The sequence below is a fragment of the Piliocolobus tephrosceles genome, chromosome 13 (assembly GCF_002776525.5).
Source record: "Piliocolobus tephrosceles isolate RC106 chromosome 13, ASM277652v3, whole genome shotgun sequence".
In the NCBI taxonomy this organism is placed as follows: Eukaryota; Metazoa; Chordata; class Mammalia; order Primates; family Cercopithecidae; genus Piliocolobus; species Piliocolobus tephrosceles.
This window is the reverse complement of record NC_045446.1, coordinates 106422290-106492413: the sequence shown is the minus strand read 5'-3', so window position 1 is coordinate 106492413 and position 70124 is coordinate 106422290. Positions and strand designations below refer to the sequence as shown.

Here is a 70124-nt window from a genome sequence, read left to right as displayed (position 1 = left end):
AGGATCGCGTGGGCCCGGGAGGTGCTCCTGAATCACCACTGCTGATTCAAAATTCTTCTCAGGTGTGCCCGTCACCACTGTTTGACCATCTGGAAGCTTTCCAGCTTCCAAAATGTTGTTATTTTTGTCTCCTTTTCTATTTTCCCTGTGGCTTTATGCATTTTGTAAAAAGTGCACTTCAATGCCATGTTATTGAGATTTCAGAGAACAGCAGAGGTTAATGCATGCAATCAATCCACTGTCCTTTACTAGAAGTCCATCGGATGCTCTTTAGTGTCTTTTCCCCATCTACTAGTTTAAAAGTTATCCATTCCTTCTATTCGTTTTATGGGTTATCCTTAAAATTTTAATATTCTTGTCTGATCTAACAAAGTCTAAAGATAATCAATATCCCTATCCTTCTCCTGAATAATGCAAAGGGTGCTGAATGCTTTACCTTTGATCTCTCCTTTCCCATTTCCAGGTTGCTTCCGTCTGATATTTTAGTTCCTCATTACTTTTAATACCTCCTCCAAAGTAGTCCCTTCATCAATAGATGTTTTTGAGCCCTCCCTACCAGGTGATAAGCACTGGTCGAGGCGCTGGGAATACAGTAGGAAATGAGATAAACTTGGCCAGGTGTGGGGTGGCTCACGCCTGTAATCCCAGCACTTTGGAGGCCAAGGTGGGCAGATCGCTTGAGCCCAGGAGTTCAAGACCAGCCTGGAAAACATAGTGAGATCCCGTCTCTACAAAAAAATACAAAAATTAGCTGGGCATTGTGGTGTATGCCTGTGGTCCTAGCTACTCGGGAGGCTGAGGTGGGAGGATCACCTGAGCCCAGGGTGGTCGAGGCTGCGGTGATTGTACCACTCCACTCCATCCTGGGCAACAGTGAGACCCTGTCTTGAAACAAAAAAAAAAAAAAAAAAAAAAACAAAAAACAAAAACCCCACAAACTAAACTATGTATAAATACATTTTTGTTAGGTAGAACTATATGAAATTGCCACTATTTGACAAACTTTTAGTGAAAACTAATCTCATAAGTGTGTGTGTGTATTTTCACTAATGTTTTCTGGATTTACCTAAACATTTGCTAATTTCATTGCTCCCCATGTCTCCTTCTATCCCATTCCTTTTTTCTGGGCTCTGTTTCCTTTTCAAAATTTTAGTAGTTCTTTTCAGTGAGGATCTGTGAGTGGTAAACTCTCTTTCTCTGAAATTAACGTCTTCCCCTCAAATAATAGTTCACCTGAGTGTAAATCTTGATTGGCCATTAATTTCCATTCAGTCTTTGGAAGGTACATTGATGATAAATCAGTTGCCAGTTTAATCATGATTCGTGTGTAGATTATTAGTCTTTCTCTTTGGTTGATTTTAAGATATCCATTGCCTTCAGTGTTCTGCAGATTCACTGTGATGTGTCCTCATTTGGCTGTGTGTTAATTTTTCCTACCAAGACTCAGGATGCTTCCTGCACCTGAGGATTCAGGCCACTCTTTCTTCAATTTTTGGAATTTCTCAGCCATCATCTTTTGAATATTGTCTCTTCCACAGTCCCTGTGTTCCCTTCGTGGAAATCCTACAGGCATATATTGGACCTCCCATTCTGTCCTCCACGTCTCTTACCATCTATTCATACCCTCCTTTTTATATTCAATTTTTTTGAGACAGAGTTTTGCTCTGTGGCCCAGGCTGGAGTGCAATTTGCATGATCTTGGCTCACTGCAACCTCCACCTCCCAGGTTCAAGTGATTCTCCTGCCTCAGTCTCCCAAGTAGCTGGGATGACAGGCATGCACCACGACGCCCTGCTAATTTTTGTATTTTTAGTAGAGATGGGGTTTCACCATGTTGGCCAGGCTGGTCTGAAATTCCTGACTTCAGGTGATCCACCCGCCTAGGCCTCTCAAAGTGCTGGGATTACAGGCATGAGCCACCGTGCATGGCCAATATCCTCCTTTTTATTTCTCTGATTCTTTCTGTGTGATTTTCTCAGATCTACCTTCTAGTTTACTAATTCTCTCTCCAACTGTAGCTAAATGTGTTTTATATTATAATGACTATACTTTTTTTACTTCTAGATGTTCTATTTAATTCTTTTTCTTTTTGACAAATAGAACTTCTTTCAAAACAAACAAAAGGCCAGGCATGGTGGTTCATGCCTGTAATCCCAGTGCTTTGGGAGGCTGAGGCAGGAGGATTGCTTGAGCTCAGGAGTTCAAGACCAGGCTGGGCAACATAGAGATCCTTTCTCTACCAAAAAAAAAAAAAAAAAAATCAGCTGGGTGTTGTGGGGCCACTCCTATAGTCCCAGAAACTGCAGATTCTTGGGAGGTAGGGGCTGGAGGATTACTTGAGCCTGGGAGGTTGAGGCTGCAGTGAACTGTGACCATGCCACTGCACTCCAGCCTAGGTGACAAAGCCAGACCCTGTCTCAAAAGCAAATAAACAAACAAACAAAGAAACAAACAAAAAAAATGCTTACACAGGTGACTACTTTCTTGCTGGGATAGTTTTAACACTGCGTTAAACATAAACACCTTTCTTTCTGAAATGTATTTGAGATGTATATTGATTTTAAAAAAACCCACACCTCCATTAAGGCCTAGTGATAGCAGTAGAAACATTGTAAGTGGGTCTACAATCATATAGATGTCTTTGGTGTGTTCTGAGATGGAGCTCAGGAACACCAAGTAAAGACTGCTACCTCACAGTTTGCATCTGAGTTCTTAGAAGACAAGACTGAAGGAGAACAATTTGTAACAAGATTTACTTGGCCTGGGTGTGGTGGCTCACGCAGATAATCCCAGTACTTTGGGAGACTGAAGTGGGTGGATCACCTCAGGTCAGGAGTTTGAGACCAGCCTGGCCAACATGGAAAAAACCCCATCTCTACTAAAAATACAAAAATTAGCCAGGCATGGCGGCATACGCCTGTAATCCCAGCTACTCAGGAGGCTGAGGCAGGAGAATCACTTGAACCCAGTGGGTGGAGGTTGCAGTGAGCTGAGATCTTGCCACTGCACTCCAGCCTAGGTGACAAAGTGAGACTCTGCCTTAAAAAAAAAAAAAAAAAAAAGACTTACTGTTCAGAAGGAGAAATCACTAATGTTGTTTTAAAGAACATGTCACAAGAGAAAGACTCTAGAAGATCTCACTTGGTGCATATCAAGTGTCTGTTTGAGACTCATATACTTGCTTAATCCAGGTGTTTAAGGCAAAGCTGCCGCTGCTGAGCAGGAAGGAGTAAGGTACTCGCTAACCTTTACCAGTCTACATTTTAAAATCCTCCTTACTCCACACCTAGATTGAGTCAGCAATTCTTGGACAGTAAAAAACAAAAACACAAAACAAAGTAGAGGGGCAACTCTCTTGAAAATGCAGCTGTCCGCAAACACTGTGATACAAAACGACAGTTAAGGAAAGAGCAGCACAAACAAGTTCACATGGAAGGAATCTGTTCAAAGTCTTTGGATTTAAGAACAAGTTCCCTAAAAGCTCTTACTCACAGAAGAAATTAGATAATAAATAGGATGGAATTCTTTAAGCTTTTATTTTGTTTTGGGTAACTCTGTTGCCCAGGCTGGAGTGCAGTGGCGTGATCACGGCTCACTGCAGCCTCAACCTCCCAGGTTCAGGTGGTCCTTCCACCTCAGCCTCCTGAGTGGCTGGGACTACAAGCATGTGCCACCATGCTAGGCTAATTTTTGTAATTTATTTTAGTTTTGTCTTTTTTTGTTTTTGTTTTTGTTTGTTTGTTTGTAGAGACAGGGTTTTGCCATGTTGCCCAGGCTGGTCTCAAATTCCTGGGCTCAAGTGATCCTCCCACCTCAGCCTTCCAAAGAGCTGGGATTACAGGCATGAGCTACTGCACCTGGCCAAGAATTTTTAAAAAATCACTATCTGGCAACTCTCAGGATAATATTTGACTCAGGCAAAGATCATCAATGTATGCTAAAACCATTGGGTGAAAAATTGTTGCAGAATGGGATGTCACACGGCTTCAAAGTACTGCTCCACAAATTACTTATCAATAACTTGAAAAACCAAGCAGGGCGCAGTGGCTCACACCTGTAATCCCAGCACTTTGGGAAGCTGAGGTGGGCGGATCACGAGGTCAGGAGATCAAGACCATCCTGGCTAACACAGTGAAACCCCGTCTCTACTAAAAATACAAAAAAATTAGCCAGGCAAGGTGGCGGGTGCCTGTAGTCCCAGCTACTCAGGAGGCTGAGGCAGGAGAATGGCGTGAACCCAGGAGGCGGAGCTTGCAGTGAGTGGACATCATGTCACTGCACTCCAGCCTGGGCGACAGAGCAAGACTCTGTCTCAATTAAAAAAAACTTAAAAAACCAAACTGTACTAACCATGGAGAAATCTGGTTGTTATCACTTTAACTGAGTGACCAAACTTAGCATCACCAAATAGAGTGCAGCCTAACAGTTCGTGACTCCAGCTAGGATGCAGTAATAAGGGCCAGATATCACCGAGTAAGTATTTTTGCCAAAAATGTGTAACCTTAATCTAATCATGAGAAAATAATCACTCAAATCCAGAATGTGGGACATTTTACAAGATATCCTCCTTGCACTCTTCCAAAAAAAAAAAAATCAATGTCATGAAAACAAATGGTAGGGTTGGGAAAACTGTTCTAAATTTAAAAACTAAAGAGAGATAACAACCAGATGAGATGTGTTAGAGCTTGAATTTAAAGAGACAGAAAAACAACTATAAAAGCATTTTGGGGAAAATTGGAATATGTAGCATATGTTAAATGACATTAAGGAATTATGTTAATTTTCAAAGGTATGATAATTTTTTTCTTTTGTAAAAGAGTCCTTATTTTTCACAAGGTATGTCGAAGTATTTAGGTTGAAGTGTCATGTTGGTTATAACTATTTCAAATGGTTTCATACACAAAGCACATACCACATACACATATACATATACCTCCGACTAATCCAAACCATGTTCAACACTGAAACTATAAGATGCCACCAAACAGGGAAGCATGAATGTGTCTTGTGTCTACCCATTGTATCAATCTAGGTTCAGCAGAAAAACAAAAGCCACTCCATGTATTTCAAGTACGAAAGGCTTTAAAGCAAAAAATTAAAGGTTTATCCAACTCTTGGAAGGGCTGGAGGAGTGACCATCTTGGTTTGCAGTTCAGAAGGAGTGACTCTCAAATGCTCATTGGTAAGTGGCTACAAATGGGAAGCTCACCTTATTATGCCTGCAATATCAATGCAAGTGATTCCTAGGAAGGTCATCCAGAAGCGCTTTAAACTCCAAGCCTGTCCATGCTCCTGTCTGCAACTGGCATTGAAACATAATGGCCTCTCCTCTTCCGTCTCACACTGGCTGACTCTAACCTAGGCTCATAGAGAGAAGGGATTCTAGAAAATGTATTCATAGTTCCAAGTGTCTCCTCTGCATCTCATAAAAGACCTTAGAAAGGGCAGTGATAATGCTGATTTGCAAGAAGACAATCCAACGCAGTTGTATTTTACAGCACAGGCTCTTTAAGTTTGGGTTATCACAAAAAACCATTAGAGTATGAGAAATTTCTTTTTAAATTGTGGCAAAATATATGTAATATAAAAATTACCATTGTAGCTATTGTACATTGTGGCTAAGTATACAGTCCAGTAGCATTGAGTACATTTACACTGTTGTGTACCACTATCTAGCTCCAGAAATCTTTAATCTTCCCAAACAGAAACTTGTACCCATTAACCAATACCTTCTCCTTCCTCATTTCTCCTAGAAACCAGAATTACACTTTGTGTCTCTATAAATTTGACTACTCTGGGTACTTCATATAAGTGGAATCACAGTATGTGTCCTTCTGTGACTGGCTTCTTTCAGTTAGAATCATGTCTTCAGGCCGGGCGCGGTGGCTCACATCTGTAAACCCAGCACTTTGGGACGCCGAGGTGGGTGGATCACAAGGTCAGGAGATCGAGACCACCCTGGCTAACACGATGAAACCCCGTCTCTACAAAACATACAAAAAATTAGCCAGGCGTGGTGGCGGGCTCCTGTGGTCCCAGCTGCTCAGGAGGCTGAGGCAGGAGAATGGTGTGAACCCAAGAGGCAGAGCTTGCAGTGAGCCAAGATCGCGCCACTGCACTCCAGCCTGGGCAACAGAGCAAGACTCTGTTTCAAAAAAAAAAAAAAGAATCATGTCTTCAAGGTTCATCCATGTTATAGCACGTGTCAAATTTCCTTTTCTTTTTCTTTTTTTTCTTTTTAAGATAGTCTCTCTCTGTCGCCCAGGCTGGAGGGCAGTAGCACAATCTCAGCTGCAGTGTCTGCCTTCTGGGTTCAAGCAATTCTTGTGCCTCAGCCTCCCGAGTAGCTGGAATTACAGGCATGCACCACCACACCTGGCTAATTTTTGTATTTTTAGTAGAGACGGGGTTTTACCATGTTGACCAGGCTGGTCTTGAACTTCTGGCCTCAAGCGATCTGCCTGTCTCGGCCTCCCAAAGTGCTGGGATTTCAGGCATGAGCCACTACGCCTGGCCCCTGATTGTCATTATTTAACGCTAAGTGATATTCTGCTGTCAGTATACACCACATTTTGTTTATTCATTCATCTGTCAATGGACATTTGGGTTGTTTCCACACCTTGGTTATTGTGGATAATACCACTGTGAACACGAGCATACAAATATCTGCTCCAGTCCCTGCTTTTAACTCTTTTGGGTATATGCCCAGAGGTGGAATTGCTGGGTCACAAGGTAATTCTAGGTTTAATTTATTGAGGGACTGTTGTACTGTTCTCCACCGTATTACCTTCCCAGCAGCAGCGTCTAGTGGACAAGCGGTCCAGTTTCTCCACATCTTCACCCACACTTGTTACTTTTGGCTTTTATATTATTTTTTTAAAAATAACATTCTAATGGGTGGTAAGTGGTCAGAACTGGTTCTTTTAGGAGAAGAGATAGAGGCCAGGGGGATGGCTCACACCTGTAATCCCAGCACTTCAGGAGGCCTAGGTGGACAGATCACTTGAGGTCAGGAGTTTGAGATCAGCCTGGCCAACATGGTTAAACTCCATCTCTATTAAAAATACAAAAATTAGCTGGGTGTGGTGGTGTTCACCTGTAATCCCAGCTACTTGGGAGGCTGAGGGCTGAGAATCGCTTGAACCCTGGTGGTAGAGGTTGCAGTGAGCTGAGATTGCACCACTGCATGGCCTGGTGACAGAGCAAGACTCTATCTCAAAAAAAAAAAAAAAAAAAAAAGAGTAGAGATAGAAAAGCATTGAGAACACAGCCTCAGCTCAGCTCAGTCTGCCATGGTGGGAAGCCATTAATCCTTCACTCTTGAAACCTTTTCTTCCTTGGTGTAGCAGAGGCTGCAAGTCACCTCTGCAACTTTATTCTTCCCTTCTTTCTCAGTTATAAAATCTCTGATTTTAGAAACATCTTTATTGCGATGTAATTCACATCCCGTAACATTCACTACGATTGAATGGTTTTTAGTATGTTACAGATTTGTGCAACTATCACCACAATCTAAGTTTAGAACTGTTTTCATCATCCCACAAAGAAACCCCACACCCATTAGCAGTTATTCACTATTTCTTCCCAACCAACCTCCCCTCCTCCCAATAGCCCTAGGCAACCACTAGTCTACTTTCTGTCTCTAATGATTTGTCTTTTCTGGACATTTCATACAAATGAGATTTTACAACATGTGGTCTTTTGTGACTGGCTTTTTTCCCCTAGCATAATGTTTTGCAGGTTCGTCTGTGTTGTAGCAGGTATCAGTACTTCAACCCCTTTTATTGCCAAATAATATTCCATTATATGGATAGCTCGTATTTTGTTTATCCATTCATCAGTTGATGGACATTTGGGTTGTTTCCATTTTCTTGACTATTATGAACAATGTTGCCATGAACATTAATGCACAAGTTTTTGTGCAGATGTGTATTTTCATGTGTCTTGGTTTTATACCTAGGAGTAGAATTGCTGAGTCATAGGAGAGCTCCTCCATGTTTAACCATTAATTAACTGCCAGACTGTTTTCCAAAGAAACGGCACCATTGTACAATCCCACCAGCAAGGTATGAGGGTAGAATCCCTGATTTTTAACTGATCATTGAGCTCAGGTCCATTCAAAACAAAGATGACATTTCCTAACCTTCCTTACAAGTAGTTCTGACCAGTGGGATGGGAGAAGAGGTTAGGTTTTGTCTTTAAAAGAAAGAGTGGCCGGGCACCGTGGCTCACGCCTGCAATCCCAGCACTTTGGGAGGCTGAGGTGGGCGGATCACCTGAGGCCGGGAGTTCAGGACCAGCTTGACCGACATGGAGAAACCCTGCTCTACTAAAAATACAAAATTAGCTGGGCGTGGTGGTACGTGCCTGTAATCCCAGCTGCTCGGGAGGCTGAGGCGGGAGAATCGCTTGAACTCGGGAGGCGGAGGTTTCAATGGGCCAAGATTGTGTCATTGCACTGCAGCCTGGGCAACAAGAGTGAAACTCCGTCTCAAAAAAAAAAAAAAAGAAAGAAAGGAGGGTACACTCTGCACTCTCCTCTCCTCCACCCTGCCCCCTTTCCAGTGGCTGGATGTGGACATGGTGGTAAGCTATCTTAGATCATGTGGACAAGGGAAACACATACGGATATTAGAGTCTCCAGACACAAGGAACTTAGGACCCTGGACAGCTTTGTGGAGCAGTGCTTCCATACCAGCGTGAAGTTTTGTATGGGAGAAAATATACATTTTTAACTTCTGTAAGCCACTGTTATTTTGGGTCTTTCAGAGCAGCCATATATAATTTAATATATTTTCTTTCTATGATTCTTCTTTATTTTGATTATACTTCTACTTCTTTGCCCCTCTTTTAGGTGGGAGGTGCTGCTCCAAGCACTAACTCAGAATATAGACCCTCTCCCTCTTGCAATGGTGCCAGCTTGGAGTTCTTTGCTTCCACTGTAGGTGAAGGAAGGAAAAAGTATGGAGAACTCACATCCACTCTTCATTATCCTCAAACAGAAGTAACCCATTTTCTTCTGCTCACAGCCCATTGGCCAGAACTAACTATACGACCCCAATCTAATTGCAAAGGAGTCTGGGAAGTACAGCACAGTACATGGATCTTTGGAGAGCATTAATTTTCTCTGCCAAAGGTTTCTTTTTTTGTTTTGTTTTGTTTTTTTTTGAAACAGAGTCTTGCTCTGTCACCCAGGGTGGAGTCCAGTGGCCCAATCTTAGCTCACTGCGTTCTCTCCCTCCCAGGTTCAAGCACTCCTCCAGCCTCGGCCTCCCGAGTAGCTAGGATTACAGGCATGTGCCATCACACCTGGCTTTTTTTTTTTGTATTTTTAGTAGAGACAGGGTTTTACCATGTTGGCCAGGCTGGTCTCAAACTCCTGGCTTCAAGTGATCCACCTGCCTGGGTGTCCCAAAGTGTTGGGATTACAGCAGTGAGCCACTGCATCTGGCCAATACTGATGTTTTCTGACCTCAGTGTTTTTCTTTTCTCCTGGCACGCACTTTCCCTAGAGATTTCATCTACTCCCAAGTCTTCCACTGCCCCTATCTGCCAATGACTCCCAAAACTCTGTCTCCGGCCGATACTTCTCTCCTGGGCTTGAGATATCTGTATCCAACTGCCAGAACATCTCCGGTGGACAGCCTTTGGGCACAAGGTAACACCAGCCTGTGGGTATAAGTGATCACCCTAAGTCACTTTCAGTGGCTCTCCACTCCCATATTTTTTCATCCCCTGGAAATGTACCCTTCCCAAATACTCTGAGTCTCTCTTCTCCTCTGATGACTGTAGTTTTGTGATTGGATGGTAGTTCCTGTTGCTTTTTTCCTTTCAAATGAATTTTCTCTTAGGAGGCTTCTTAGCCATTATGCAAACAGACCTCAACTGGGCTTGCCCTATGCCTGTCTGAAACCCAGCTTAGGTTCAAGTTAGGACTCCTGTTAATCTAAGCTCTCACTTCCTGTCCCAACCTGCTTTTCCTTAGGAGGCTCCTGCTGTTGGTGAAAGAAAAAATCATCCCCCTAGTTGCCCAGGAAACCTGGGAATCATTGGGATTTTTTCCTCTCTTTCACCTTCCTCATCCAATCAGTCACCAAGTGCTATCAACTCTGCTGCCTTAGTAGCCCTTAGTACGTACTTACCTATCAACCGTCACTGCCATGCCATACTTCAGGTCTTCATTTCTCACTCGAATTACCAAAATATCCCTAAATAGTTCCTCTGCCTTCTGTCTGGCCACCCTCCTGAGTGATCTCTCCACCATGTACCTTACAGTGACTGCTTGCACAAGGCCCTTCATGACTTGGTCATAGTCTGCTCTCTCGAACCACCAGAGCCAAGCACCAGCTCTTACTGTGTGATGATGGACAGGCCACTTGATCTCTTCAAACCTCAGTTCCTAAATTAAATGAATGACTGAATTCACTCAACTTTGTATATATTAGGCACTGTGCAAAACATACTAGTGGATATAGAGATGAATTAGAAAAGCCCCTCCACTCAAAGAGCTCTCAGATTCATCAACAAATTATTGTGCGGTGAGACAGTAAGTGCTATAATTCAGGAATATACAATGTTGTGTGAATGATGTGGAATCAGTTTATCTCCAGAGCAGAAAAACGTGAAGGTAGAAGAGGGCGTTCAGAGTGACACTGGAGCTGTGCAGCAGGGGTTACTACTGTCCCCTCACATCCTTTCTTCTCTTCTTCCTAATAGAGTCCTTTTTCAGCTGGGCATACAGCCATCCAAAATAAAAACTGTATTTCCCAGCCTCCCTTTCAGCTAAGTGTAGCCATGTGACTAAGTTGTGGCCAATAGGATGTCAGTACGAGGGGTAATAGCAGCATCTGGGATGTGTGTTTAAAAGGAGGGAGTGTGTCCTTCTCCTTTTCCTCCTTCCTGTTCCCTGGGAGGTGAACTTGGTGGCTGGAGGTGAAGCAGCTGGAACTTGGACATGAGCGTCTTGTTGACGATAATAGTGCAACAAGATAGAAGCAGCCCTGGCTGGCCTACATTCACATGAGAAAGAAATAAGACTCCATTTTGTTTAAGCTATTCTCTTGCATATATATATACACACACACACACATCAGCTAAGTGTAGCCATGTGACTAACTTGTGGCCAATGGGATGTCAGTACGAGTGCTAAGAGCAGTATCTTGTGTGTGTGTGTATATATGTGTGTGTGTATATATATATATATACACATGTTATATTCTTGCATACATATATGTATGCAAGAATGTAACATATGTGTGTGTGTATATATACACACAATATGTTCCTTGCAGCCAAGTCTAATTCTAACTAATGCAAACTAACTCTAAAAAATGAATATACATTCACCAGGGGATAGGCTATTTCAAGCAGAGGGAAGAGTCTGTATTAAGGCAGGGAATGCTGTGGTTTTATGTGGCAGCGGATGAGACTGGAAATGAGTCAGGATGAGCCACAGTGGAGGATGAATTAAATGGGCAGGAGTGTGGCAGAAAGACCTGTTGGAGGCTATGAATGTAATCAAAGTGACAGACAACTGGTGCAATGATTATAGTGGAAATGGAGGAGAGGAGATTGATTCAAGATGCATTTAGGACCAAGAATCGGGAGCTTGTGAACATGCGTGTATGAGTACAGTAGATGGAGTGGGTGTGTCATCAGCGAAGATCTGAGCATTTGGGCTTGCTCTCCTCAGAGGCCCTGCTAGTGGAGTTCAGCCTTTCCCCATGGGGCAAATCCTACTTTCACTCCAGTTCCTGGGGCTCAGAGTCCCTGGCCCAGATGTCTCTTGCCATCTCACCCTGCCTGGCTTCCCTTGATTGTTCCAGGATTATTTCACAAAGAGGGACGTGGTTGGGTCTTTAACCCTGTGAATGCCGGCTCTCCCCAGGATGCCTGAGGAGCCTGTAGTGGAGCTGTCAGGGGCTGCTCAGGTTCTGGCTGGCAGCTGGACACTGTCCGTCTTGCCAGCTGGGACACAGTGCCTCTGGGTAGTTGTGTAAGAGATGGGCCCTTGGCAGACATACAGGTTCTTCTCTATTGGTGGGCCAGCCAGCAGGTCAGTGGGAAGGTTAAAGGTCATGGGGTTTGGGGGAAACTGGGTGAGGAGTTCAGACCCATTCCCAGTAAAGCTTCTGGGAAGCACTTCTCTACTGGGGTAGCCCCTGATACCAGGGCACTCATTAACCCTCTGGGTGCCAGGGAAAGGGCAGGAGGTGAGTGCTGGGAGGCAGCTGAGGTCAACTTCTTTTGAACTTCCACGTGGTATTTACTCAGAGCAATTGGTGCCAGAGGCTCAGGGCTCTGGAGTATAAAGCAGAATGTCTGCTCTCTGTGCCCAGACGTGAGCAGGTGAGCAGCTGGGGCAGAGGGATGGGGGTCGCAGTCCTAAGGGAGGGTATTGCAGGTGGCCTCAGGGGAGAGCCTGGGGTGGCCCCTAAGACGTCCTCTTGGAACACTTTGGCAGAGTTGCATCTTTGCCCTTGTTATGGCTCAGTTTTTCCCACCATGAAATGGGAGGGAGGGAGACAGGTGGGCAGGGGAGAGGTGGTAGAAGTGGCCTAGGGAGCTGCTCCTGGGGTCTGGGACCTTTGCAAAGGGGTTAGAGCACCACGCTCCCTGCTGTGTGACTGAGGTGGCAAGGGCACGCCCTCTCCCCATGTCTGAGGAAGACACCCCAGCCTCCTTGACTCGCCTAGGTCAGTCCTCCTGGGCCCCAACAGCTCTGTACTCCCCAGCCCAAAGAAGGATTAACAGGATTTTGGGCAGTTGCCCCTGGAGAGGTCCCCTGGGCAAGTCACCTGCACCATGTCCCTTCCTCTGCTTCTTCCCCTAACCAGGCCTTCCTCCACCTGTCTTCTCAGAGCAGATAATGGCAAGCATGGCTGCCGTGCTCACCTGGGCTCTGGCTCTTCTTTCAGGTGGGTCTCCGACCCTAACTTCAGCGTGGGGGTGTGGGTGGAGGCTGGCCTGAGGGCCCTGTCCACCCTGGGGAGGAGAGCCCAGGCTCTGATTACCTAGTCCCTCTCCGCAGTGTTTTCGGCCACCCAGGCACGGAAAGGCTTCTGGGACTACTTCAGTCAGACAAGCGGGGACAAAGGCAGGGTGGAGCAGATCCATCAGCAGAAGATGGCCCGCGAGCCCGCGTGAGTGCCCAGGGGAAGGGGAGTAGGCGAAGGGAGGAGACAGCTGGGCCATGCCATGATGCCCTGCCTCTGCTGCCTCAACCTCTGTGGCCGCTGCTGGGACAGAGGAAAGGAGCGGTGCTAGGGCTCTTCAGCGCCCTCTGCCTGCAGCCCCCACCTTGACAACTCCTAGCTGTTGCCCCATTGCCCACTGAGGCGCGGGACTTGGGATCAACCGGAAGACGCCCGCTGCAGTCCCCAGAATCAAAGGATGATGTGGCGCATCTATGTTTATTTGGAGAGTGTTGTAGGTCTGGATTTGCATGTGCGATGTGTTTGTGCTTCGTGCGTGAGGAGTTGTGACCGGCTAGGGTTAGGACAAGAGCCCTTGACTCTGGGGCCAACGCCCTGGGTCCTTGGTTCCCCCAGAGGATCAGTGACCGATGACTTGGGGATAAAGGAGATGATGGGGGCTAACAGTCTGATGACCTGGATATCTGTCCCCTTCCCCAGGAGCCTGAAAGACAGCCTTGAGCAAGACCTCAACAATATGAACAAGTTCCTGGAAAAGCTCAGGCCTCTGAGTGGGAGCGAGGCTCCTGGGCTCCCACAGGACCCGGTGGGCATGCGGCAGCAGCTGCAGGAGGAGTTGGAGGAGGTGAAGGCGCGCCTTCAGCCCTACATGGCAGAAGCGCACGAGCTGGTGGGCTGGAATTTGGAAGGCTTGCGGCAGCAACTGAAGCCCTACACGATGGATCTGATGGAGCAGGTGGCCCTGCGCGTGCAGGAGCTGCAGGAGCAGTTGCGCGTGGTGGGAGAAGACACCAAGGCCCAGCTGCTGGGGGGCGTGGACGAGGCGCGGGCTTTGCTGCAGGAGCTACAGAGCCGTGTGGTGAATCACACTGGCCGCTTCAGAGAGTTCTTCCACCCGTATGCCGAGAGCCTGGTGAGCGGCATCGGGCGCCACGTGCAGGAGCTGCACCGCAGGGTGGCTTCGCACGCCCCAGCCAGCCCCGCGCGCCTCAGTCGCTGCGTGCAGGTGCTCTCCCGGAAGCTCACGCTCAAGGCCAAGGCCCTGCACACACGCATCCAGCAGAACCTGGACCAGCTGCGCGATGAGCTCAGTAGGGCCTTTGCAGGCACTGGGACTGAGGAGGGGGCCGGCCCGGACCCCCAGATGCTCTCCGAGGAGGTGCGCCAGCGACTCCAGGCTTTCCGCCAGGACACCTACCTGCAGATCGCTGCCTTCACTCGCGCCATCGACCAGGAGACTGAGGAAGTCCAGCAGCAGCTGGCGCCACCTCCACCAGGCCACAGCGCCTTCACCCCAGAGTTTCAACAAACGGACAGTGGCAAGGTTCTGAGCAAGCTGCAGGCCCGTCTTGATGACCTGTGGGAAGACATCACTCACAGCCTTCATGACCAAGGCCACAGCCACCTGGGGGAGCCCTGAGGGTCTACCTGCCCAGGGCCATTCCCAGCTCCTTGTCTGGGGAGCCCTGGCTCTGAGCCTCTAGCATGGTTCAGTCCTTGAAAGTGGCCTGTTGGGTGGAGGGCGGAAGGTCCTGTGCAGGACAGGGAGGCCACCAAAGGGGCTGCTGTCTCCCGCATATCCAGCCTCCTGCGGCTCCCCCATCTGGATGCATTACACTCACCAGGCTTTGCAAACCCAGCCTTCCAGTGCTCATTTGGGAATGCTCATGAGTTGCTCCATTCAAGGGTGAGGGAGTAGGGAGGGAGAGGCACCATGCGTGTGGGTGATTATCTGCAAGCCTGTTTGCCGTGATGCCGGAAGCCTGTGCCACTACGTCCTGGAGTTTGGCTCTGGTCACTTCTGGCTGCCTGGTGCCATGGCAGCTATTAGGGGAATAGAAGGGAGAAAGAGGAGAATGTCATGGGGAGAACATGTGATGGTGTGTGAATATCCCTGCTGGCTCCGATGCTGGTGGGTATGAAAGGTGGGGACTGTGACAGGAGAGGGCAGAGCCCATGTTTCCTGACATAGCTCTACACCTAAATAAGGGACTGAACCCTCCAAACTGTGGGAGCTCCTTAAACCCTCTGGGGAGCATACTGTGTGCTCTCCCCCTCTCCAGCCCCTCCCTCTGGACTCCCAAGCTGAAGCCTAGACTTCTGGCTCAAATGAAATAGATGTTTATGATAGAAGTTTGCCTGGTGTGACTCTCATTTGGACCATGTCTGAAAGCAGTGGCCTCACCACTCTCCCCAAAGCACACCTATCACCCACTCCATTCCCTTGGTGCTCTTTCTCATCGACCCCCTCCCAGTCCAGGTTTGTCAAAGGGGTTCTGACTGGGCTCTGCTTCAGGGATCCTGGCTAGACAATGCTGTCTGTCAAACCTGGTGGGAGGGCCTGGGTTATGGACCCTTCCTCTGCGCCTGCACTATTCACTAGCCTGCTCCCCACAGGACAGTGGGCATGGAATGCAGGCTGTGTCTGGAAGACCTGTGGCCCTGGGGGACCTGAAATTCCTGAGGTGGGCTGCCTGCCTCCTTTGTTCCTGCTGTTCTAGAGTTTGAATGGCCTCTTTTTATGCTGGACTCTCTTCTTGGGACTCTCAAACTCTTTCACTCAGCAGCACCAATGCACCCTATGGGAACTGAAACTGCAGTGTGGTGGAGGAAGTGGAAAGGGTAAACACAGTCTCTTGTCTTTGGACTGCCCTGTCCGGCCCCCTTTCCTCCCAGTTCAGCCTACTGTCCCAGGGTTCTCAGCACCTGCCTGTTCCCCAACCCCGTAGCACAGACCCCACACATATGTAGGCTCATCATGCCTGCAGGCTGGTCTTCCAGGACACCCTGGATGTTGACAATGTTGGCCACAGAACTGGGCTGTGGACCCAGCACCTGGAGAGAAGAAGTGCTAGAAAGGTAGAAATAATAAAAGGTGTTTTTGTTGTTGTTAGGAAACTGGAAAAGCATGGGTCAAGGGGGTGGGCTATGGTGAGGATGGGAGGAGGTGAGAGTGAAAACGAGGGCTGTGTACTTGAGGCTGGGATTGGGGAAGGTATTGATGAGGACAGAATAGGGAGTGGGAAGGACAGAAAAGGACTGGGGGCTTCAGGGATTGAGAGAGGGGAAAAAGCTGAGCCACCTGGAGCGGGGACCTAGCACGCAAGCAGCATGTGGCCCAACACTGGAACCAAGCATCCCGGCTCCGGGCGCACCTTCTCAGGGATTCCCCAGGGACAAGTCCGGCCCCTTGTCCTCAAGGCTCTATAGAACCCGATGCGGTGGAGCTATTGTGAAGGAGCAAAAAACTGCCCTGGTTCTAAGAGGATGTCTTGGGGGAAGTGACGGCTGAGTTGAGGGGGATATGGCTGGCGATGGAAGGTTCGAGCCACATAAACCCGGGAACCGGGAGCCCTTGACGACATTGTTCGCAGGAGGCCCGGAGTCTGCGGCCTCTTTAAGAAGGGAGGCGGGGATAGTGGCAGCTGGCGGAAGTGACGATGAGGGGTGGGGCCGCTAGAGCGGCGGAAGTCGGAAGCAGAGGTCCAAATTGCGCGTGGTGGCCATGGCGGCTAGCGGGGCTGTGGAACCGAGGCCCCCGGGGGCTGCGGTCGCCCCCTCGCCCGCCCTGGCCCCGCCGCCCGCCCCTGATCACTTGTTCCGGCCCATCAGCGCCGAGGACGAGGAGCAGCAGCCCACCGAGATCGAATCGCTATGCATGAACTGTTACTGCAATGTGAGGCCGGGGGGTAGGGATTAGGCCGGGACGAGCCGGGGGTCGGACCCAGCCAGGTGGGCCTTGCCGGGGACCCCGAGACGCGCCCGGAGATAGTAGGGCGGGGGACGGGAGTTTCATTGATTTTTTTCCTTCGCTGCTTTCTGCTTCACCAGGGCATGACGCGCCTCCTGCTCACCAAGATTCCCTTCTTCAGAGAAATAATCGTGAGCTCCTTTTCCTGCGAGCACTGTGGCTGGAACAACACGGAGATCCAGTCGGCAGGCAGGGTCCAGGACCAGGGAGTACGCTACACTTTGACCGTCAGGGCTCCGGAGGTGAGAGGACCTTAGAGCAGGTACCTCAGTATTCTAGAGGGAGACTGGGGACTGGGGTCAGAGCTCTGGTCCAGGCGGTCTGATCTTAAATAAATCCCCCTATGTCTCCTAGCCTTAGTTTCTTTTGTAAAATGGTACTGGTGTTGTCATCAGCTCAAGTGAGATAAGATTTGTAAAAATGCTTCGTAAATGTCTGAGCGTATGAAATGAGCAGTTGTTGTTATGAATAGGATTCTCACCATTTGGACAGCCTGGCTCACACCACCTGTACTATGTGAAAGGAGCAGTCTGGACCCTGTGGAGTGGCGAGAGGGAGAGACAGCTGGGCTGGGGTCTGATGGAAAGGGGACAGTCTGGTTATCACTTGAGGAGAAGCTGTTCTGCAGCCTCTTTGTACTGAACGTATTCCTTTCTGCCCAGGACATGAATAGAGAAGTGGTGAAGACTGACTCTGCTACCACAAGGATTCCTGAGCTAGATTTTGAAATTCCTGCCTTTAGCCAGAAAGGAGGTAAGTTTAAGATCAGAGTATTTGGGCTGTTCACATGTAGCCAGAATCTTACCCTCTTTCTTGCAAACCCCCTGGTGCCAGGTCTAATGGTTTGTGTATGGGTTCTACCATGTAATCATTGTGATCTTCATTGGTTTATCATGAGTAGAAAGCTTAGGTCAGACAGCTCGAGATGGTAGAAAGTAATGGTAATAGCATAGTGTGTTTATTATAGAATTTTAGCATCACTGTTATCAGACATGAACAGAGCCTTGCACCTGGCCTTCTCATTTTATGGATGAGGAAATTAAGACCCAGAGAGTTCAAGTGAATTGCCCAGGGTCATACAGGCACTTGATAGCAGAGCTAAGGCTAAGTCACACTTGTCTTTTGTTGTTGTTCACAAGCTCTGACCACTGTTGAAGGATTGATCACCCGTGCTATCTCTGGCCTGGAGCAGGACCAGCCTGCACGAAGGGTAAGCTGGGGTTTTCTGATTGTAGCGGCTCAAGGAATAATTGCTTATATGTGTCTGACTATAGAGTGTCCCATGTGTCTGAATAGTCTCTGACTAAATTTTGGAAACTTTTTGGGTAAGCATATGGTGGTGCTGGAGCTGCTAGGATGTTGCATATGTTGTAATTATTGTCTTTTCCACTTCCTTCAGTATATATTCAGGCCTCATCAGACAGACGCTATAACATTACTTCTGAAGAGCCTTTCCTAATCCCCTTGGGTTATCTGTGTTTCCTGAGTATTCTATTGCATTCTTATACTTATTATGACAAGTAATATACTATAACTGCATTTTTAGTTATTTGTCTCCTTAATTGGCTGGGGAGTCCCATGAGAGGACTGATATATTTACTATTATATCTCTAACATGGCATGAGTGGCCGGGCTAAATGGTTGAATGAGTGAGAAAAATGAGCCTTGCCTGTCACCACCCGTCAACTTCAGGCTTGTTTGCTACCTCTCATTATGAAGCCTGAAGTTTCCACTCACACTGAGACAGGTGGTGACTTCCTAATGGAAGTAACATGGGCATGACAAGGGGCAGGGCATAAGTACACCACCGGGGCTGATGCTTTACTCTCTGTTCACGGCAGGCAAACAAAGATGCTACAGCTGAAAGAATTGATGAGTTCATTGTCAAACTAAAGGAGCTAAAGCAAGTAGCCTCCCCTTTCACTCTGGTGAGTATTGAGAGACTGGAGTTGCCCTTGATTAGGGGAGGAGGGACTATTAAGACTGCTGGGATTTTCCATTGTGGTGCCTGAGTGGTCTGATAGTAGGTGATGTAGGATTGTTTGTGATTTCCTTTTGCAAAGACTCTCTTCACCCATTTGTTAGATCATTGATGATCCCTCAGGGAACAGCTTTGTGGAAAACCCACATGCTCCTCAGAAAGATGATGCCCTGGTGATCACACACTACAACCGGACCCGACATCAGGAAGAGATGCTGGGGCTCCAAGTAAGTGGACTGAAGGATCCAGAAGAATGCTCTGGAATTATCACACACTCTGGATTGCTTGGAGTCAGTGGAACTTATTTTGCTGCTGCTGCTGCTCTGTGTGCCCTATCTCAGCTTGTTTGTGCTTCTCATCTTGCTCATGTCCAGGACTTGGGTAAACTTCATAGAAAGGATGGCAGTGGCTATGATCCTATCTTAAGCCCTGTTCTTCCCTTGGTTGGGGCTTTACTTTGTGGTTTCTCTAATTGATGAGGTGGCACCTGACATAAGTGAGCCAGAGCATTTTCTCCCACTCCAGGGCAGGGTGTTGGGGACACTGAGTTGTACCTGCCAACTTGCGATGTGCATCTTTGCTATTTTAGGAAGAAGCACCAGCAGAGAAGCCAGAAGAGGAAGATCTCAGAAATGAAGTGAGTCACACTGGCTACTGGTGAGGAAGGAGCAGAGTTGTGGGCTGAGACTGATGCTGTTCAGCCTCTGTCTTCCTTGTCACCAACATAGATGACCACCAGCATACCAACTGAGTGTCTTTAGCCTGAGCATCCCATCGAGGAGGGCTCACCCTTTGTCCCCATGTTGTGTTTCAGGTGCTCCAGTTCAACACAAACTGCCCAGAATGCAATGCCCCCGCTCAGACCAACATGAAGCTAGTACGTATCTTTTGCCAAGCAGTTGGGTTGCTCTTCTCTGACTCAGGCATGAAGATTATAATTAGGCTGGGAGCATCCCTTTCAAGGAAAGCACATGCGTTATACCCAGTGATAAGGAGGATATTATCTTTGATTAGACTGTGTACTTTGGGTTTTATGTTCAAAGAGAAAATTAGGCCATGGTCACTAGACTGTGTGTATGTGGTCTGAGCCATGCCTTCAAATGTGTGAACAGGGATCGCCATGGGTTGGGAACTTGCCCTTTCTAGAGCACTCTGTGGGTTGCCTCTTGTGAATATTTCCTGCAGTTCTGGGACCAGCATATGTTTGTGTGGGGTTTGGCTTTGTTTTTCCCCAGATGGTGGTCCTGTTCACCTGGAAGTAGATTTCCTTAACTCCGTTTTCCAGAAATCCCTCACTTTAAGGAGGTTATCATCATGGCTACCAACTGCGAGAACTGTGGGCATCGGACCAATGAGGTGGGTGGGCACCATTATTTGGGAAGAAGACTAGCTTAAGGTTAACCCCCTTTTAACTATCATTCTTCCTAAATACTTCAGGACTTGGGGGCAGGGGGTGTAGAGCAGCTTGGGTCTTTTTCTTAGGTCTAGTGTAGGGTAAGGAGCCCTTGAAGGAACGGGAAGTAGCCTAGAAAAGAAAAGTTAGAGATTCTATAACTTGTTTAAGACATTTTAAAGGTTGATGATATAAGAGAAAAGTCTTTTGACCCACTCCTCAGAGGTGTGGAAGTTCAGGGAGGCAGACTTAGACTTTACAATGAGGAACCCAATAGAGCTGTCTCAAAATAGAATGAGCTGCCTTGGAGAATTATAAATTCTCTTCCCCTGAGTGTATCTGAGTATAAGCTAATTCAGTTCTTTAACCAGAATATTATAAAGGAGACCCACACATTGGATGCAGTGGATGAAAGGACTGCAATAAATGCTTAAAAGTCTCTTTCAACCCCAAGAGTCAGGTTTTTTTAAGGTAAATTCAGAGTTTGTTGGCAGTTAGGGAGAGGTTTTGGCATGTTACCAGGGTTGGGCGCTGCTCCTGGCCAGCTCTTGGTGTTTTTGGTTTGGGTGACTGCTGTTTAGAAGGCTCTTTCTTTGGTAGCTATTAGTAGGCCTAACTGACTGGAGGTCCAAGCCTACACTCCACGTCTCCTGGGTACCAAGATAGGCTCAGGTCTTCTCTCTGTTGCTCCTGACTATTATCTATGCAGGTGAAATCTGGAGGAGCGGTAGAACCCTTGGGCACCAGGATCACCCTCCACATCACAGATCCCTCAGATATGACCAGAGACCTCCTCAAGGTAACAGTCAGCTTGGGAAAGTCAGTGTCCTCCTCGTAAGTTAGATAAGCTGTCTCTATCTAGGTGAAGCTGTCTTTTAGGAATAATGTTCAGGGCCATGAGGCATCTCCTACTTCCCTGGCTTTGAGGACCCCTGAGCAGAGGGGATTAATCCAAGGTTGGAATTGCAGATGTAGAAGGTGACCTGTTAGCTCTTTCTGATGACCGGGTAGCTTTTTGGCCCCCAGTGTCTATCTGGGTCTTCTCTCTGTCCCCTAATGACAGGATACCTGACAGCTTGAAACTGTGACTGAGTTTCCCTTTATTAAGTTGGATCCATTCCTGTGGTTCAGATGGACAGGAGTGAGTCTCAAGCTTTAACAAGGGAGTCAGAGAAAACTGGGACAGCTGCCCTTGTCCCCAGTCTATCACTGCTGGTATTAATTGAGCAGGAGGCCTCTGGTTGGCTTTCTTTGCTTCTGACTTAAAGCTTAAAACTGACCTCTCATCTCACAGTCTGAGACTTGCAGTGTGGAAATCCCAGAGCTAGAATTTGAACTGGGAATGGCCGTCCTTGGGGGCAAGTTCACCACACTGGAAGGGCTGCTGAAAGACATCCGAGAACTGGTGAGTCACCTGAGTAGTGTGTTAACCACCTTTGACCAATCTGGCTGTGTGAAAAAGGACTGGAAGACTTCAAACATCCTAGTTTTCGGTGGTGGTAACTGTGGGTTTCTCTGCCTTAAAGCTGGTTTAAGAGACTTAAATATTATTTTGGATTGTGAAGAGACTTAAGTATTATTTTAGATTGTGAAGATAAGTTTATGGGAAATGTTGAATGGAAATTCCAGGCCTAACTTTGGGACTTCATAGTTATTTTGTGGTCTTGGAGAAGTCATTTATTTTACTGGAAAGTTAGGTGATGAGGGTCCTTCTAAGCACCTAAAACTTCCCAACGTAAAAAACATACATGTGTTGACTTAGCCCAAATATTTATCTTCTTGATGAATTATTTCACTTGATTCTCTGTTGGGCATTTTGTAGTTGTAAATTGTGCTTTTTCTTTGCATTTCTTCTCCAAATTAGTATTAGAGATCATATTCTAAGTACATGTTTCGATTTTTGTTTTACATTGCCAGTTTTGTTATCTTGGCACATTATCCCATAGACTCTTAGTAGCGACTGCCTTGGTCAGAAAGGTGGTGTGGGCTAAATGGAAACCAAGTTTCCCTGACTGGGCACCCACTGCCACCCCCTGCGTAGTTTATGGTCAGGCCTAACAAATAGAAAGCCAGTATTCACACAGTTTGGATATCATTTATTGCAGGTGACCAAAAATCCTTTCACACTGGGTGACAGTTCCAATCCTTGCCGGAAAGAGAGACTGCAGGAGTTTAGCCAGAAGATGGACCAGGTAAGAGGTCACTGGCCGGTCAGTACTTAGGGTCCAGTGAACAAGAGGCTGCATGCTCATGTCTTGCCACTTTTTGAACCTCTAAACATCATGTTGGGCATTCTTCTGGTTTTTTTTTCTTTTTTTTTTTTGGAAGCAGTCTTGTTCTGTTGCCCAGGTTGGAGTGCAGTGGCGCAATCTTAGCTCACTGCAGCCTCTGCCTCCTGGGTTCACACAATTCTTCTGCCTCAGCCTCCCGAGTAGCTGGGATTGCAGGCGCACACTACCACGCGTGGCTAATTTTTTGTATTTTTAGTAGAGACAGGATTTCGCTATGTTGTCCAGACTGGTCTCAAACTCCTGACCTCGTGATCTGCCTGCCTCGGCCTCCCAAAGTGCTGGGATTACAGGCGTGAGCCACCGCGCCCAGCCCTATTCTGGTTTTCTATATTCCATGTCTTCTTTCTTGTTTTTCTCCTTTATTTTGTTAGAGCATCTCCTCCAGTAGCTTCCTGGGACAAAATACATCGGAAATAAAATTTCTGGGACCTTCCACGTCTGAACATTTCTTTATTCTGTTTTCACACTAAAGTGATTATTGGCTGGGAATACGATTCTAGGATAGAAATAATTTTCAAAGACACTGCACTACGGTCTACCAGTTTGGCTATTGAGAAGTCTGAAGCCATTTTGATTCCTGGTCTTTTATATGTGACCTAGTCTTGTGATCTCTTTGTCTCCTTTGATATGAAAAAATTTCAGGATGTGCCTTGGTGTGGGTCAATTTTTACCCACTGGGCTAGGCACTTGGTGGATCTGTGGATCTTTTCAGTCTGGAAAACTCATGTGGTTCAGTTTTAAGAAGGTTTCATGAATGATTCTTTTGAAGATTATCTTTTTTCTGATTTTTTTTTCTGTCCTTTCTGAGAACTCCTGGATTTTAGATATTAGACTTACTTGTCTGGTCTTCTATAATTTACTTTTTTTTTTTGTTCTATTCTTGGTTTCTTGGTTTTTTTGTTCTACTTTGGGAGATTCCCTCAACTTTATTTTTCAACCCTTCAATTGAGGTTTTCATTTCCACTAAAACTTTTATTTTCCAAGGAGAGTTTTAAAAAATAGAATCCTGTCTTAAGGATGTAGTATTTTTTTCTTCTTGAGGATTATTATTATTTTTTAAAATTTTTCAGCATGTAATTTATATAGCACTTCTTGATACTGATGTTGGATCTTTTTTGACATTTTATTCTCCTTGCATCCTCTTTTTTTCCCATTTGATTTCCCATCTTTCAATGTTAAGGGCTTTGCTCAGATGTCTGATAATTATTGTCTTCTTACAAGTAGCTGACTAAAGACCTGAGTAGGGGGTGAGCCTTGTTGACATGGGGCTTATTACAGGGGAATTTAGCTTAGTTGTTTTGTTGAGGTGGCCTCCAATGCCAGAATTGTTAGGTCTTTCCTCTTGGGCTAGTCAGATTCCACTCCGTGGTTATTGCATTTCTTGGCCTGAGGGTAAAGGCTTGGCCGGCAGTGTTCTGAGAGCTGTGGAAAGGGGGCTGGGGTGTGTATGTATTCTGTTTCCCATAAGCTTACATTCATTTAACCTCATTGTTCTTGATTCCTTTCCCTCTACCTTCAACTGGGCCAGCACCCCCCAGTCCACAGCTTGCTGATGTTGGCTTTTCTAACAGTCCTTGTTTTAGATCCTTTCCCCTCTACTTTCAGAGCTACCTAATTTCACCAATTCTTAAAACTTTTGGGGATTCTGTAATATAAATTGGGTTGGTTCTTGTCTGGCAGACATAGCCCCTTTTTATCAGAGGTTATGTAAAATTTACTTGCTGTGTTCTCTCTCTCCTTAGATCATCGAAGGTAACATGAAGGCCCACTTTATTATGGATGATCCAGCAGGAAACAGTTACTTGCAGGTATAGTAGACCTTCCCTGATGTTTCATAGAGATACATTTTCTGATCTTCCTTGAATATGTATCATTTCCCTAGAAACTGAAAGACTTGATTCTAAATGGACTGCTTTTTACCAAGGGGGCAAAGTTAGAAGATACATAAGGGAGAAAAGGGGGGGTGTGGGAGAGGATTTCTTTTTTTTTAAGTGTATGTAAAGAAGGAAAAAAAGGATACTCTGAGGTTCCTTTTTTCTGTATTCTAGCTCTTGTCCCAGTTCTGGAGTTTTCATTTTGCACATCTGATTATGGAGTGAGGAGAAATGGTGCCTCATCCAGAGGCCAAGATAGGAAACTGATAGGCTTTAAGTTGACTGAGGAGATAGTCCGGTGATTGATGTGCCTTTAACATTGATTGAATGCTTACCATGGGTCAGGCAAAACTTCTAAGTTCTTTCCAAGATTAAGACCATTGCTATACTTTTTATAAGAAGGTGCAGATATTACAAAATAGGTGGATCGTTCCCTCATTCTAGGGCTAGGGTCTTCCACCCCTGGCGCATGTGGGCTGTTGCTACCCACTAGTTCGGTCTAGCTGTGGGAAATTGGAGGCCAATAAAAATAAGAAGAAAAACCCAAAACTCATGATGTTCTTGGGAAAGTGGGAATTGGAAGCTGCCTGTAGGGAGGGGGAGTGGCACGGTGGCACTGATTGTCTGTCCTTGACCTTGCAGAATGTGTATGCACCTGAAGATGATCCTGAGATGAAGGTGGAGCGTTACAAGCGCACCTTTGACCAAAATGAGGAGCTAGGGCTCAATGACATGAAGACAGAGGGCTATGAGGCAGGCCTGGCTTCACAACGGTAGCAGTGGGGGGCTCAAGGGCCAGCCTCCAGTGCTGCTCTTTTTGTAGGTTATTTATTAGTATCAGAAGAAGGCTGGGAGTGTCCTCCCCACCAGCCCTTGCCCATGGTGGGGAGGACATCTGGTCTGAGTCAGAGATCTATGCACACTTTGTAAACAGCTTGTGATGTAAGTGTGAGCCTATTGTGTTACTTGACCTTATTTTGGAAGTTTTGAATTGGCCTAGGAGGAAACCCAGAAATGAACCAGGGGTATGTGATTATCACTTTTTTCATAGCAAGTCCTTACCCTCCCTCCACTTAATGCTCTGTCCTCTAAGGTTAGAACCCTGAAGTTGGAGAAGGTGGAATAAAGTTACACCTGGAGTTTGGCTGTTGGTTTCACGTATATAAAATACTGACTTTCAACAGGAAAGGAGTCTCCTGAGGGGAGACCGAGTCCAGCACAAGTGTAGTAGTTACCATTGAAATGACGACTTTCAAACAGCACTGGCCTCTGTATTGACCCTATCCTTGTTGATATGCTGTTAGAATTCAGCCTCCTAAGGAAAATTTTCCCATGTATCCACTGTAATTTGGGGATTGCAGATGGCATTTAATTCATTCCTACAACAGATGCTTGCTTATCTACTTTATGCCAAGCACACCACAGAACAGAGGACAAAATAAATCTCTTTTATGGAACTTAAAGTCTAGTGGGAAAAATGACAGTAAACAGATGAGGAAAACAGTACATCAGATGGTGACTAGTGTCATGGAGTAACGTAAAGCAGGGAAGGGGCTGGGTTGTGCAAGGAAAGCGGGAGTAGGGAAGATCTTCTGAACAAGAAGGTGATAATTTGACATTTGGGCAAAGCTGAGGAGGAGGTCAGGGAGTGAGCTGTGTGGGTAGCTGGGGAAAGAGATTTCCTGGCAGAGGGAACTGCAAATGCTAGAGCTGTGAGGTTAGAGCCAGTGGGGGTGTCTGATCAGTTAGCCCCACTCTCAGTTACAAATGTTGAAACACATTCATTCAGAGACAGGAGGCTATCTGCAGTTGTTCTGAAAGTTAAGGACCAGTGAGCACTCTGCTGCTCGGGCCCTGGACTTCCCAGCCAGTGTTCTTTGCACTGTAGTCTCCTGCCTCTCAAACAAAAGGTGACTCCTGCGGTGCAGACTGCAGGGTATTTGTTCAATAAAGACCAGTTCATTGATTAAGATGTTATCACAAACCTTACTGCTTTGTGTTGCAAACTTCTCTTTTTTTTTTTTTGGTAGAGACAGTCTTGCTCTGTTGCCCAGGCTGGAGTGCAGTGGTGTGATCTCTGCTCATTGCAACCTCTGCCTCCAGGGTTCAAGCAATTCTCCTGCCTCAGCCTCCCGAGTAGCTAGGACTACATGCGCACACCACTACGCCCAGCTAATTTTTTTTGTATTTTAGTAAAGACGGTTTCACTGTGTTGCCCAGGCTGGTCTCGAACTCCTGAGCTCAGGCAATTCGCCTGCCTCGGCCTCCCAAAGTGCTAGGATTACAGGCATGAGCCACCGTGCCCAGCCTGTTGCAAACTTAACTCTGAAGAATGAGTTAGAGATGACTTAGCAATCAGACATCTACTCTCATTGCTCTGTGAAACTATTCTCAAAGGTCACAAGTGACTTTCCAGTTGGCAAATGTTATCTCTTTCTGTCACATTTGATAGTGGACCATCTCTTCTTAACCCTTCTCTTGGTTCTCCAGATACTGTACCCTTGGTTTTCCCTTCACTTTGAATCTTTCTTATTTGCACACTTTGCCTCCTCCCTTTTTATTAAATTTGTTTCTGAGAGTTCTGCTTTCAGACATCTCCCCGTGTCGGATTCTTTGGCATCTTACTATCATGTGGGACTAACTTCCATACCTGTATCTCTAATTTTCTGTAAGTGAGGGCGAGAGTAAGGTGTGTGGAGACTCAGGTTAGCAAATGACTCATTCAAACTATAAAGCTTCAGTACTTTGAGCAAACTTCTCACAGGCAACTATTCTACCCTAAGAGATTATCTCTAGATATGTTTCCAGCTGGCTTGGGAATCTAAGTTTACCAGACAACCCTCTGATCTATCATTTGGTCTCTAGACTTCCCCATAGTGTAGGTGTGCTCTGTTAAGATAAACCGCAGTAGCAGGTTCATTTTCCATTGTGAAGGAAAAAAAATGGCACTCTGGCTTACTACTGAATCTCTTTTGAGTTTGATTGGTATGAGGCAATCTCCCAGAATCCACCCAGTTCCTAGGAAATGATGACCTGAGTTTCTGAACTTGCAAAGACTGAGGACGAGATGCCAGACCAGGATAACCCAGCTAAGGTACTTCCTGCCCTTTGATGACAAGGCATTCTTCAGTTTCATACCCTTCTCTTGAAGTATCTCTCAGCTCCTTTCTCATTTCATAAAGTGTGTCAGGATGGGAGCTTGCATATAGTTAACTAAGTCTTGCTCCACAGGCCCTAGCATATGACACATGGTTAATAAAATCTGTTGAAATCCTCCATCTTAGATCAAACCCTATTAGGACACTAGGGGTAACACCTATGGGTAATAAGATAGGGAAAGGGCCTTGCTTTAAAGCCAGGGTAGGTGAGTCAAAGTGCCAAGAACATGTGGATTCAGTTTCACAGCCACGAGTAAAATCTAGGTGGAAAAGTTTTGTGATTGTGTTAAAAAAGGAAAGTGGTTCGTGCGTGAGGGCACGCCTCCTGCTTTCATGGGTCAAGTATGTGAAATGCAGCCATGTTCAGTCATTAGACCTGTGGATGAACATATAGGTAGGTACTGAATGTACGTCTGTCGTGATGAGTGAGTTGAGGAGCGAGGTGAGTGTTGGGAGCAAGTATGAAGGGCAGTTGACTTGGCAAACTGAAAGCTTTAATGATGGCAGCACTTTCATTCTAACATCAGTCTATTTCCTTCTTTGTATACCTGGGGTATGTGCCTGATGCACACTGCAGAAAATGGTGCCTCTGCTTACATTTAGGGCAGTGGTAGTTAAGACTACTTGGCTTTATTCCTATTAAAACATTTTTTTGGCCGGGCACAGTGGCTCACGCCTGTAATCCCAGTGCTTTGGGAGGCCGATGCGGGCGGATCACGAGCTCAGGAGATTGAGACCATCCTGGCTAACATGGTGAAACCCTGTCTCTACTAAAAAATACAAAAAATTAGCTGGGTATGGTGGCGGGTGCTTGTAGTCCCAGCTACTCGGGAGGCTGAGACAGGAGAATGGTGTGAACCCGGGAGGCGGAGCTTGCAGTGAGTCGAGATCCCGCCATTGCACTTCAGTCTGGGAGACAGAGTGAGAATCCGTCTCAAAAACAACAACAACAAAAAACACTTTTTTTAACGCACTTCTTTTTAAGGCAAACGGCAGTGTTTCCAACTGTGAAGAGAAAACAAAGCTGCTTATTTTGTGTGTTCACCTCAGTTTAGTATTGGCACTTCCAATGCTTGTTTTCCTAGTCTGTAAGATGGGGATAATTGAGATAAACAAAATTATCCCCATTTTACAGGTGACAGAACAGCCTCACAGAGGCTAGGTAACTTCCAGAAGGAAGCAGAGCTTTTTTTTTTTTTTGAGACGGAGTCTCACTCTGTTGCCCAGACTGGAGTGCAATGGCATGATCTCGGCTCCCTATAACCTCTGCCTGCCAGGTTCAAGCGATTCTCCTGCCTCAGCTTCCTGAGTAGCTGGGACTACAGGTGCATGCCACCATGCCTGGCTACTTTCTGTATTTTTAGTAGAGACGGGGTTTCACTATGTTGGCCAGGCTGGTCTCAAACTCCTGACCTCGTGATCTACCCACCTCGGCCTCCCAAAGTGCAAGGATTACAGGCGTGAGCCACCGTGCCTGGCCAGAAGTAGAGTTTCTAAGAGGCAGGTGTCAAACCCAGGCCAGACTCTGAAACCTGAGCTCTGAATATTTTGAGCTCAACTCCACAATGACTGTATTTGTTCTATTAGATACAACTGCAGAGAGAGGCCAAAGCTCAGAGCAGGCCACTGGCACTGGCATCTGATCCTGCTTAACTGCCCTGCAGCGTAGGATGGAGACACTTGGGTCTTGTCAGGCTAAGGGACTGGGTAGGGTGGCTAGTGGTGGAATTGAAGAAAACAAATGGGCAGAAGGTGGCTGGGTGGAAGTTGAGAGGGCTACCCTGGCAGTGTTCACTGGAGAAGTGTGAGGCTTTCTGAATGCCTGCTGACACCAGGGTGGGGCAGGGCTGTGCAGTGCAGTGCAGTGTGAGATACACCAAATTGTACTAGAAGCCAAGGCAGGGTTGTGTAGGGGGTACCCCTGGGGCCCTCCACCTAGTGAAGCCCTATCTGCCCAGTATCCTCTCACCAGCCCTCAGAGCCCCAGCCAGCTTTCCTTTCTGGGCCTGTACTGCAACCCCCTCAACATGGCCCACTGGGTAAAAATTCATGCTTCAAGACTGATCCCCAAGCCTGTTTTGTATTATATGAGTAAAGAATTTTTAAACACTTATTCCCAGATAATGTATATTTATTTATGAAGTATAGCCCTGTCTGCTTGACTAATGTATTAAAACTGTCCTTTTTGACTCCTGGTCCAAGAAACTATTGTCTGCACTTCTGTGTAGTTGTGTATAGCATCCTGCAAATTCTGTCAGAAGTCTGATTTCAGTAACACTAAAACTTCTCTCTCAAATGATACACATTTTCAGTTTTAAGGCAAGTTCTGGGGAACAAATGTACAACATATTGACTATAGCTAATAATTCTGTATTGTTTACTTGAAGCTTGCTAAGACAAATTTAAGTGCCCCCCACCGAACTAGTACATAAATAGGTCTAGTGAAGGATGTTTTAATTAATTTGATTTTGGTAATCATTACACAATGTATAATTATATCCAATCATCACATTGTACACCTTGAATATATATAATTTTTGTCCAATAACCTTAATAAAGCTGGGAAGAAAACGATAAAAAAGTGACAGTCTAACATATGATAAGGTAAAAAGATACTTGGAGAAATTTGGATGACCTCTTGCACCCCACTTTGCTAGCCTCTACTCCCAAGAGTCATGTTCTGGCCATGTGAAGTTGAGCAACTTCCTTAATCTTGCCAAGCTTCAGTTCTTATCTGTAAAATGTGATATTGAAACGATTTGAGAATTGTGAGGGTTAAATGAGATAATTCAGGTAAAGCTCTAAAACCCCTGCCAAGAATAAAGTCTTTTCTTCCCCCGCAAAACTTGAGTATTAGAATTCATTCTCGTTTCTCTCTTTTGCTATGCTAAAAATAGATCCAGGTCCTTTTCATTGTCAAAATTTTAGTTTCCTTCAAAAGATAACTGGGAGCTACTTGTAATATAATACCAGAAGAGTTACACAGGTCTTAGAAACCACGTTTTTCATAGTAATTATGTTGGTTTGCACTTTCTGGCTTCCCTTCTCGGACGGTAGGTACCTGGAAGCCTAGTGGAGCAGATTCTCCCCACTTAAAGATACTTATAAAAGTAACGAACATAGTTCCGATGACCATATGCCCAACACCGCTCTGCGGACTTCACACAGTAGTGTCATCTCAGCCTGTGACCATTCCGAGTTAGGTGCCGGGATTCTCCCCGCTTTGTGATAACTTGCCCGAGGTCGTACAGCTAGCCAGCTATGGAACCAGTATTCAAACTCGGCTACGCTGCAGCCTGTGGCCCTCCACTTTCTTGCCCGTGCTCTGCAGTTTAGGTAACCTCTGGGGGCGGGGTCTTTTGGGTCAGGTTGTGTCCTCACAGAACAGCCTGCTTGCTGCGGTTGGGTGGGTGGGTGGATGAAGAGAAGAAACCTGGTGGCGTCGTCCCAGGGCTGTGGAACGCCCCGAAGGTGAGCGCATTCCCCGCGGCCCCACCTGTCAGCCGCGCGGTTCTCAGCACTCTCCGCCACTTCCGGCCCTGGCCCCGCCCCCTCGGGTGGCTGGCGTCCGTTACGCGTTGAGGCATTTTGTCCTCAGCGCCGACCTGTCTCTCTGCCGTCGCCGCTGCCATGGCGGCAGCTCCGCTGCTTTCCAAGGCCGAGTATCTGAAGCGTTACTTGTCCGGGGCAGATGCCGGCGTCGACCGGGGGTCTGAGTCCGGTCGCAAGCGTCGCAAAAAGCGGCCGAAGCCTGGCGGGGCCGGCGGCAAGGGGTGAGTTGGTACCGGCCGGGGCGGGGCCTGCGACTACTCGCCACCCCTCACCCTTCCCAACTCCGCCCTCGGTCGCCTGGTGACTCCTTTCCTCTTGGCGGGTCTCCTGGCTTCTCCGGCGACCCCTGCTTGTGTCCAGGCCCCACTCACATCGCTTGAGGCCCCGCATTGCCTCTGCCGCCCCGCTTACACCTCGAGCCTCTGAGCAGTAGCGTCAGTGCGTTAGAGCCGGGCTGTAACTTTGATTACTCTTTTCCCGCCTTGGTAGACTTCCGTTCTCTCCCATAGAGAATGAATATTGCGCCCCGAGAAAAATGGGGCGGATTCAAAGCCTCTGTGCTTGGATCTTTAGGGCCCGGTACCTGCCTGTGGGGATTCCCAAATCCCAAGGACTTGGTTCTGAATCAGAGACCTCTGATCACCTCCTGTTACTCTTAGTAATAGTCCTACTAACAAGAGAAGTTAACATTTACATAGTTATACTTTTCTTGCCAGGCAACATTATAAGAAATTTAAATATGTTTGTTTAAGCCTTACAACAATACCATGAACTGGGTATTATTTTCAAATGGGAAAACTTTGTGGCCCAATGTAGTGGGCCCTACCAAATCGTTTTCCACCCATAGAATGTGACATTTAGAAATAGGGTCTTTGGAGATGTAATCAGTTAAGACGAGGTTATACTTGATTAAGGTGGGTGCCAAATACAAAATGACTGTTTTCCTTTTAAAAAGAGGGAAGTATGGATACAGATACAGCAACAAAGGAAACACGACCATGTCTAGATGAAGGCTGAGATTGGATTGGATTTATGTTGCCAAAAACCAAGGTATGCCTGGGGCTACCAGAAGCTGGGAGAGGCAAGGAAAGATTCTCCCCTACGGACTTTCCAGGGAGGATGGCCTTGCAGACACGTGGATTTCAGATTGCTAGCTTCCAGAACTGTGAGAGTTTCTGTTGTTTTATGCCACGCAATTTTGTGGTACTTTGTTACAGTAACTTTAAGGCACTAAGATACCCAGTGAAGTCACATTGTTCTAAAGAACTAGTCCATGTTGTTTTCTGGTTTGGTGCTTGCCTTATTATTGTCCTCGTCTTTCTGCTTCGCTGACTTGTGTGGATCCTTTGGAGGCAGTGCCATGTGATGAAAGTAGCTTGAGTGTTGGAGCAGCACTGGTCAGAGTTCGAATCCTAGCTGTGCCACTTTATAGGCTGTGTACCCTTGGCAAGGTGTTTCATCTCACTGAGCTGCAGTTTCCTTATCTTTAAAATGGGAATAATACTGAATAATAATGCTTTTATGAAGTGGTGGTTGTGATTAGAGGGATTGCGTTAAGTGACCCTGGCTTTTTGAATAACTTCACATCATGGCAGTCATTGTTATTATTGGGGCTCAACTATTGTTTATCCATGTAACAAGCATTTATTGAATACACCATATTCCAGTTACTGTAGGGTGTTGAGGATGCCTCTGTGAACAAAAAGAAACATAGTCCCTGTTCTTGTGGAGCTTATAGTTTAGTGGGAATACAGGCTTTAAGCAACTAATTACACAACTAATTGATGTATTTGCTTTATGATAAATGCAATGGAAGTATTCTAAGAGTTTTTAACAAGAGTTCTCAGTCTTTTTTTTTTTTTTTTTTTTTTGAGACAGGAGTCTCACTCTGTCACCCAGGCTGGAGTGCAGTGGTGTGATCTCAGCTCACTGCAAGCTCCAACTACAGGGTTCACGCCATTCTCCTGCCTCAGCCTCCCAAGTAGCTGGGACTACAGGCGCCCACCACCACACCTGGCTAAGTTTTTGTATTTTTAGTAGAGACAGGGTTTCACCATGTTAGCCAGGTCTCGATCTCCTGACCTCGTGATCCACCCGCCTCGGCCTCCAAGTGCTGGGATTACAGGCGTGAGCCACTGGGCCCGGCTGGGTCCGTAGTCTTGAGTGAGTGGGGGATGGTGAGGGAATCGGGGGAAGCAGTCAAGAAAAGTTTGCCAGGCCGGGTGCGATGGCTCTCGCCTGTAACCCCAGCACTTTGGGAGGCCGAGGCGGGCGGATTGCTTGCATATAGGAGTTTGGGACCAGTCTGGGCAACATGGTTAAACCCTGTTTCTACAAAAAATAAAAAAAAAATAGTCAGGCACAGTGGCACGTGCCTGTAGTCCCAGCTACTTAGGAGACTGATTGGAGAGAATAACTTAACCCCGGGAAGTCAAGTCTGCAGGGAGCCATGATGGTGCCCTTGCACTCCAGCCTGGGCAAAACAGTGTGAGACCCTGTCTCAAAAAAGAAAAAGATTGAGAAGAGTAGATCAGGCAGAGGGAAGGAACTGCATATGTGAAAACTGATGCGTTAGTAACTTGGCTGCTTCCTAGGCACCAAAGGATGACCCAGGGAGGTGTTCAACCAAGGAAGTAGCAGTAGGAGATTAAGATGACCTTGTAGACAAAGACTGGACCATGCAGGATCCTGTAGGATTTTGAACTTTTATTTTAAAACCAATAGATAAGTGTTTTTAGGCTGCTATCCTAGAAAGACTCTTTTTGATCTTATTCTCATTTAGAATGCGGATTGTGGATGATGATGTGAGCTGGACCGCTATCTCCACAAGTAAACCAGAAAAAGAGGAAGAGGAAGATGATGGAGATTTGCCTGTGGTAAGTATCTTTGGGGCTGTCAGGATTTTGAAATGAAGCAAGCGTCTCAATTTTTTTTTTTTTCAGACGGAGTCTCACTCTGTCACCTGGGCTGGAGTGCAGTGGCGTGATCTTGGCTCACTGCAACCTCCACCTCCTGGGTTCAGGCGATTCTCCTGCCTCAGCCTCCTGAGTAGCTGGGATTACAGGCACCCGTCATCATGCCCGGCTAATTTTTTTTGTTTTGTATTTTTGTAGAGACGGGGTTTCACCATGTTGGCCAGGCTGGTCTTGAACTCCTGACCTCAGGTGATCCACCCACCTTGGCCTCCCAAAGTGCTGGAATTATAGGTGTTAGCCACCGTGCCAGGCCAGGTTTCTCAATTTCTTTTCCCAGCTCAGGGTAGATTTGTAGGGGGTTAGTTGAGAACAGAAAAGAGGTGACAGTTTCCAAAGAGCTGTTTAAAATAGTTTCCTTTGCTGATGCCTATACACCAACTCCTCTCTTTATGGAGGGCCCATCAGCCTAGAAATGAGACGGATCACAGAGAGAGGACTCCTCAACATCAGTGATAGAGTAATGATGTGAATTAGCTGTGGTTCAGTTTGTTGGAATCTTCCTTAAAAACAATGCTGAGGTTCAATTATGGGGAACTTTTTATTTGCTCCTTTTTTTCACTGATTTAACCAAACTTTCAAATTGTATATTCTTGCCTAAGTACTGGAGATACATAGATTAATAGAACATAGCTATATTTTAGAGTTTATACCCTAGAATGAAAAACAATTTCAAATAAATTTCAACAGTATGGTAAATGTTGGGGATATTTCACATATGTACCAAGTGCCATTAGAGCCCAGGGGAGGTAGCATACTTTGTATTCTGCTGGGAGATATCCTGAAAGATGTAAATACTGAGTTTTGAAGGATAAGTAAGAGCCAGGTGGACAAAATCATAGGCAAATGACCTCCCAGTGGTTCATGAAACCATTGCTGAGAATTTCTGAGAAACAAAGTGGAAAGGAGAGCTGTTGATAGGCTGAATTCCACTAAAGGTGGTAAAGGTGGATTCCAGATGAGTATTTAATATTAATTCCCAGCAAAATTCTAAAATAGATTATTTAAAAGAGGGCTTGCTAGTAATTAGAAGGAAAATAGTGATCTTAGGGAGCCAGTTTAGTTTTGGTCAGAACAAATAAATATTAACAATGTTTGTTGTTATTTTTTAATTTTATGAAAGCAATGCATATTTATTACAGAATATTTGGGAATTGAAAAAAGTTTAAAGTTTTTAAAAGAATAACCACTTATATTGTGACCATCCAAAGATAACTGCTGATATTTGGATGCATATCTCTTCAGGTTTTTCTCTTTAGAGATTATACATGCTTGTGTTTTATTTTTTTGAACATAATTGGGATCATACTGTACATATGGTTTTGGAGTCTACTCTTCTGCTAAATAATATGTTTTAGATACTTTGGTAAGACCTGAAAATATTCTTTGAGTGTATGATTTTTATTGGTTATGTAGTAGTTCACTATATATATTTATTTAATCTGTTCTATTACTGGATACATGAACTGTTTCCACTTTTAAAATATCATACATCATTGTACATAAATCATTTGTAGAAATCAGTTTATTTCTTTATTCCCATAATATGAAATGAATGGATCAAAGGGTATGGTTCTTTTTAGTTATATTCCCATATTGCTTTCCAAAAGGTGCCAGCAGTTTACACTCCCACTAGAGGTAATGAGAATGCCAGTTCGCCTACGTCGTCAATATTATTATTATATTTTTGAGACAGGGTCTTGCTCTGTTGCCCAGGCTGAAGTACAGTGGTATGATCATGGCCCATTGTAGCCTCTACCTCCCAGGTGCAAGCAATCCTCCTACCGTAGCCCCACGACTAGCTGGTACCAAAGGTGCGCACTTCAATGCCTGGCTAATTTTGTGTATTTTTTGTAGAGATGAGGTCTCTGTGTTGCCCAGTCTGGTCTTGAACTCCTGGGCTCAAGTGATCCTCCCGCCTAGGCCTCCTAAAGTATTGGGATTACAGGTGTTAGCCACATGCCCGGCCGATATTAAAGAATTATTAACAAAACAAAACCAATAGCAAACCTATGCCGATTTAGCAAGTGAGTAATGGTATCCAGTTTCTTTTTTTTTTTTTTTCTGAGACAGAGTCTCGCTCTGTCGCCCAGGCTGGAGTGCAGTGGCGCGACCTCGGCTCACTGCAAGCTCCTCCCAGGTTCACACCATTCTCCTGCCTCAGCCTCCGAAGTAACTGAAACTACAAGCTCCTGCCACCATGCCCAGCTAATTTTTTGTATTTTTAGTAGAGACGGGGTTTCACCGTGTTAGCTGGGATGATCTCCATCTCCTGACCTTGTGATCCACCTGCCTCGGACTCCCAAAGTGCTGGGATTACAGATGTGAGCCACTGTGCCTGGCCCAGTTTCTTCTAACACTAGTGAAATGAATCATTTTTTATATGTTCATTAGGCTTATGTTGTAGGTGTATTTTATCATTTGCCTTTTCACTTACTTCATAATAGTTTTTATTTATTATTTATTTTTTTTCAGACAGATTCTTGCACTGTCACCAATGCTGGAGTGCAGTGGCTCGATCTTGGCTCAAGCGAACCTCCTGCCTCAGCCTCCTGAATAGCTCGGATTATAGGCGCCTACCACCATGCCCAGCTAATTTTCATGTTTTTAGTAGAGACGGGGTTTTGCTCTGTTGCCCAGGCTGGTCATGAACTCCTGGGCTGAAGCGATCCACCCGCCTCAGCCTCCCAAAGTGCTGGGATTACAGGAATGAGCCACCGCACCTGGCCATTTTCTTTTATGATATTGTCTTGCTTTTATGATGGCTCAAAAACCTAAACAAAGGAGGCTTTAGTGTCAATGCTCTCTGCATTGGTTAAAACAGATCTTGATTATTGAATTCATTTTTCTAACTGCAAGATCACCACCACCACCACCAGTAATAATGACAAAACGATGATGATGATTATGATAGCAGTGGCAGCACAGGAATAACTAATAGGTGTAATTTATTGAGCATTTATCATGTACCACGCATGGCTAAGCTTACGTGAATTATCTCATTCGATCCTTATAGCAATCCTTTGAATCCCACTTTTACAAATGAGGAAATTGAGGCTTAGAATAATTTACCAAAGGTTACACAAATGCTAAGTGGCAGAACTGGGATTTAGATCTTAATTCATCTTGCCCGAAACCTTGCTTTTAATGCTCAGTGAGAGATCTCAAAACTGGATTATATGAAGAATGATGGTAGGATTTTCGGAGAAGTAGAGGGCTGTTATGACCTGGATTGAAATTCCAGTTCTGCCACTTGTTAGCTTGTGACATTGAGAAAGTTACTTAACTTTTCTGAGTCAGTTTGCTATTCAGTAGCGTGGAGCCTTTCTTTGCAGGGTTATTGTGAGAATCAAGTTAGATTATATGAGGAAAACACAGTACCTTGCACATAGTTGCTACTCTATAACCAGGATTTATTATGCCATCATTCTTTGAAAATTTGTCATGTGGAAAAGGGATCAGTTGCATCAGAGGTCAGAACTAGAATCAATTCAAAGAAGTTATAGGAAGATAGAGATGAGACCAGTAAAACTAAGAACTTTCTACCATTTTTGAAAAATGCAGTGGACTGCGTTGTAAGATAATGAGGTCCTTGTCAGGAAGGGATTGGGTGAGTGACCATTTATTAGGAATACTATAGAGAAGATTCTGATTTGTTCGGAAGTTTGGAAGATAAGAAATGTGGTTTTAGCTCTTAAAGATTAATGATTCTGTGTACATCTCAGTGGTTCTTTTTGGTTGTATTCAAGAAAACCTATTATTGTGACTACCTACAACAAGAGAGGTTTCATAGAAACCCAAAGTCCTTGATTAGTGCTAGGCATGATGGGGGGCCACCTATGTTTTCACTCTTAATGTAGAAGTAAAAGCGTAATAGGAATTTAGTGTTAGCTTACAAGTGGCTGTCGTGTACCTAGCAGGTTAATAAAAAGGTTTGTAATGAAAGAAATTAACCTTTGCGGGGAAATTGATTAATTAGAGAAGGATCTACAATTCAACCAATACAGTGACAGTCAGGTGCTTATGGAGCTAGCATAACTGAAGACCCCTACTTATTTCTTCATGACCATGTTGGATATGTGTGCGCCCTTAGGTTAGGAATCGGAATGGTTGTAACTTCAGGTTTTTGAGACAGTGCTTCTTGGCTGGATCCTGCGGATTTCCTCAGCATAGGAAATCTTTACTCCCACAGGTGGCAGAGTTTGTGGATGAGCGGCCAGAAGAGGTAAAGCAGATGGAGGCCTTTCGTTCCAGTGCCAAATGGAAGCTTCTGGGAGGTGAGTTTCAACAATAGATAAATCTAAATCTCCATTAGTAGGGGAGGTCTTTTTTTTCTTTCCTACACTTTTCTTTTAGAGGTATGCATAGTTTTTTTTAGTATGTCGTTGATCCTGAAAAATAAAGCAGGAAAAAGGAAGCTGGACTTCTTCAGAAGTAGTAAGACATAGGAACTTAGAGACCAGATATTCCTCTTTCTCTTGTATTTTGGCATTAGGGTTACTGAGGTCGGTGACTAATTTTGAGGCCTGTGAGCACACATTCCTCTTTGACTCAGAATAGGAGAGCCCTTGGTATATAGGCAAGACTTTGGGAGGAGTTTAGAAGAAACAGGAACAGAATTTGGGGACTTTAGCTGCCACTGTCCTCTTCTACAATGAAGCAACTCATTTCTGGGGGGTCAAGGACCAATGTTTTTTGTTCTGTTTTTGTTAGTAAATTCCTCTCTTCTTTCCTTAAATATTGGTATTTTACAGTGCATTACCCTCCACTTGCCCACTTTAGACTCTAGGAAGCTAATATTTATAACTTAACTCTCTTGAAAAAAATTTGAGTCCTTGAGACTTGGATAAAAAGCGTTTGTGTGTCACATCTGTTTGAGCATAGACTGGTCTTATTTTCCATGATAGTCCCCTGTCTAGCACAAGGAGCTGCCTTTAATAAATATCTGTAGAATTGTTTAATTGCTAGTAGGCATTTGATTTTTGTAGCCTAATCAGAATTCTTTTCCAAAGAGAATCTTTTGGTCTCCATATCTTGTTTGTCTAGGAAGACACACAGACACACACACACAGTGCTTTTCTGTATCTGAATGTTTAGAAAGTCAGTCACACACACTCACTCACTCACTCCTTCACTCCTTTTCTTCTGCCTTGCTTTCACTTCCCCATCCCAATCTGTTACTGGAAATACGCTTACCAATCTCTGACCCTTACTTCCTTCAGATTTACTGTTAGGCCCCCACAGACATCATACTTTTCTCTGTGGAGTGGATTCCAATCAGATAGGCCTGTTCCCCAAAGTAAAGGAGTTGACTTGTTTTAATTCATTCATTTAACAAGTATTCATTGGTTTCTACCCAGCCTTTATTTTTATTTGGGCTATGGAACTCAGTGACAAGAGATAGACGTAGAGGAAGAACTGGAGTTTGAAAGCGTTCCAGATGCTATAGGTATTTCATTCTGTGGTGCCTTGGAAAATGGAAGGTCTCAGACTTGTATTTTAACTTTAAAGATTTACGTATTTTAAAGATTGCACGTGGACTCTGGAGTCAAATAGAGCTGAATTTAAATATTCCTCCACCACTTATTAGCAATATGACTTTGGCAAGTTAATCTTTCTGAGTATTAACTTCCTCATCTATAAAATGGAAATGACAATATTTATGTCCTAGGCTTATGAGAATTGAATCAGGTAATCTTTATAAAACATTGGCACACAGTAGGTGATTGGTAATTACTTGCTCCTTTCTTTTTTTGTGATTTTTCCCCTCTCTAACAAAGAGCACAGTGAAATGGATTAAATAGTTAACAGCATTTTATTTTGATATTCACCGTTTTAGTCAATTTACCTTTTGAAAGAGGAGTGAGTACAAACTATAAAGTATCTAGTCAAAATATCAGTAGGGGCCACTAGCTGGGAACTCTGCACAAATGAGGTTTTAGAAAGAATATTGGACTGGGAGTTAGAAGACTTGGATTCTAGCCTGTGTCTTCATCTTAGTAGCTGTGACCTTGGGTAAGAAATTGCTCAGCTCCTCAGCTGAAAACAGAGGCTCTGTTCATAATACAAGGGTACCTGCCCTGCTTACCTTAAAGGGTATAATATGAAAAATGTACTGAAAATGCTTTGCAAATTTATGACTTGGTAGGCGGAGGGGTTATTCTTAAGATATTCATGAGTGGTGATTTGCGGCCGCTAAGCAAGAAAACTGTGCAGGCCTTTTGGGCTTTTTGAGCAGTTCTGAGGTATGTGCTGCTGGAGCATGTCTTGAAACTGGGTGTGGGGGTGGACAGAGGGACAGAGCATTTGTGGGAATCTGACTCTTTGTTTTCTGTGTTTAGGCCACAATGAAGACCTACTCTCACACAGGCATTTTCTTCACGATACCCTAGATTCATCTCCTAGGAGAGTCCGTCATGATACCCCGGATTCATCTCCTAGGAGAGTCTGTCATGATACCCCGGATTCATCTCCTAGGAGGGCCCATCATGACACCCCAGATCCTTCTCCCCTCAGAGGGGCTCGTCATGACTCAGACACATCTCCTCCCAGGAGGATCCATCATGACTCCTCAGACACTTCACCTCCAAGGAGGGCCCGTCATGATTCTCCAGATCCCTCTCCTCCCAGGAGGCCTCAGCATAATTCTTCAGGTGCATCACCTAGGAGAGTCCGTCATGATTCACCAGATCCCTCTCCTCCTAGGCGAGCCCGTCATGATTCCTCAGATATCTCTACCCCCAGAAGGGTCCATAACAACACCCCTGACACATCTAGGAGGACTCTTGGCTCTTCAGACACACAGCAACTCAGAAAGGCCCATCATGACTCCCCTGATTTGGCTCCTACTGTCGCTCATTCCCTACCCAGAACCAAAAGTGGAAAAGCCCCAGAAAGAGCCTCTAGCAAGACTTCTCCACATTGGAAGGAGTCAGGAGCCTCCCATTCGTCATTCCCAAAGAACAGCAAATATGAGTATGACCCTGACCTCTCTCCTCCACGAAAAAAGCAAACAAAATCCCATTTTGGAGACAAGAAGCAGTTTGATTCCAAAGGTGAGCATATGACTGTCCATGAGAGGGACAGATGTATCCCTGGGAGCTTTCTTTTGGCCCTTTACTTGTTTTATTAGGTATAAGAATGGAGTTTCTTTGGGAAAGTTTTGAAAAGTGAGAGGCTGGGTTTGGGAGGGTTAAAGAATTATGGTGGCAGGGAGGAAGGTTTTCATGTATCTTTTTATGTACTCGCCCCACCCCATAGAAAAGTACAATTTATTTGTTGCAGAAGCTTTAGAATGTACAGAAGTGTATAAAGATAAAATGTGACACAAAATTCTGTCATTCAGAGGCAATTAGTGTTGTAGCCAGGGTCATCTTAGTCTTTTTTGGTTTGCCTTTTTTATATAGTTAAGCTCTGGCTATGTAGAACGTTTGTATTGCATGTGCAATCTTGCCTGCTCTCCTTTCTTAACAGTCTTCCTCAGGCCATAAAAACATCTTTATGTTAATAAAATTTTTAATAGTGTTTCATTACACAAATTTAACCATTTTCCTAATAAACAATGTTTTTGGTTATTTCCAAGTTTTTGCTTCTGTAATTCTATAATGAACATCCTTGTACATAAACTGTTGTCCCCATTTTGGATTATTTCCTTATCTACTTCTAGATAGATTTCCTGGAAATTCAACTACTTCTATATAGGTTTCCTAGAAAGCTGAGAAGTTGATGTACTGGGTCAGAAGATGTGGCCGTTTTAAAGACTGTCGATACATATTGCAGAATGCTCTTTGGGAGGTGACTTGTGACGCTTATATAGTCACTAGAATTTAGGCCTGTGCAGTTACATTTTTTACTCCCTCTTTTGTTCCTAGGATCTACTTTAACTTTATATTAAAGCACTTTGTTATCCTTTAGTCCGAGGATATCAGAATATAATTCTAGGTATTGCTGACTTTTGCCACACTATGGAGAGCTGTCTTTCCATGAGTGGGGTTACTGACATAGGGGAGTGTGTGGAGATCTTACACACCAGTTACAGTCAGTGGTCACTTGGGAATAGAATGCCATCTTCTGCCTGTTGGTCTTAAAAGTTGTTTCTGACTTTGCTCTTCTCCTATGTCATCCATACTTATGTTTAGGTTAATGATAATTCTTCATAGAAAAACTAAATAAATATTGCACATTAGCTTGGTAAGTTATTTTCTTAGATTCTTCCAAGGGGATTAAAGAACTCTTTGGCCAGGCATGGTGGCTCAAGCCTATAATCCTAGCACTTTGGAGGCCGAGGCAGGCGAATCACCTCAGGTCAGGAGTTCAAGACCAGCCTGGCCAACATTGGCGAAACCCCATCTCTACTAAAAACACAAAAATTAGCTGGGCATGGTGACACACACCTGTAATTCCAGCTGCTTTGGGAGGCAGAGACACAAGAATTGCTTGAACCCAGGAGGTGGAGATTGCAGTGAGCTGAGATCACACCACTGCACTCCAGCCTGAGACTCTGTCTAAAAAAAATAAAATTAAATAAAATAAAAGGAATTCTTTAATTTCTAGGTTCTTCTCCCAGCCATAGGAGATTTCATGTAAGTTCTTCACCTAGGGGACGTCAGAGTCACACAGATTGTTTGCTCCTATCCAGGTGACTGCCAGAAAACAACTGATTCAGACCTTTCTTCTCCACGGCATAAACAAAGTCCAGGGCACCAGGATTCCGATTCAGATCTGTCACCTCCACGGAATAGACCTAGACACCGGAGCTCGGATTCTGACCTCTCTCCACCAAGGAGGAGACAGAGGACCAAATCTTCTGATTCTGACCTGTCCCCGCCTCGAAGGAGTCAGCCTCCTGGAAAGAAGGTCAGGATTTTCAGGAGCCATGTCCTTCTTTTTGTGTGACTCTTCTCTCTCAGTTTTATATATGTCCCAGAGAAGCCAAGAAGAAGGATGTAGCTCTTAGAAGTGTAGTAAATCTTAGTTAAAAGGACCTTTGGAGGTCTTTCTTTCTGAAGGCAAACTGGCTATAACCTAACCCAGGTGGACTTACAGATACCAGATTTCCCAAGTAGCTTCTGCTTTTATAGCCTCTTAATTCTACAATCTCATTTTAACAGGTCCAGAAAAGCTGCCTGTTTTCTTAGGAATAAACTAGGGACTGTAATTTGCAGAGTGGAGTTTGGAGCACAAATGTGTCAAACGGATCATATGACAAGATGCTTAATATCTCTAAACCTCAGTTTCTTTATCTGTAAATTGTGGATAATAGTAGTACCTACTGCGTAAGGTTGTTATGGTAATTAAGCCAGTGTGAGTAAAACTCTTAGCACAGTGTCTGGGACAAAGTAAGTATCTAGTGTTAGTGATTTACTAGTAGAAATTGGACTATAGGTCTCTGTAGCCAGAACTTAAGAACAGACACTTAAAATATGAAACCACTTTTAGAAATCATGTTGTCCGAAAGGTCAATGTTTTGTTTTGAATTCATGGTAAAGCTTGATGAATTAGCCAAAAAACCCAGAAATCCGTATGAACCTTGAGTAATTATATTGTAAAGAACATGGGTAGTAGTAAAGGAATCTTATTTGTGAGTGGTTAAGAAACAGAATGATAGAGCCTGTGATGTGCGTTTTTCTGCCCAGTGCAGACTTATCAGGTAAATCTTGTCTGTAGAAGACTCTAAGAAAACTGGTCCTGGCAGGGTAGACCAGCTTGTTCTTTACCCAGAGAGTGAGATTCTTCTCTTTTAGGGAAAAAAGAGGTCTCTGTTTCAGCTGGACCCCTTGACATTTTATATATCTGTTTAGTTCATGGACAACTTAATATTAGTCCAATTTGGTTGCTTAAGGATATCAGGATATACCGTGTGCTTCATTCATGGGCTGGTTTGCTATCTTGATACTAAGTGGAAATTAGCAAAAAGTTTTCATTTGGTTAGATCTTTTGTTATCACCCTGAAATATATCCACAATTTAAGGATCTTAGGTTTGCTTGAGTTTGTACTGTAAATGGAATATTTTTATCAGTGTTGGTCTCTAATGGAAGGCTTAGTACTTTATACTGGTTTCTGATCAGATGACCTGAGAGAAAATCTTCATGTGTGCAGTTTATTTTCTGAAAAGTCAGAAATGCAAATGTGTAGCTCTCCCTTTAACATATTGTTAGTTTGTGTTTCTCCTTACTCTTAAACTTGATGGTTTTGATGAAATTTGATTTTATTTTATAGTTTTTGAATCCTATGGTAATTAATGAGAATGTAAAGCTAGAGTTTGAGGTTTAATTATTGCTGGTCATCAGACACAAATGCAACTAACTGTGTACCCATGGAGCCTACTGCCACATCATCCCGTTAATGTTGGATGCTCCCTTTTCCATTGCATAGGCTGCACACATGTATTCTGGGGCTAAAACTGGGTTGGTGTTAACTGACATACAGCGAGAACAGCAGGAGCTCAAGAAACAGGATCAAGAAACCATGGCATTTGAAGGTAAAAATATGAAAGTGCAGAGACCAATCCAGGCTCATTTTTTTTTTTTTTTAATTTAGCTTATTGTACCTGATATTTTAAACTTTTAATTGCTATCAGATTTCAGCTCTGGTTTTATGCATGGTTATAATTTCCCAGTGAGTCCCAGTGTTTCTTTCCTTCTTGAAAAATGCCATTTCGCCCAGGCGTGGTGACTCATTGTAATTCCAGCACTTTGGTAGTCCGAGGCGGGTGGATCAGCTGAGGTCCGTAGTTCGAGACCAGCCTGGCTAACATGATGAAACCCCGTCTCTACTAAAAATAGAAAAAAAACTAGCCAGGCGTGGTGTTGCATGCCTGTAATCCCAGCTACTCAGGAAGCTGAGACAGGAGAATCGCTTGAACCTGGGAGGTGGAGGTTGTGGTGAGCCAAGATTGCGCCACTGCACTCCAGCCTGGGCAACAGAGCAAGACTCCATATCAAAAAAAAAAAAAAATGCCATTTCTCGGGCCCAGTGCCAATATGCACCTAGATGTTGGTAGGAACTACTTTGGTCTGGCTGCAGAAGTTCTTATCTAGCATTAGAATCCCAAGTGGTTGATTTGATCTCTTAGAATGTTATTTCTGATTTTGATCCTGATATTTGAGTATAATTTTCCTTTGCAGCTGAATTTCAATATGCTGAAACCGTATTTCGAGATAAGTCCGGTCGTAAGAGGAATTTGAAACTGGAACGTTTAGAACAAAGGAGGAAAGCAGAAAAGGACTCAGAGAGAGATGAGCTGTATGCCCAGTGGGGAAAAGGGTAAGGGAACCACTGAAAGGGTAAACAAGATGGCAGTGACTGGAACAAGTCATTTCTCTGCTCTTCTTGATCACTCACTTTCTTATTATGCCTTCAGAGCTGTTATCAGTAATGGGAAATTTGGTGTGCTGAATCTTCTTCCTAGGATATTGATATATTCCACACTTCCAGTGGATATTCTGGGAATTTTAACCTGCTCAGTATTTGCCCTAGGGTACTACTAGAAAGAGGAGAGTCTCCAAATTTAGCAGTATGGTCCATCTTGTGTAGAAGTGGAAATGTCATAGCAAACACTCTTGGTTCTTTTTTGCCCAGGCTTGCCCAGAGCCGGCAACAGCAACAAAATGTGGAGGATGCAGTGAAAGAGATGCAAAAGCCTCTGGCCCGCTATATTGATGACGAAGATCTGGATAGGATGCTAAGAGAACAAGAAAGAGAGGGGGACCCCATGGCCAACTTCATCAAGAAGAATAAGGCCAAGGAGAACAAGAATAAAAAAGGTGGGACTTCTGGGAATCAGCAGAGCTGGAGGTGACTTATGAAGAGAGAGAATCGTTAGGATGCTGTTACATAGCTGTATGCAAGGAAGGATTTCCCAAATAATTTAAATTCATTGTATTTGTGAGTTTAGATTCAACTCAACTGGTCTTTCTATATGAAAATTTTTCTGGGCCAGGCGCGGTGGCTTATGCTTGTAATCCCAGCACTTTGGGAGGCTGAGGCGGGTGAATCACCTGAGGTCAGGAGTTGGAGACCAGCCTGGCCATGGTGAAACCCCGTCTCTACTAAAAATACAAAAAAAATTAGCTGGACGTGGTGGTGCACACTTGTAATCCCAGCTACTTAGGAGGCTAAGGCACGAGAATCGCTTGAACCCAGGAGGCAGAGGTTGCAGTAAGCCGAGATTGTGCCACTGTACTCCAGCCTGGGTAACAGAGTGAGACTCTATTAAAAAAAAAAAAATAATAATAATAATAAATTCCCACATTGCCATCCAGCTCTGAATTAAATTATGTCATTAACTAAATACTTTTTTCTTACTCCTCTCTTTAGTGAGACCTCGCTACAGCGGTCCAGCACCTCCTCCCAACAGATTTAATATCTGGCCCGGATATCGCTGGGATGGAGTGGACAGGTAAGCCTGGGTATTTCTTACTTTTTTATTTTCTCTTCTACCTGACTGTAACCTTCCCTAACCACTCGTAAGTTGCTCCACACTTTATTTAATTCTCTGCTTTAATGACAAGGTGAAAAACATGCACTTTGCTTGCTTCTATATCTGAGGTCCACCAATCCTAATTTTTCATGCTGGGAACACTCTTCTTTCTGTTTCCTTTTCATAACACTTTTTAAAGCTCTGTACAAACAACTCAGGTGGTTCAGATAAGACACCCTTTGTTTTGGGCATTGGTTACTTGTAATGATATTTTCTAAGGTTTAGAGGGGTCGAGTGATGAGTCGTGGTCTGGAGCCTTCTATGTGATATGACTTTAAAATGTAGCCTCTGAATCTTTATTCACTTTACGGTCTTAGGAGGCAGTCACTTTTAATGTCTCACAGTCCTCTACCACCTCATCTGTCTACCTACCAGCATCTGTACCCACATGCTCTAACTTCCTGTCTCTTATGATGGATGAACTATATTTGCTTCCATCCAGAGTCAGTTCGTGTACTCACGTATTATATCCTATCTCCTCTTGCCTACTAAAGGACATTGTTTTAGTATCTAGCACAATAATTCTCAAACTTTTTAATTTCAGGATCCTTTTACACTCTTTTGTTTTTTTGAGATGGAGTCTCGCCCTGTTGCCCAGACTGGAATGCAGTGGCGCAATCTCAGCTCACTGCAACCTCTGCTTCCCGGATTCGAGTGATTCTCCTGCCCCAGCCTCCCGAGTAGTTGGGATTACAGGCGCGCACTGCCATGCCCAGCTAATTTTTTATATCTTTAGTAGAGACAGGTTTTCACTATGTTGCCAGGCTGGTCTCGAACTCCTGACCTCAGGTGATACGTCCACCTTGGCCTCCCAGAGTACTGGGATTCCAGGTTTACAGGATTACAGGATTACAGGTGAGCCACCATGCCCAACCACTCTTGTTTTTTGTTGTTGTTGAGGCAGAGTCTTGCTCTGTTGCCCAGGCTGGAGTGCAGTGGTGCGATCTCCACTTCCTGGGTTCAAGCAATTCTCATGCTTCTGCGGCCTGAGTAGTTGGGATTACGGGTGTGCATCACCATACCCAGCTAATTTTTGTATTTTTAGTAGAGACGGGGTTTTTGCCACGTTGGCCAGGCTGGTCTTCAATTCCTGGGCTCATATGATCGTCTGCCTCGACTTCCCAAAGTGCTGGGATTACAGGCTTGAGCCACCGTGCCTGGCCTACACCCTTAAAAATTACTGATGACCTCAAAAAGCTTTTGTTGATGTGGATTATATATATTGATATTTACCATGTTATAAATTAAAACTCAGACATTTAAAAAGTGTTTATTCATTCTAAAAAATAATAAACTAATTACATTAACATAATAACTTTTTTTTATTATTATACTTTATGTTCTAGGGTACCTATGCACAACATGCAGGTTTGTTACATATGTATACATGTGCCATGTTGGTGTGCTGCACCCATAATTACTGTATTTTTAAATGAAAAATAATTACATTTTCCAAGTGAAAAAATAGAAGGATGGCATTGATTTACATTTTTGCAAATCTCATTAATGTCTGACTTAATAGTAGGTAACTTGACTGCATTTATCTGCTGTGATATGGTGTTCAGTTGAAGTATAGGAAGAAAATTTAGCCTCACACATAGGTAGTTAGAAAGAGAAGGCATATTATATTTCTTAATGTTAACACAAAAACTCAACAAGTGCTGGTTTCTTAAAGGTGAGCTATGTGGAACCTGAAACCAGATCAAAGAACTTTCATTACTGTTATATTAATTTTTTTAGTACTCTGAGTGGATCTTTTACCCATGCATGATTTTATAACATCATGCATTGGTCATTTGTAAAATATTGGTTTGCTGAGTTTTTCAGACCTTCCAAATGTTGACATATTTCCACTATACAATATCAGAAAGTCACTTTTGTTAACATCACTTCTGGTCTCATCACAAAAATCTTTAAATAATGGGAAGTTAAAGAGTTCACAGTTTTTCAGAATTCTAATTTACACTTGAAAGTTTAAATGTTATCACTGGCATTTCCATTGCTTGAGCTGTTTCCATTTAATAGCTTAATTTCTCTGCTGAGATTTCCCATCTGTTCATTATGAGATATTTTCCTCTTCTTGAAAATATTTATGATATATAATTGGTGCTTTAAAGTCCTTCCTGTCTGCTAATTGCAACATTTGATTCGCCACAGGATTGGTTTCTATATTGGCAGCTTTTTCTTCAGTGTGGGTTACATTGCCCTGTTTATTTACCTATCTAGTCACTTTTTAAAATTGTTACTAGACATCATGAATGATATACTGTAGAGACTTTGAGTTCTGTTACACTGTATTGTCAGTTGTTTTCCTTCTGGTAAAGCTCACTTTGTACAATAGCTTTTTTATAGATTCCATCAGATTTTGTACCTAGAGGGTTGTTCCATCTTTGCATGCAGTTTGATTTCTTACTTTCCAAGCTAGATGCTTTTTGCTTCTTTTTCTTGCCCTGTTGCATTAGCTAGCACTTCAGTGCAGATGTCGAATAGAAGTAGTGAGAGCAGACATCTTTGCTTTGTTCCTAATCTCAGGAGGAAAACATTTAGTTTTTTACCATTAAGTGTGTTGTAAGCTGTAGGTTTTTTGTAGATACCCTTTATCGAGTTAAAGTTCCCTTCTATTCCTGTTTTGCTGAGAGTTTTTTTTTTATTTTATTTTTTATTTTTCATTATACTTTAAGTTCTAGGGTACATGTGCATAACGTGCAGGTTTGTTACATATGTATACTTGTGCCATGTTGGTGTGCTGCACCCATCAACTCGTCAGCACCCATCAATTCATCATTTATATCATGTATAACTCCCCAATGCAATCCCTCCCCCCGCCCCCGATAGGCGCCAGTGTGTGATGTTCCCCTTCCCGAATCCAAATGATCTCATTGTTCAGTTCCCACCTATGAGTGAGAACATGCAGTGTTTGGTTTTCTGTTCTTGTGATAGTTTGCTAAGAATGATGGTTTCCAGCTGCATCCGTGTCCCTACAAAGGACGCAAACTCATCCTTTTTTATGGCTGCATAGTATTCCATGGTGTATATGTGCCACGTTTTCTTGATCCAGTCTGTCACTGATGGACATTTGGGTTGATTCCAAGTCGTTGCTATTGTGAATAGTGCCGCAATAAACATACGAGGAATGTATATTGGATTTTGTTCAGAATATTTTCTAATTATCCTTTTGGTTTATTCTTTGCTCCATGGGTTATTTAGGAGTGCATTAATTCCGAATATTTGGACTTTTCTAGATATCTTACTGCTATTTACTTGTAATTTAATTCAATTTTGGTTAGATAATATACTGTAATATTTTGATCTTTTGAAATTTGTTTGGTCAGGCACGGTGGCTCATGTCTGTAATCCCAACACTTTGGGAGCCCAAGGCAGACGAAATTGCTTGAGCCTCAGAATTTGAGACCAGCCTGGGCAACATGGCAAAACCCTGTCTGTACAAAAAAATACAAAAATTAGTCGGGCATGGTGGCACACGCCTGTAGTCCTAGCTACTCTGGAGGCTGAGGTATGAGGATCACTGAGCCCAGGGAGGTCGAGGCTGCAATGCGCTGTGATTGCACCACTGTACTCCAGCCTGGATGACAGAGTGAGACCCTGTCTCAAAAAACAGTAATACAAATGAAATTTGTTAGATGTGTTTTATGGCCCAGTATGTAGTCTATCTTCTGAATGTTTCGTTTGCACTTGAAGAGAACGTATATTCTGTAGTTATAAAAGGTAGTATTTTATAAATGTCAGTGAAGTCAAGGTGGTTAATAGTGTTTAGATCTTAGATCACCTATGTTCTGGGTTTTTTTGTGTCTGTATTTTTCTATCAGTTACTATCAATTGTGGATTTTTTGTTTTAGCTGGTTTGTTTTTCAACTCTAAAATTTCCATTTAATAGCTTACATTTCTCTGCTGAGATTTCCCATCTGTTCATTATGAGACATTTTCCTCTTCTTGAAAATATTTATGATACATAATTGGTGCTTTGAAGTCCTGTCTGCTAATTGCAACATTTGATTCACCACAGGATTTGCTTTCTATTGACTGGTTTTTCTTCAATGTGTATTGCATTTTCCTGTTTATTTACCTGTCTGGTCACTTTTTAAAATTGTTACTAGGCATCATGAATGATTCACTGTGGAGACTTTGAGTTCTGTTACACTGTATCCCTCTTAAGTGTGTTGGTTTTTATTCTAGCAGGTAGCTAACATGGCTGAACTCCAAACTGTCTCCTTTGCGGTCCATCTCTGCTCAGTTCTTTTAGTTTCTAGCTGCCATTTTTTTTTATTGGCCTGATGGTATTTTCTCTGCACATGTGTTGTTTAACAGTTAGCCAAGGATTTGAGTAGGGTTTGTATGTAGATTTTGAGGTTCATCCCTTTTGTAGTTCCTTCTCTTTCAAGATTTCCCTCCTAATTTCCTAGCTGTTCTGCCCACTTTGCACTAACTTCTCAAGCCAGTAAGCCTGTGGCTTTCTGCCTTCATGAGCTGTGCTGTTTGGGAAGTTGCCCTCTAGCAAATCTCTTCTCATATATAGACTTCATCCAGTTTATACTTACTTTTGGTCACTCTTCCACATGTTCAAATACCTGTATTTCTTTATTTTGTCTAGGTTTTATGGTTGCTAACTGAGGATAGGTTAGTCTGCTCAGGTTACTCTGCAGTGTCTAGAATCTAACTCCCCACCTTATATGGGCCTAAGGCATTGTCTTCTGTCCCTCATGGTGCCATCAAAATCCAACAGCCAGGTGTGGTGGCATGTGTCTGTAGTACCAGCTACTTGGGAGGTTGAGGCAGGAAGATTCCTTGAACCCAGGAATTAAAGTCCAGGCTAGGCAACATAGTGAGACCCCATCTCTAGAATAAAAAAATGTAAGACTCTTTTTTCTGATATTGGCAGATGTCTATAAGATGACTATAGTTCCTCATCTTGTTAGATATCTTTAGGGTAGCTGTGGTTACAGGCTAGCTTACTAGTTCCGTTTGCGGTTCACTACATGAACTACAAAAAGTATGTAGGCTTTTGGTAGAAGGAGGATTTTTCAGAATACTCATTTGCCATACATACGGCCAGAAGTAGATCTTTTTATAGCACAACCCTACAGATGTTCCCTGCTACCGAGTTTTTGTTTTTTGTTTTTTGGACCCAAAACTTAGAATTCTCCCTGACCTAGTTTTTTACTAGTGTTTAATTTGTCTTCATCTTTCTCAGTTGCTTTTTTCTACTTCTTGTTCTGATTTTATCCTAGATTTCTCCTCTTATTTCCCTTTGTCACCCTTGCTTTCTTTCTGTTACTCATCTTTCATCATCTTTCCTAGTTTTGTCTCTATTGGGCCCACTGCAAGGGGATATTTCCAGAACAGATATATAGTATGTTACAGTTGGAAAAACCCATGAGGTAATTACCCAGCCCCTATTAATTAAAAGAGAAACTGAAGCCCAATAAATAAGCAGTTTGCCTGGAGGCATGCAGTTTCCCTGAGAAAGCTGGAATTAGAACTCTGTTCCTGATTCTCTGGTCCAAAGCTCTTTCCACTGTGAGTTCTCCTGCAATTTGTTTTCTGATTCTGCTTAGTATTTGGTGTTTGTTATTCATATGTCCTTTGTGTTAACATATTAGTATAAATCTCTTAAGACCTTATTACCAAGGTAGAAAACAGTGGTTTCCTTAGTGCTTTGGACTACCATCCATGTTTCTAAGTTTGGAGAGGATGCCATTTATAATAAACTTCCCTTCTTCTTCTTCTTCTTTTTTTTTTTTTGAGATGGAATTTCGCTCTTGTCGCTCAGGCTGGAGTGCAGTGGCATGATCTTGGCTCACTGGAACCTCCACCTCCTGGGTTCAAGCGATTCTTCTGCCTCAGCCTCCCGAGTAGCTGGGATTACAGGCGTGTGCACCACACCCAGCTAATTTTTGTATATTTTTAGTAGAGACAGGGTTTCACCATGTTGGCCAGGCTGGTCTCTAACTTCTCACCTCAGGTGATCCACCCACCTTGGCCTCCCAAAGTGCTAGGATTACAGGCGTGAGCTGCCATGTCTGGCCAAGTTTCCCTTCTTAAAGCCCTCCGTTACTCCACTCATTCCTTAAGGGAAAGTCTTAGCATACATGTTATAAGTGTAAGCAGCTAGGTACTAGGTACTAGGGATTCCATGATTAATGAGAGAGAGCCCCTGAGCCCGGGAGCTCACTTTCAGTCTAGAATAGAAGACAATTTCAATGCTGTTTAGTTAATGTTACTATAGAAGATTTTCAAGATGTTTTGGGAGCACAAAGGAAGAGTGAGTTGAGCCTTAGGAGGATGTGATCAGGAAGTGTTTCCTAACGGATGAAACATGGGAGCTGAGTTTTAAGGGATATTGGTAAACCAGCCAAGATAAGAAGGAAAGGAAGGATGTTAAAGGAAGAGGGTCCTATATGTGCAGAGTCATAAGGCTATGAGACACCATGGTGATACCAGGTGGTTGGGGGTCCATAAGTAATTTGCTGTTGCTGGATAGCATGAAGTTTGAGATGGTTGAGAGAGGTTGGCAGACCCTGATCACAGAAGGCCCTGGAAGCCTTTCTGAGGAGCTTGGTCTTCACCCTAGAGGTAAAGGGGAGCCACGGAAGGATTAAAAACAGCTCTGCAATTTAGATAGACAAATCCATTGTAGCAGTAATGCAAAGGATTTGAAAGGCACAAGATTGGAGGTAGAACAGATGCAAGGCTTTTGCAGTAGCTCAGGCTAAAGGTAATGAATGTCTGAACTATGACCTTCAGGCAGTGGTAGTAAGGATGGTTAGTAAGAGAATAAGAAGTGGGAATGTGCTTAGGGGTGAGCTGGAGGGACCTGTTTGCTGATTTGGGGAAGAGGAAGGAGGAGTCACTGGATTTGGCAACAAGGAATATCATTGATGACTTGAAAGGGCTAGTTCCGTGGTATATTGAAACAATGGCCAGATTCTAATGTATTAAGGAGTGAATGAAAAGTGAGGAAACAAATAGTGAATACAGGCTGTTTCAAGAAGTTTAGATAAGAAGACCAAGAGAATGCATGGTAATTAGAAGGGATTTGAGGACCACTCACTACCTCCTTGAAATTCACCCATGTATTGTTTTCCATGACACCCTACTCCTGGTTCTTTTCTCTGATCATTCTTGGGCCACCTTTGCAAACTCCTCTTCCTCTGTGCGCCTCTTAAATCTTTCCCAGGGCTCCATCCATAATTTTTAGCTGTTCACACTCTATGTGCTCCCTCTGGCTGATTCTTACCTACTCATGTTTTCAACTATGACCTATATGTACATGATTTCCAAATCAGTATTTGCATCTTGGTCTGGTGTATTTAAGCTATGTGTTTCTCTATTGATTTGGACTTGAGAGATTTCAAATGCATTGTATTTAAAGCTGAACTCATCATCTTCTACTGTAGCCTGCTACTACTCTTGTGCTCTCTAATTTGCCTCCTCCTTCTTTGTCCTTGTGTACCTAATCAATTAGTCTACTAATTAGTCTTACTAATTTTGCCTCCTGTATCTTCTCTCTTCCATCCCTCTTTATTTTATTTTATTTTTTTTTTTTTTGAGGCGGAGTCTCGCTCTGTCACCCAGGTTGGAGTGCAGTGGCCGGATCTCAGCTCACTGCAAGCTCCGCCTCCCGGCTTCACGCCATTCTCCTGCCTCAGCCTCCCGAGTAGCTGGGACTCTAGGCGCCCGCCACCTCGCCCGGCTAATTTTTTTGTATTTTTAGTAGAGACGGGGTTTCACCGTGTTAGCCAGGATGGTCTCGATGTCCTGACCTCGTGATCCACCCGTCTCGGCCTCCCAAAGTGCTGGGATTACAGGCTTGAGCCACCGCGCCCGGCCCCATCCCTCTTTATCATTGTCTTCATCATCTGTTGCCTGGACCATTGCAGTGATTTTCCTGCCCCAGATCTCCTCCAGAGTGATCTCTTTGAAATGCAGTTTAAGTTCTTGCTTTACATCTATCCTTTCTGGATGAAATCTAAGCTTTTTACCATGGCCTGCAGAGCTCATTATGCATTGGCCTCTGCCTACCTTTCCAATTTTGACTCATGGCTGTTCCCTTTGTCGTACTTCAGGCTCCAGCCATACCAGTTTGCCTTTGGTTTGCTACACATACCAGGCCACTTCTTATTTCTGTGCCTTTGTTCTTGTTGCTTATTCCGTTCTGAAATGACCTCCAGACCCTTCTGACCCTTCCCATCCCCAGTGCTGTACTGATCATTCTTGCTCAACCCTCATGTCACCTTTTTATCATACCTCCCCAAAGCTGATTAAGATACCCATTCTGTTTCCATGATACCCTATACGTATTTCTGCCAGAGTTTAAGCGGTTCTTTTAATTTATTTGTTTAAGTGTCTGTCTCTTCCTCTTCTACTAGTCTGGGAGTTCATCAGGACAAGCGCTGTGTGATACTCATTTTCATGCAGTGCCTACCATGGTACCTAGTATATACACAAAATTCAATAAATGTTTTTGTAATGAATGGACAAAATATAAGATGTGGACATCAGCTGAAAGAAAACTGGGCTTTTAAAGAGTGGCAAATGTGGCCGGGCGCGGTGGCTCAAGCCTGTAATCCCAGCACTTTGGGAGGCCGAGACGGGCGGATTACTAGGTCAGGAGATCGAGACTATCCTAGCTAACATGGTGAAACCCCATCTCTACTAAAAACTACAAAAAACTAGCCAGGCGAGGTGGCGGGCGCCTGTAGTCCCAGCCCCCCCTCGGGAGGCTGAGGCAGGAGAATGGCGTGAACCCGGGAGGCGGAGCTTGCAATGAGCTGAGATCCGGCCACTGCACTTCAGCCCGGGCAAAAGAGCGAGACCCCGGCAAAAAAAAAAAAAAAAAGAAAAAAAAAAAAAGAGTGGCAAATGTTTGAAATAGCTGTCAGAGTGGGGGAAGGGTCTGAACAAGGACCAAGAAAAGGATGAATGATATATTTTATCCCTTTGATTCTATTGCATATACCTTAAATATTTTCTTTTCTTTTCTTTTTTCTTTTTTTTTTTGAGACAGAGTCTCACTATGTCACCCAGGCTGGAGTGCAGTGGCACGATCTCAGCTCACTGCAGCCTCCACCGCCCACGTTCAAGCGATTCTCCTGCTTCAGCCTCCTGAATAGTTGGATTATAGGCACCTGCCATGGCATCCAGCTAGTTTTTGTATTTTTAGTAGAGACAAGGTTTCACCATATTGTTCAGGCTGGTCATGAACTCCTGACCTCGTGATCCACCCGCCTCAGCCTCCCAAAGTGCTGGGAATACAGGTGTGAGCCACCATGCCCGGCCATGCCTTAAATATTTTCATATGACCCCTTACTTTCCCCCCTTTTCATTATATTGTGAACTCTTCCCTTTCTTTTAAAATAAATGTCTCTTTCAGGGTTCTGGCTGAATAGTATATCTCTTTTGATTGCAGATCCAATGGATTTGAACAGAAGCGCTTTGCCAGGCTTGCCAGCAAGAAGGCAGTGGAGGAACTCGCCTACAAATGGAGTGTTGAGGATATGTAACTTGCCTGAGGCTGTGGGGGTGGCTGAGCTGTGGTAGTGGGCATAGGCAGCGAGATATCCAGCGGTAACAGTTGTCTGTGCTAATAATTGGAGCCCACAAAGACCAGCACCCTGTTGAATGCCAGTTTTGACCACAGAAGAATATTCGAGACCTGATGTTTGGACTGAGGTACCTGTACTTCTTGGGTATGACAACACCGGCTGTTGCTGGCTTTCAGAGGAAGCATTGATTTCTCAGTGTACCAGGGGTTGTTCTTGGTTAGGGTTTTTCTTTTCCTTTTTAAAATAAACATATATTTATTTTTTTTAAATTATTTTCTTAACTGGGTATTCTGTTTTGGGAAGAATACAGGCTAATATTGAACCCGTGGGGATTTGGGGGGTGGTGGTTGAATTTTTCACTAATCTAGAAAGCAGTGTGAGTAAAAACTTTTCTTAGTGATAGATCCTTCCTTTGAGAAAACAGGAATTAGTACTAAACTCGGCTCAGGAATAGACACACAGATATTTGGAGACATGGTGTATGATAAAGGTAGTGTCACAAGTTAGTAGGGAAGAGATGGATAATAGTGCTCAGAAAATTGACTTATTATATGGACAAAAATAAAGTTGAACCCTCATACCATATAAAACAAAAATCCCAAAGTGATTAAAGACCTAAATGAACGATACCATGATACACAGCTAGTAGGAACAAATGGCAAATGTTTTTGTGCCTTGGGGTAAAGATGAATTTCTTAAATAAGATCCCAAAGCACAATGCATAAGATTTGATAGCTTTGATTACTTTGTAATTAAAGGTTTCTATTTGGCAAAGCATCCCATAGTCAAAGCTAAAAATGGATATGGATTAGGAGAAAATATTTTCAGTGTCTAAAACTGACAAGGATTGCATATACAAAGGATAGAATGTAGAAAGAGCTTCTGCAAATCATGAAGAAAAAGACAAATGAAATAAAAATATGAATAGGTAAAATCTAAAGAGAAAAACCAGAGTGGCTCATAAGTATATTACCTCACTAGTAATTAGAGATATGCTAATTAAAACACTGAGTTTCTACCTTACATCTTAGTTTGGCAAAAATAAGCAAGAGACTGATCTGATGGGGAATCAGAACTCATGGAATATTTTCTCTTCTCTTCTCTTCTCTTTTCTCTTCTTCTTTTCTTTCCTTTTTTCTTTCTTTCTTTCTTTTTTTAAAGACAGAATCTCACTCTGTCGCCCAGGCTGGAGTGCAGTGGTGCCTCCACTTACCGGATTCAAGCAATCCTCCCACCTCAGTCTCCTGAGTAGCCGGGACTGTAGGCATGCGCTATACAATTTTTGTTTTTTTAGTAGAGATGGGGTTTCACCATGTTGGCCAGGCTGGTTTTGTACTCCTGACCGCAGATGATCCGCCCGCCTTGGCCTCCCAAAGTGCTGGGATGACAGGCATGAACCACTGTGCCCGTCTACATGGAATATTTCAGCTGGTGTGTTTATTTTGGAGAACAAATGAATGAAACTTACTGAAATTAATATCTAGGGAGCAATATTGCAGTTTTTAATAGTGTGGCTCTGGAGCTGTACTGCTTGAATTTGAATCCCAGCTGTGTCATTTGCTAGCTGTGTAGCCTTTGGTAAGCCAGTTAACTTCTCTATGCCTTAGTTTTTTTCATCTGTGAAATAGACATAATAGTACCTACCTCATAGGTTTATTGTAAGCTTCGAACAATGCCTGGCATACAGTAGTGTCAGAAAATTATGAGCTGTTATTATTATCACCGTCATCATTATCATCAAGTGGGGTAGCCAGCTTCCAAGATGGCCCCTAATGATCTCTGCCCTCTGGTATATAAGCCCTCGTATAGTCCCCTCCCACAATAAGCAAGGTTGACCTGTGTAACCAATAGGATGTACTAGAAATGTGTGACTTAGGAAGGTAGGTCATAAAAGGTATTAAAACATCTGCCTTGTGCTATCTTGGATCCTTGCTCTGGAGGATGCCAGCTTCCATATCATGAGGACACTCAAGCAGCCCTCTGGAGAGGCCCAGGTAGAGAGGCACTGAGGCCTCACCAACAGCCAGCACCAAATTGCTGACTGTAGGAGTGAATCACCTTGGGAGTGCATCCGCCAGCTCTACTCAAGCCTGCCCTCAGGCTTACAGCTCTGATGGACCTCGTGAGAGATCCTGACCCAGAACACCCAGCTCCAGATTCTTGAGCCAAATAAACTCTGAGATAATAAATGTTTAGTATTTATTTATTTATTTATTTATTTATTTATTTGAGATGGAGTCTCACTGTGTTGCCCAGGCTGGAGTGCAGTGGCATGATCTTGGCTCACCACAGCCTCTGCCTCCCAGGTTCAAGTAATTCTCCTGCCTTAGCCTCCTGAGTAGCTGGGACTACAGATGTGCACCACTATGCCCAGCTAATTTTTGTGTTTTTAGTAGAGGTGGGGTTTCAGTATGTTGGCCAGGCTGGTCTTGAACTCCTGACCTTGTGATCCGCCCACCTCAGCCTCCTAGAATGCTGGGATTATAGGCATGAGCCACTGCGCCTGGCCATGTTTAGTATTTTTTAAAAAGAGCTTTATTGAAATACAACTTACATACTACACAATTCACCCACTTAAGGTGTATGGTTCGGTCAGTGGCTTGTAATATATCACAGAGTTGTGCAACTATCACCACAATTTTAAAACATTTTTATCATCTTGTGAGTACAAGAAACCTTGTACCCATTAGCAGTCACTCCCCACTTTCCCCTAACTTTTCCAGCCTTAGGCAAACACTAATCTACTTTCTGCCTGTGTAGTTTGCCCGTTCGGGACTTTCATAGTAAGATATGAATGGGACTGTCATGTAATATTTGGCCTTTTGTGTCTGGCTTTTTGTGCTTAGCATAATGTTTTCAGGGTTCATCCATGTTGTAATATATATCAGCACTTCATTCCTTTTTAAGGCTGAATAATATTCCCTTGTACGGATATACCACATTTTATTTATGTGTCATTTGATGGACATTCAAGTTGTTTCCACTTTTTGGGTATTATGAATAATGCTGTTGTGAAAATTCATGTATAAGTTTTTGTATGGGCGTATATTTTCCTTTTTATATTCCTAGGAGTGAAATTGCTGGGTCATATATAACTCCATGTTTAACTTTTTGAGGCACTGCCAAACTTATTCCAAAGAAATGTATGGGTGTTCCAATTTCTCCACATGCCTACCAACACTTATTATTTGTCTTTTTGATTATAGCCATCCTAGTGGGTGGGAGGTGGTATATCTCATTATGGTTTTGATTTGCACTTTCCTGGTGGCTGGTGATGTTGAGCATCTTTATATATCTTTTGGAGAAATCTTTATTCAAACCCTTTGCCCGTTTTTCATTTGGGTTATTCGTTATATATACACATACACAGGCACTCTCTTATGTAAAGGATTCTTTATATATATCTTGGTTATAAGTCCTTTACTAGATATGCAAATACTTTCCTTATTCTGTGAGTTGTTATTGTTTTAAGCTGCTCAAGCATTTAGGGAAGGAAATTTGCATTTAGGGTGGGTAAGCAACAGCAGGTACAGTTATAAGCATAACAATTGTTACACAGCAACAGATAACTAATACTTTAAATATGTACATACTTCAAAGTAGTTCCACTCCTGGCTATATCCTTCAGATAAATTTGCATAAATCCTTGAGGAGTAGATACAAGGATGTTTTTCTATGTATAGTTTGGGTGGCAAGAATTTGGAAAAAACTTAGATGTCCATCACTAAGGAAATTGATAAGTAAAATATGGTGTATACATATAATGGAGTTTTTTTTTTAAGTCAAATGCAAGCTGTTAGGAATTTAGTGAAATGATAGACTTCAAGTGAAAAAAAAAGAGGAACCATGAAATTTAAAGCAAAAATCAGCTATATAAATTAAACACATGAAGTGATATTATTTTATAAGGAGGATATACACCTTAATCAGTAGAATAGGTTTGTGGGAGGGAACAGAATGAGATTAGAATGGAGAATGAAGTGGGGAAAGGGAAGCAAAGAGGGCCTTGCATGGATGAAAGTGATCGTGTGTCATGAACTCAGGCCTGTGATAACTCAGTTCTGTGTACCTGAAGCCCTGAGTGCAGCTCCAGAAGCAAGGTCTGCTTTCATGGAGTTGACAGTTAGTACCCATATTAGTTAGGGTAGACTAAACTGCTAAAGCAGACTCCAGATAGTCATATTTTTCCCCCCTGCTCACTCATGTAACATCCAGGTCATTTTAGGTTGAGAAAGTAGGAGTGGGATACTCCATGAAGATGTTTAGGGATCAGGCTGATGCCAACTTCACTATCTATGGCTTCCAAGGTTGCGTTGGGCATTACCATTTTAGTGAATTGAGCAGAACTTGAAGGATTGCTTGGCAGATGTATGGGCCAGCTCTAGAAGCAGCACATACTTCTCATATTCTGTTGGTAAGAAGCTAGTGACAAGGCTCCCTCTTAATGCAAAGGAGCCCCAGGAATATAATATGCGTCAGGAAGAAGAGATAGATGGATGTTGCTGGACACATAACATATTATCTTTGCCACATTATATACTTCTGAGACTCCTAAAGAAAGGCTGTCCATCCCCCAGCCATTTGAGACATACATGGATTTTTAAATGGTTTTGAGACCTGAAGATTCCGAAGGGACTATGAGTTGGGGTCACTACCAAGTTAGGGATGTCTCTTCCGTAACTCTGGTCAGTGATTGTCAGAGAAGGGCTTAGGTAGGGAGATAAAGGGTAAACTGGAATTGTGTCGAGAGTCAGCATTTATGAGATGAAAGTACTTTATTTTTACAGCTCAGGTCTTGCTGTGTTGCCCAGGCTGGAGTGCTGTGGCATGCTCATTGCAGCCTCAAACTTGTGGGCCGTGATCCTACTGTCTCACCTTCCCAAGGTGGCAGAGGAGGCATTCAACTCCTAGCTCGTTGTCACGCCCCTTCTGCACAGGTAGGTTTTGTTTCCATATGGATTTGGGTTTTAACTTCATTTTTGTGGAACCCCCACACTGTTTCTTAGGAACACCTCACTCTAAGAGGCTCAGAGGCTTTAGAAATCTTAAATCACTTTTTTTCCCTTAACAAAGGAATATATTATTTATTTATTTATTTTTATTTATTTTTTTTTGAGATGGAGTCTCGCCCTGTCGCTCAGGCTGGAGTGCAGTGGCACGATCTCGGCTCAGTGCAACGTCCGCCTCCCGGGTTCATGCAATTCTGCCTCAGTCTTCCGAGTAGCTGGGATTACAGGCATGTGCAGGAATGTATTATTTATTTTTAAGCAGAGATTGAGGTGTAGGGAAAGCAGTTAGATTCTGTTTCAGGTGAGCTCTGTGTTTATTTAGAAGGCATTAGTGAACATTTAAAAACTCCACTCCCTCCAGTTTCTCTGCCTTTAAGTGTGAGAACACAGCACATCTTGTAGGGCAGAGATCCCAAGCCTGTCCAGCCCCTGACTGTCATTTCCTAGGCTGTCTACTAGAGGGCAGTGTGATATGCCTTTTCTAGACTGGTGAAAGCAGGGCCCTGTGTCTATACACACTTCATAATAATAGGCCTTGGATCTAGAACATAATCCTGTTTCCAATATGGAAAAGATTTTCAAGAGAGAGACCCAGTATTTAGGTTTTGATCAGAATCTCCGTTACTTGGGCTTTGGAAACCTTTCTGTATGTGGAAGATTTTTTTTTTTACTTTTAATCAAATCAGACCCCTTTGCTCTCCTTTCTTACGCCTCCTCCACTTTCTTTTTTTTTTTTTTTTTGAGACGAAGTCTCGCTCTGTCGCCCAGGCTGGAGTGCAGTGGCCAGATCTCAGCTCACTGCAAGCTCCGCCTCCCGGGCTTACGCCATTCTCCTGCCTCAGCCTCCCGAATAGCTGGGACTACAGGCGCCCGTCACCTCGCCCGGCTAGTGTTTTTGTAGTTTTTAGTAGAGATGGGGTTTCACCATGTTAGCCAGGATGGTCTTGATCTCCTGACCTCGTGATCCGCCCATCTCGGCCTCCCAAAGTGCTGAGATTACAGGCCTGAGCCACCGCGCCCAGCCGCCTCCTCCACTTTCAAGTTTAGACTTAAGAAGCCATGAGCAATGTGAAAAACCTCTGGATTGTACACTTTAAAAGGGTGAACTTTATGGTATGATAATTATATCTGAATTCGAAAACATTAAAACAGGTCGGGAATGGTAGTGCATTCCTGTAATTCCAGCTACTTGAGAGGTCAAGGTGGGAGGATCACTTAAGCACAGCAGTTCAGGACCAGCCTGGACAATGAGACCCCATCTCAGTGAAATAAATAAAATTAAAAAAATGTAAAACCAAAAAAGAAGAACCACTGAGCAGACACTCTGGCTCAGATAGAATATAATAGTAGTAATAGACTGGAATGACTCAGTCTCTCCTTTGAACCTGGATGCTTCAGACTTGATGGTGTTGATCTTGGCCTTTCACAGCTTCACCTTTTCAGAAAACAAGGGCATGTGGGCGATCTTGGTGGTAGGTTGATACTCAGGTGGTATCTGTGAGCCCACCCCCTTGGGAGGGGACAGAGAGCAGTCAGCTGAAAAAGAAGTCAGTCTTTCCCTCTCTGCATATCACATCCAGCGCCCTCTGTCAGCTAAGGAATTACAAGGTGTGTGACTTTATCCTGTCACGCGTAAAAATGCAATCTCTAGTGCTTAGTAAACAGGGCCTGTTTTCTTTATTTTCCTTTTAATAGGAGAGGAAGCATTTGTGCAGAGGTTAACATGCTCAAAATCGCTCTGAGTTGGGAAAGAGTCAGAATTTAAACAACAGATTCCTCTCCCTGCAGTTGTCACCCCCACCTATCTTTACCCCAGTAGCAAGGTAAGAGGTGAGGGAGCAGTCCAAGGGACTGTTTCCTGCCCAGAACAGTTCATAAGGGCTTCTCATAGCCTCTGCAACGAGGTCCATAGCATACTTGAGGCTGAGTTCCCCAGTCCTGGAAGAATTGGTTGCTGGTAGTTTCAGTTTAGAAGTTGGCTTTGAAGATCCCAAGTGTGATAGAGGGGCACTCACCCTTGACTCTTTGTGTGTGTGTGTGTTTTAATTTGGACAGAGTTTCATTCTGTCACCCAGGCTGGATGTCAGCTCACTGCAACCTCTGCCTCCTGGGTTCAAACAATTCTCCTGCCTCAGCCTCCCGAGTAGCTGGGATTACAGGTGTGCGCCACCACAGCCAGCTAATTTTTGTATTTTTAGTAGAGACCAGGTTTCACCATGTTGGCCAGGCTGGTCTCGAACTCCTGATCTCAGGTGATCCGCCCACCTCACCTCCCAAAGTGTTGGGATTACAGGTGTGAGCTACCATGCCCGGTCCCTTGACTCTTTTTACCAGAGGCTTGGGAGGAGGTAGGCAAGACCTCTGGGAAGAGAGGAATGCCTGTCTAGGGAAAACAATGATCATTTTAATTGCTCTCTTTCATTAAGTACTTACTGTGTGTCAAACATATATGTCTAGTGTGTACTTACATTACCTCTGTTGTCAGGGAGAGATCAGTCTGTGAATGGTTGCAGGTTAGGGAAAGCCATATTTCTGGGTTTCCCAAGAAAAGCGGGGTTGGGATATCCCAGCAGGATAAACTTTTCTTTGTTCTCCCCCATATACCCTGAAGTAATAGTTAGGACCTTCATGCTGATTACTTGTTGACAGAGAGTTTGGGCACTTTACCCTGGTCACTGTGTCCCCATCAAACTTGACAGTACTGTTCCTACCCAGGATGGCTGTCTCCTGCTTTGGCTGGCTCAGGTCTTCATGCAGGTAAGTAGTGGGCTGCCAGCCAGGGGCAGTTTCCTTCTGCACATGCTGGATATGTTGCTGCATGCGGAAAAATCAATGCTGCAGGATGGAGCCATGCGAAGGGGCGTCAGGCGGTATTTAACAGCTCCTAGGGCTATTTCCTCCTGGGCTTCCAACTGCTGAAAAGCAACTAGCTTCTGCCTCTTCCCCTAGTGGGAAGTTCCGTTTGTTGGGGGTCAAGTGGGGATGGAGGAGTCCTTCTGACCTTCCCTTCATTAATGGGGCTTAGTAGGAGAAGTCAGTGGTATCAGTCTCCTAGAGTGAGAGGTCATCAAAAAGTAACTATCAAGTTACTTAACTTCTCTGAGCCACAGTTGCCTTACTTATTTTTTTTGGTTTTTTGTTTTTTGTTTTTTGTTTTGGATATGAAGTCTCGCTGTTGTCCCTCAGGCTGGAATGCAGTGGCACAATCTCGGCTCATTGCAACCTCTGCCTCCTGGGTCAAGCTATTCTCCTGCCTCAGCCTCCCGAGTAGCTGGGATTACAGGCTCCTGCCACCACGCCCAGCTAATTTTTGTATTTTCAGTAGAGACGGGGTTTCACTATGTTAGCCAGGCTGGTCTCGAATTCCTGACCTCAGGTGATCACCTGCCTTGGCCTCCCAAAGTGCTGAGATTACAGGTGTGAGCCACCACACCTGGCCACACAATTTCCTTATTTGTAAAAGCAGGATAATACATCCCTTTCTGGTTCTTGAGAGGATCTGAAATAAAGTTATCTAGCATAGTGTCTGGCATGTAGTAGGTGCTTAATAAATAGTATCTTCTCTTAAAATAGATACTTCAAGAGCATGTCTGCTGCCTCAGTGGCACATGTCCCAGTCTCTGTTGACCCCTCTCTCTCATTCCTGGCCTTACCTGAACACCAGGGTTACTGTTCTCTGGCTGGGTTTGGAGAGCCAGTGTCTCTTGCTGGGTGGGACTGAGGGATGTACTATTTGAAGGAGAGTAGTCAAACAGGTGGGGATCTTCTGTCCCCTGGAGAAGGGGTGTCTAGAAGTGGGGGAGAAGTGATTGACTTGTTCCAGTGATTCTTGCCTATCTCATGGTAGCCTTCTCATGGTATCCCATTGCCCCCTGTCAGGGGAGAGGTGGGTGCTGGTGGTGGTGTCCAGGCAGGACCTAGTTTGAATTTATTTGAAACTAGGTACATAAGAACTAGTGGTGGGGGTGGGGGTGGGGAGGGTTGGGGACTTCTCTGCATTTAACATTCAAGGGCATGTGGAATTTCAAAAGCGGTTTTCACCAGCATTTCATGTTTGGTGGTTTCTTTTGGCTTTGAGCATAGTGCTGGTTGGGGGCAGGGTGGCTTACAATGAAGATGGTCAATGGTGGACTCCTGCATGGTGGGTGGAACTCCATGTTCCACATTACCCCTGGGCTTAGTGCGGTTGCCACGGTGTCTGTGTCTCCTCAGGGGCAGGAAAAAGAATAGTGTCTAGGAACAAAAAAGGAAGATAATTGAGGCAGGGGTTTTGTTCTGTCTCTGCTTCCAAAGCTGCAAGGCTATATCCATGAGACCTTGAGGAAGCCCCTCCAGTTCCTCAGTGGGAGGGAAGAAGTTTGGCCCTCTGCACTGGCTGTGTTTTGACAGAAGTAAAACTCTTGACTCAGCCTTCAAAGTTCAAGGGTGGGATACTGGGAGAGGATGAGCAGCTTTTTGGCTGTTAAGAAAGTCTCATTTTTGGCCAGTATAAAGAGAGGAGGCAGAGTGGGGTGAGGTGTGTGGGAGTCCTGTGGGATGGAAAAAGCAGGCTGCCACGGGCCATGTTACCTGTGGGTGATGCGGACAGGCTGTGGTCATAATGGGGAGCAGGTAGTGAGAACTCTGTGGGGAGGGCTGTGTTTGAACCACTGAGGTCTGAGCAGGGCCGAGGGCAGAAAGCATCCAGTGTTCTCTGCCTATCCACCCTGCATTAGGGGGAGGGGAGCAGAGAGCAGGAGCTCTGGGACAGGGAGGGGAGTGAGGGGGATGCCAGGTAGTGGGTGAGTAGAGGACTCTTATCTGCAGTCTCAGAGCGCACAGAGATGGCTGAAGGTGCCACTTTAAGTGATGCCTCCTGGTCATGCTGCGAGTAGCTTCTGTGCTCAGCCCCGTCTTCTGTCCCCCAGCTTTTGAGTGGGCACCTATGCTTTGGCAAATGGACTTTGGTTCAGAGGTTTGGTGTCTTAGGTTGCCTCGAGCCTGCACTGGCTTTGGGAGAGGAGGTAGAGGCAGCTGTGTCCCCAACAATGGATGACTGTGGCCAGCAGTTAAGGGAAGGGTCCAACTCTAAATCTCCACTGTGTGTGCATGTGTGTGTGTGTGTGTGTGCATGCGTGCACGCGCCCAGTCTCTGGCCCTTCAGATGTCTGTCTTTTCCTGCCCTCATCTCTGCTTCCCACACCCACCCCCCACCCACGTGCACACACCAGGTGGTGTCCTGAAACCTGAGACAGAGGGGTGAGCTACATCTCGTCAGTTGTGTAGATCTGCCAGTAGCTCTACAGTGGCTCCCTTTCAGAACCTGGAATCACAAAATAAGAATCTCAGAGTTGGAAGATACACCTTCCCCATACCAATTAGTGTGAAAGTATTTCCATCAGTTCACTAGCTCAACTGCTATTCCCCTCTAGTACCATGGAAATGCAGTGTTTATTCGATTAATCCTGGAATCAAAGTTGGAAAGAGCCTTCGACAAGAGCTAATCCTCACACTCACCCCAGTGCCAGGATCCCCTGGCAAAACACATTTCTGTGACGTGCCGTTCCACTCACATTTGAACACTTTCTCCTCTGTCTCCCCTCGTGGGATATATGGATTCCATTCCTGAGCAACTCTAGCTTTTTTCCAGTTGTCTTTTCCCATGGCTTCACCATTTGTCTGAATTATCCAACTTGGGGCTTATAAAAAAAAAAGACGAACTCTTTTCTATCTGACACAATTTTAGATGCGTTGGGATAAATTTTTCTCCCTGTGCTCTACCTGTTTCCCTTCCTGGGGCCACAGCATTAAGCTAATAGGAGGAGAGCCTTGCATTAAAACTTATACAGGAAAGGAAGCAGACAATCTTTTAAATAATAAGATAGTAGGAAATTTATCTTCGTACACACAGTTTTATTTTTGAAATTATTGTATTCTTATTTGTATAAATGTATGGAATACAGGTGCAATTTTGTTCCATGCACAGCTTGTATACTGGTGAATTTAGGGCTTTTAGGGTATCCATCACCTGAATAATGTACATACACTAAATTAAGTAATTTCTCATCGTTCACCCCCCTCCTTCCCTCTCACCCTTCCAAGTCTCCATTGTCTATCGTTCCACACTCTTATGTCCATGTGTACACATTATTATCATTATTATTATTTTTGAGACGGAGTCTCGCTCTGTCACCTAGGCTGGAGTGCAGTGGCGCGATCTTGGCTTACTGCAAGCTCCACCTCCCAGGTTCACACCATTCTCCTGCCTCAGCCTTCCAAGTAGCCAAGTAGCTGGGACTACAGGCGCCTGCCACCATGCCTAACTAAGTTTTTGTATTTTCAGTAGAGACGGAATTTCACTGTGTTAGCCAGGATGGTCTCTTTCTCCTGACCTCGTGATCTGCCCGTCTCAGCCTCCCAAAGTGCTGGGATTACAGGCGTGAGCCACCGCGCCCGGCCTACATTATTATTTTTTTTTGAGACGGAGTCCCACTTAGTCACCCAGGTTGGAGTGCAATGGTGCACTCTCGGCTCACTGCACCCTCTGCCTCCTAGGTTCAAACAATTCTCTTGCCTCAGCCTCCCGAGTAGCTGGGTGAGGCAAACACCACCATGCCTACGTAATTTTTTTTTCTTTTTTGTACTTTTAGTAGAGACAGGGTTTTGCCTTGTTGGCCAATCTGGTCTTGAACTCCTGACCTCAGGTGATCCACCCGCCTCAGCCTCCCAAAGTGCTGGGATTACAGGCGTGAGCCACCGTGCCCAGTGTGTACACATTATTTAGCCCCCACTTACAAGAAAGGACATGCAATATATGTCTTTCTGTGTCTGATTTTGTTTCACTTAAGATAATGGCTTCCAGTTCCATCCATGTTGCTGCAAAAGACCATGATTTCATTCTTTTTTTAATGACCGAATAGTATTCCATTGTGTATATATACTACAGTTTCTTTATCCAATCATCCATTGATGGCCACTTAGATTGAGGTTGATTCTCTATTTTTGCTATTGTGAACAGTGCTGTGATAGACATATGAGCACACACAGGAGGTTTAATGGTGTTCATGGATACCTCTCCTGGAGGGCCTCGTCCCTCTCCTCTACCCTCAGTTCAACAGCAGAACCAAGCGTGACAACCTGTGCCAGAGGCTGACACCAGGAGGAGAGGCAGGAGGAGAAAAGGATGCAGGACCCTAGGAGAGCCATAGTGTTGCCATTAGAAGAAAGCTGTTGGGCCCATTTGACTTTTTTTTTCCCCCCAGTTTCTTCAACCATCCTTTTTAATGCATGATTTTGAGTCTGACACTGACTTCTCTGAACTCATTCCAGTTGGGGTGAGCTGGGCCATAATGTTCAAAGTGTGCTGATCAGAGTATAGTCGGTATCACTTCCCTCAGTGTAGACATTATGCATGTGTGTGTATGTGTGGTGTATATATATGTGTAGTGTAACCTCAAACTCCTGGGCTCAAGGGATCCTTCTTGCTTCAGCCTCCTGAGTAGCTGAGACTGTAGGTGTGCACCACCATGCCTGGCTAAATTTTAAATATTTTGTAGAGATGGGGTATCGGTATGTTGCCCAGGCTGGTCTCCAACTCCTGGGCTCAAGTGATCCTGTTGCCTCAGACTCCCAAAATGTTGGGATTACAGGCTTGAGCCACCACACTCAGCTAGATATTCTATTTTATTTTATTAATTTTTTTAGTGGGTTGAGTGGAAAGTTTAATAGAAGAAAGCAGAGAGGAGAGCAGCTCCTTGCAAAAGAGAGAGAGATGTCTGAAAAAAGCCTAGATATCCTATTTTAATCAGTGTATTTAAGATTGGATTCGCTTTTTTTTTTTCTTCTTGAGATGGAGTCTCATTCTTTTTGCCCAGGCTGGAGTGCAATGGGCATAATCTCAGCTCACTGCAACCTCTGCCTCCCAGGTTCAAGCCATTCTCTTGGCTCAGCCTCCCAAGTAGCTGGGATTACAGGCACCCACCACCATGCCTGGCTAATTTTTGTATTTTTTAGTAGAGATGGGGTTTCACCATGTTGGCCAGGCTGGTCTCAAACTCCTGACCTCAGGTGATCCACCTGCCTGCCTCGGCTTCCCAGAGTGCTGGGATTACAGGTGTGAGCCACCATGCCCGGCCTAGATTAGCTTTCATGTGACCACATCACACCATGGATTCCCACTGCACTAACTATTGTCAGAAGCTCCTGTGTCTCCTTTACACTTACCGTGAGAAAGGAGATGGAGCCATGTTGCACCCATGTCTTTATTTGTGCAGTTGGTGTTTTGGATTCAGTATAGTTACCATTAACCTCTAGAAATCCTACTTTCTTGTTCTTCTGTGCTTTCTCAGCATGAAAGTGGTAGGATGCTAAGCCTTGTCCTGGTTTGTCTTGGTGCAGGAGAGGAGGAGGCCGGAATGGGGGTTACTTGGGCCCAGTTACACTCCTGAGGCTCAGATGAGCCGGCCAACATGGCCTCATGCTGGAGAGGACTTAGCTTCTGAGTCAATTTGAAAAGTCTTTTGATACGAGTTAAAGAGAAAATGTGGGCTGGGGGCAGTGGCTCATGCCTGTAATCCTGGTGCTTTGAGAGGCTGAGGTGGGTAGATTACTTGAGGCCAGGAGTTTGAGACCAGCCTGGGCAACATAGTGAGACCTAGTCTCTACAGTAAGTTAAAAGTTAGCTGGGCGTGGTGGCACCCACCTGTCGTCCCAGCTACGTGACAGGTTTGAGGTGGAAGGATCACCTGAGTCTGGGAGGTTGAGGTTGCAGTGAGCTGTGATTGAGCCACTGCAGCCAGGGTGACGGAGTGAGACTCTGTCTCAAAAAAAAAAAAAGAAAGTTGTTGGCAAAGACAAGGCTACTATTCAAGCACTCATCTGAGGTGCTAGGAGACCCTCAGGCTTTGTGTGGCAGGGGCCAGGAGGGCCCTGTCTGCCCAGTTATACTTAGGAACTCAGAATTCGA

General features: G+C 44.4%; 3 protein-coding genes across 4 annotated transcripts; all 3 read left to right on the top strand.

Moving 5' to 3' along the window:
• The first annotated feature begins 12336 nt into the window (after positions 1 to 12336).
• APOA5 (apolipoprotein A5) lies at positions 12337 to 14789 on the top strand. Its single transcript, XM_023208288.1, has 4 exons — positions 12337 to 12348; positions 12861 to 12917; positions 13031 to 13142; positions 13635 to 14789. The coding sequence occupies exons 2-4, from the start codon at positions 12869 to 12871 to the stop codon at positions 14572 to 14574; spliced, it is 1101 nt and encodes a 366-aa protein (XP_023064056.1). The 5' UTR covers positions 12337 to 12348; positions 12861 to 12868; the 3' UTR covers positions 14575 to 14789.
• Positions 14790 to 15834: 1045 nt separating this feature from the next.
• Positions 15835 to 25927, top strand: ZPR1 (ZPR1 zinc finger). Of its 2 annotated transcripts, none has more exons than XM_023208287.3 (14): positions 15835 to 16013; positions 16986 to 17147; positions 17568 to 17658; positions 18045 to 18115; positions 18747 to 18833; positions 18991 to 19113; positions 19476 to 19523; positions 19701 to 19767; positions 20172 to 20242; positions 20989 to 21078; positions 21574 to 21684; positions 22385 to 22471; positions 24313 to 24378; positions 25087 to 25927. In XM_023208287.3, the coding sequence occupies exons 2-14, from the start codon at positions 16989 to 16991 to the stop codon at positions 25219 to 25221; spliced, it is 1206 nt and encodes a 401-aa protein (XP_023064055.1). In that variant the 5' UTR covers positions 15835 to 16013; positions 16986 to 16988; the 3' UTR covers positions 25222 to 25927. The 2 variants fall into 2 exon arrangements, with proteins under 2 accessions (XP_023064055.1, XP_023064054.1); XM_023208286.2 differs by lacking the exon at positions 15835 to 16013 and adding an exon at positions 16617 to 16830 and having other exon boundaries at positions 25087 to 25904.
• A 5248-nt stretch (positions 25928 to 31175) lies between these two features.
• BUD13 (BUD13 homolog) lies at positions 31176 to 56443 on the top strand. The gene is made up of 10 exons (XM_023208285.3): positions 31176 to 31375; positions 33937 to 34030; positions 38319 to 38403; positions 40468 to 41181; positions 42765 to 42982; positions 44502 to 44607; positions 45254 to 45392; positions 45708 to 45892; positions 46446 to 46527; positions 56036 to 56443. Exons 1-10 carry the CDS (start codon positions 31233 to 31235, stop codon positions 56127 to 56129), a joined length of 1860 nt encoding a protein of 619 aa, XP_023064053.1. The 5' UTR covers positions 31176 to 31232; the 3' UTR covers positions 56130 to 56443.
• Positions 56444 to 70124: the final 13681 nt, after the last annotated feature.

Coding starts and splice junctions, on each gene's coding strand:
- APOA5 (XM_023208288.1), top strand. CDS start 12,869: ATGGCAAGCATGGCTGCCGTGCTCACCTGGGCTCTGGCTCTTCTTTCA. Junction 12,918..13,030: donor GGCTCTGGCTCTTCTTTCAG/GTGGGTCTCCGA, acceptor CCCTCTCCGCAG/TGTTTTCGGCCACCCAGGCA. Junction 13,143..13,634: donor AAGATGGCCCGCGAGCCCGC/GTGAGTGCCCAG, acceptor CCCCTTCCCCAG/GAGCCTGAAAGACAGCCTTG.
- ZPR1 (XM_023208286.2), top strand. CDS start 16,660: ATGGCGGCTAGCGGGGCTGTGGAACCGAGGCCCCCGGGGGCTGCGGTC. Junction 18,834..18,990: donor TAGCCTCCCCTTTCACTCTG/GTGAGTATTGAG, acceptor CCCATTTGTTAG/ATCATTGATGATCCCTCAGG. Junction 24,379..25,086: donor CAGGAAACAGTTACTTGCAG/GTATAGTAGACC, acceptor TTGACCTTGCAG/AATGTGTATGCACCTGAAGA.
- BUD13 (XM_023208285.3), top strand. CDS start 31,233: ATGGCGGCAGCTCCGCTGCTTTCCAAGGCCGAGTATCTGAAGCGTTAC. Junction 44,608..45,253: donor AGAAACCATGGCATTTGAAG/GTAAAAATATGA, acceptor TTTCCTTTGCAG/CTGAATTTCAATATGCTGAA. Junction 45,393..45,707: donor TATGCCCAGTGGGGAAAAGG/GTAAGGGAACCA, acceptor TTTTTTGCCCAG/GCTTGCCCAGAGCCGGCAAC.